At 42.3% G+C, this 72,089-nt stretch overlaps 3 protein-coding genes and 1 long non-coding RNA gene across 5 annotated transcripts; 3 read left to right on the top strand and 1 right to left on the bottom strand.

The window, feature by feature from the left end:
- The first annotated feature begins 23,315 nt into the window (after positions 1-23,315).
- LOC107303940 ((R)-specific enoyl-CoA hydratase) lies at positions 23,316-24,586 on the top strand. The gene is made up of 3 exons (XM_015835440.2): positions 23,316-23,764; positions 23,880-23,995; positions 24,071-24,586. The coding sequence occupies exons 1-3, from the start codon at positions 23,474-23,476 to the stop codon at positions 24,177-24,179; spliced, it is 516 nt and encodes a 171-aa protein (XP_015690926.2). The 5' UTR covers positions 23,316-23,473; the 3' UTR covers positions 24,180-24,586.
- An 894-nt stretch (positions 24,587-25,480) lies between these two features.
- LOC102700514 (pseudouridine kinase) lies at positions 25,481-33,120 on the top strand. Its single transcript, XM_006651501.3, has 10 exons — positions 25,481-25,789; positions 26,178-26,348; positions 26,512-26,628; positions 27,553-27,655; positions 27,793-27,840; positions 29,912-30,009; positions 30,098-30,212; positions 31,551-31,633; positions 31,715-32,276; positions 32,567-33,120. The coding sequence occupies exons 2-10, from the start codon at positions 26,256-26,258 to the stop codon at positions 32,614-32,616; spliced, it is 1,269 nt and encodes a 422-aa protein (XP_006651564.1). The 5' UTR covers positions 25,481-25,789; positions 26,178-26,255; the 3' UTR covers positions 32,617-33,120.
- Positions 30,117-38,258, bottom strand: LOC107303941. Its single transcript, XR_001549932.2, has 3 exons — positions 37,867-38,258; positions 30,320-30,474; positions 30,117-30,204 (listed from the first exon to the last, which is right to left on the bottom strand). It is a non-coding gene; the product is annotated as an uncharacterized LOC107303941 (long non-coding RNA).
- A 12,773-nt stretch (positions 38,259-51,031) lies between these two features.
- LOC102719001 lies at positions 51,032-54,753 on the top strand. 2 transcript variants are annotated; one of them, XM_015834841.2, is made up of 3 exons: positions 51,032-51,345; positions 51,989-52,026; positions 54,228-54,305. In XM_015834841.2, the coding sequence occupies exons 1-3, from the start codon at positions 51,170-51,172 to the stop codon at positions 54,239-54,241; spliced, it is 228 nt and encodes a 75-aa protein (XP_015690327.1). In that variant the 5' UTR covers positions 51,032-51,169; the 3' UTR covers positions 54,242-54,305. The 2 variants fall into 2 exon arrangements, with proteins under 2 accessions (XP_015690327.1, XP_006650269.1); XM_006650206.3 differs by lacking the exon at positions 51,989-52,026 and adding an exon at positions 54,475-54,753 and having other exon boundaries at positions 51,046-51,345; positions 54,228-54,304.
- Positions 54,754-72,089: the final 17,336 nt, after the last annotated feature.

Genomic DNA, 72,089 nt, shown 5'->3' with positions numbered 1-72,089 from the left:
CCTGCTAGCCTTTGGTGTTTTACTTTGACTCGTTGACATACATCGCACAAGCCGACATATTCTGCAATTTCTCTCTTCATACTAACCCACCAAAACTTTTCTTTCAGGTCTTGATACATTTTTATACTCCCGGGATGGATAGAGTAATGGGTTTGACGAGCTTCTTGAAGTATCAACTCCTTTAGTTCCTTGTTATATGGTACACACAACCGGTTTCCCCTCCAGATTGTTCCATGTTCATCCTCTGAAAAATCTCGAGCTTTACCAACTCGCATATTTTTCTTTAGTTCAGCTATTTCTAGGTCATTGGCTTGGGCCTGACGTACTTGATCCACCAAAGTTGGTTGCGCCTCTAGGGCTGCCACAAAACCTTGTTCGACTATACCCAAATTTAGTTGTTCAAACTCCTGCTGCAACTGCTCACAAACTTCCGTTGATACAATGGCATTGCAGTAATTCTTCCGGCTCAAAGCATCTGCAAATACATTTGCTTTGCCTAGATGATAATGAATACTTAGATCATAATCCTTGATCAATTCCAGCCATCTTCGCTGACGGAGGTTCAAATCCGGTTGTGTAAAGATATACTTTAAACTCTTATGATACATATAAACTTCACACTTGTTACCAATTAAGTAGTGTCGCCAGATTTTTAGGGCATGCACTACGGCTGCTAGTTTCAAATCATGGGTCGGGTAGTTACCCTTATGTGGTCTCAACTGATGAGAGGCATAAGCAACCACCTTTCATTCTTGCATCAGCACACAACCAAGTCCTGATCTGGAGGCATCACAGTAAACCTGGAAGTCTTTCGCCTGATCTGGCAAGATCAACACGGGTGCTGACACCAATCTTCGCTTGAGCTCTTCAAAGCTGTTGGCGCACTCGATAGACCATCTGAACTTCTCTTCCTTCTTCAACAATGTGTCATTGGCTTGGCTATCTTCGAGAAATTCTCAATGAACCGACGGTAATAACCCGCAAGTCCTAAGAAACTTCTGATCTAGGAGACCATTTTAGGTGGGGTCCACTTGGTCACTGACTCCACGTTACTGGGATCCACTGCTACTCCTTGAGCATTGATCACATGACCTAAGAACTTCACTTCACGAAGCCAGAAATCACACTTGCTGAACTTGACATACAACTGGTGCCCTCTTAGCTTCCCTAGCACGATCCGCAAATATTGCTCGTGCTCTTCTTGTGACTTGGAGTAGATAAGAATGTCATCAATGAAGATGACCACGAACTTATCTAAGTATTCCATGAACACCTTATTCATGAGATTCATAAAGAATGCCGGAGCATTAGTAAGTCCAAACAACATTACCGTACATTCATACAAGCCGTAGCGAGTAGTGAATGGTGTCTTGGGAATATCCTCTTTCCGAATTCTCAACTAATGATACCCTGATCTCAAATCGATCTTGGAGAAGACTTTGGCTCCCTTCAACTGATCAAACAAATCATCAATCCGTGTGAGAGGATACTTATTCTTGATGGTGACATCGTTCAAAGTACGATAGTCAACACACATTCTCTTGGTTTTGTCCTTCTTCTCAACAAAAATAACCGGGGCTCCCCAAGGCGACGGGCTCGGCCGGATGTAACCTTTCTGAAGCTGTTCATCCACTTGCTTCTTCACTTCTGCCATCTCATTAGCTGCCATCCTGTAGGGTCTCTTATAGATCGGTGCAGTTCCCGGTACCAAGTCGATACGGAACTCGATCTCTATTTCTGGTGGCCTCACTGTGAGATCATCTGGAAAAACCTTTGGATACTCATAAACCACTAGTATGTCTTCCAACTTCTTCTGGTCTTTGGCTGCTTCTGAAGATTGCTCTTCTGCTTTCATCTGATTCAAACTGGTTCTGATTATCGCTGACTCCGGCGACTGATAAGTCACAACTTCACTGCCTTCACTGGTCAAAGTGACGGTTCGCTTGGCACAATCAATCACTCCTTGATGCTTGGTAAGCCAGTCCATTCCTGTCACACCCGGAGTTTTGTCCCAAGCCTAATTTCGTAAAAGAAATCCGTAAATAACCATTGGCTTAATTAACTCAAGAAAAATCCCTCTAAAGGAACTTAATTTAATTAAATCGAGGTTCGCAAATCAATTAATAGGATTTAAACTCAAATTGCAGAAGTATAAAATTTGGCCAAATAAATTAATTTAAAACTCAGAAAAAGTGGGGCTTTCCTTTTTCCCTCCTTTTTCCTTTCTTTTTCCCTTCCTTCTCAAATTGGGCCGAAGTCCAATTTTCCTCCTCTCTCTTTTTCTGTTTTTCCCTCTTCCTTCCTAGGCCGGCCCAGCCGAGCCGGCCCATCTCCCCCTCCAGGCCGGCCCAGCCAAGCCGGCCTCTTCCCGCCGCCTGGCCCGCTTCCTCCTCCCCTCTCCTGCGCGCCTTCCCCCTCCGCCTGGGCCGCCAGCCGCCGGCCCAGCTAGCGCGCCCGCGCCCGCCCGCGAAGTCCGCCTCCACCTCCCTCCTCCTTTGCGCCGCTGACAGGCGGGCGACCGCGCCTGTGTCCGCGCCGGCCGAGTCCGAGCCCGCGCCGCGCCGCCGCCGACTCCAACTCCTTCGCCACAACCGCCGCCGCTGAATCCGGCTCGTCGCCGACTTGGTCTCCTCCGCAACCGCCGCCCCGCCCTAGCCGGCGCCGCCACCCTATAAAACCCCCAGCTCTCTGCCCCGCCGCCACTTTTGGCCTCACCCATACACCGCCGCTTCCTCGTCGCCATCGACCGATCTCGCCGTTGACTGTCGGACGTCGCCGCCCACCCGCGTCACCACCGCCGCCTCGGCTTCGCTGACTTTCCGCCATCTTCACCACCGCCGGAGGACGTCCGAGTACCCTCGCCGCCTCCTCGCCCTTTTCGCCGTCGTGCCCGACTTCGCCGTCTGCGCGTCGCCTATCGCGCTCTGATCGACGCCGCCCTCGTTTCGTCCGCCATCACCCGTTCCTCCTCAACGTCGACTTGCTGCCGTCCTCCGTCACCGTCGGTGAGCCCTCCCCTCCTCTCTTCCTCTCTTTTTCCGACGTCGCTGGGTCTCCTCGCCGCCGCGCCGTTGCCAGGTGCCGTGCGCTGCCGGCGCTCGCCGCCGCATCTTCGCCCAACGTCGCCGTCGCCACGCGGTCGCCAAGCCGTCACTGCCGGCGCCCGCCATCGCTCCACCTCCCGGCGCCATCGCCATCGCCCCGGACCGTGCGATGCCGCCCGTCGCCTTGCGTCGCTCGTCGCCATCACCGCGGCGCGCGTGCGCCTTGGGCGTCGCCGTCGCCCCTCCGCCTGCCATCTTCGTCGCCTCACCGTCACCGTGGTGGCCCCGCCGCCGCCGAAGCGCCGCCGGGCCCGGTGCGTTGTCGCCGCCTCCTCCCCGTGCCGGCGCCGTCCTCCGTTGCCCTCCTCTTGGTACGGCGGCCATCTCCGTCGTCGCCGCCGGTCGCGCCATCGCCGCCGCGCTTGTCGCGTCGTGGCCGTCGCCGAGCCGCGCCGTCGCCGCCCGCCACCGCTGCTCACTCGTCGCCGGCGTCGCCTTCCCCTCTCGGCCGAGGCCGCCTCCCCCTCCTCCTCTGCTCTGGGCCACTCACGAGTGGGTCCCACTCGTCAGCCGTCGACCGCCCCTTCCCTCCTCTCTCTCCTCCCCAGGCCCCATCTGTCAGCCCCTCATTCTCCCCTCTCTCTCACCGACAGGTGGACCCCACCCGTCAGCGCCGCCTCCTCTCTCCTCGCTGACGTCAGCAGCCGCATTAATTGCGCAATAATTGATTTACGACTTTTCTGTTTAGTTAAAAAAACCCAGAAAACTTCTAAAATTCATAAGTAATTCATCTAGTCTCCGTTTAGGTCCATTCAAATTTCATTAAATTCATAAAATTGTCAAGAATCCATTAAAAATACTTTCTTTTGCTGTTCCAGTAGAGTTTGTGCCTATTTTATTTATTTTTGTGCTTTGTCGCTTAGATTCGGACCCCACCGAAGACCCGGTTTACTTCGAGATCGTCGCCGAAGTTCCCCATGAGCCAGAGCAAGGCAAGTGGCACTCATCTTTGATCATGTTGAACCCGTTATTGTAAATTCCCCGCTTTGTTTATTCAAATATGCATTGTTTTAATTAAAGTATTTACTGTATTTTTTTCGGGTAAACCTTACTATTATGCCGTTGATTATCCAACTTTATTCATCGTTAGACCAGGGATAACTTGATTAGAGTTAGGCCTAGGTTAATGCTTAGCCGTGCTTAGAACAAGTAGCTCATGGGATCACATTTAATCATGCTTAGGTCTGAATAGCTGTAATAATGATTCATTACCCGGTTCGGGTTAACGTCAACTAAAATATTGATAATGGTGGGCTGTGGGTGCATGGTTTTGTGAGTCGCACCCATGGCAATTAAGTACCGGTTCACAGGAAACCCTGGAAGTTATTAAGTGCTAACCACATGCCGAAATGGGTAAGGTGGGATTTGAAGCATGGCTTCGAACTATTTGACGTACTGTCACGCCCTGAGTTTACCCAAGCCAAGAATTAATTAATTAATGTATTAAAAATAATTTGTTTAATTAAAGTTCAGAAGAAAAGCAGTGTAAATTAATTTAATTTAATTGGAAGCTTTTCGGACATACTAAAATGTCCCAAAAGCATTTTAAATTATTAACAGGATTTATATTTGAATTTCAGAGAATAAAATTTGCTCTAATAAACATAATAAAAATCGGCAAAATTGGAGGCAATTTCTTTTCTTTTTTCCCCTCCTTCCTTTTTCTTCTTTTTCCCTTCTCTCTTTTTCCCTTTTTCCCTTTTCTTTTCCCCTTCTCCTTTTTTTTCCTTCCTGGACCGAGATTTAATACATGCTATTGTTCAGAAATTTGATGTAAATTTCTAGGCGTGACAAGTTGGTATCAGAGCCAATCTTGACCGTAGGATGAGCCAAATGGAAACCCCAGGAGCCCTTCTTCATATGCATTAGGTTTTGCAAAATATGAGTTGTTTTGAAAAAAGAAAAAGGTGTCGAGTCTTTTGGTTTTTAAAATTTAGTCAAGCATACTTGCTTCTCAAACCTTGATCTCTCTATATGTGTGCCATCCCATCGACGAGCCCGTCCCTTCATCACAGCAGTTGTCAGCAACTTGAGCCGATCAAGTGTCAAGACCGAAGAGTCAAGTTTTTCTAGCGGTGAAGAGTCAGGTCGTCGCTACTCCAAGCGTCGCTCTCAAGATGAAGACGGAATCGTTCAAGAGTCAAGCTTTGCTTCTTCAGTCGTCGCAGCCGTTTCGAGCCGTAGACGTTACCCTAGCATCGTCTTTTAGTCGTTGCTTGGTAGTTTTTGTGTGTGTAGGTTTGTTTTGGGTTAGCGGTTCACCATAACAAGTGGAGGCGTTATGGTTGTACCATCAGGAGTCGTGTGCCCTTTTTAAGTGTTTTAATCAAGATCAGAAAATTGCAGTCAAAATAATTCAAGAAAAGCCCTTTGCTTAGTTTTCTCCTCTCTCTTTGTTCTCTCCTTCTACTCTGAAGATGGTGAACGCAAGGACGGCAACAAGCGCAACAACACTGGTGCAACTGGAAGTGAAGAAAACCAAGGTGTTTCTTCCAACTCTAGGCTGCTAATCTGCACCTCTTTAACAGCTCCTCCGAATCTCAGGGACGAGATTCTGTTTAAGGGGGTAGATTTGTCACGCCCTAAGTTTACCCAAGCCAAGAATTAATTAAATAATATATTAAAAATAATTTGTTTAATTAAAGTTCAGGAGAAAAGCACTGTAAATTAATTTAATTTAATTGAAAGCTTTTCGGACATTCTAAAATGTCCCAAAAGCATTTTAAATTATTAACAGGATTTATATTTGAATTTTAGAGAACAAAATTTGCTCTAATAAACATAATAAAAATCGGCAAAATTGGAGGCAAATTCTTTTCTTTTTTCCCCTCCTTCCTTTTTCTTCTTTTTCCCTTCTCTCTTTTTCCGTTTTTCCCTTTTCTTTTCCCCTTCTCCTTTTTTTCCTTCCTGGACCGAGATTTAATACATGCTATTGTTCAGAAATTTGGTGTAAATTTCTGGGCATGACACGTACCAAGGCAAGGGTAGGCGTGATGGAGTATGAACGGGCAATCGTGGTGTAACGAAAGCCTCTGCTACTTCCGGATCTACCAAGGCACAAGAGGGGACTGCCCGACTTGGTGTAAAGGAGGGGGTGAAACCTGAAATGCGGTGCGATTAAATAGGGAGGGTTATGTGACGGGTCGTATCACGGTCTCCTTACCGGTATACCATGGTGGTATATCGGCGCACGTTCAAGTGTAGTGGAGTCGTGTCTTGTGGGTACAGTAGTACACCTCTGATCAGAGTATAATCTATTCGAATAGCCGTGCCCACGGTTACGGGCGAACTCCCAGCTTCACTGTGATTAGTGAACCCTTAATAACTTGGGTAAACTGGTTTTCACTTGGGACTACTGCAACGTGGTGTAACGTTGAGTAGTGGTTGGGCCTGTTGCAACGTGGTGTAACGTTGGACAGTGATGTGGTATTTTACAACTGTTATTTACTTATCCTTTAAATGATTCAATTACCTTTATTCATTTTAATCTCTGTTATTTGTTTAACTGCTGCTTTATTTCAACTAACCCTAGCATGTCCTTGATGATCCCTATGCATCATTTATTGCCCCCTTTTCCGTGTTACTTGTTGAGTACGGTGGTTTCTACTCAGCCTTGCCCAACTTTTTTCCCCCCAGAGCTAGCAGTTGAGTCCGATGGAGGTGACTCTCAGGAGTGAGCTGGTTTGCCATTGAAGCTTTGCCTGTGGACTGGAGCCGTACCCGCTAGAGCTAGTCTACCTTTTTTCCGTTGCATTTTTGGTAGAATAAGTGTTATTTTCAGTTGTTTCTAAGAACGATGGTTATGTAATCAACATTGTCTTTTTGTGTACCCTGGCTGGTCCTGGATAGGGATTTAATACACAATTAAGTTCAGAAATTCGTGTGAGGAATTTCTGGGCGTGACAAGTTGGTATCAGAGTCTCCTTTGACCGTAGGATCAGCCGAATGGAAACCCTAAGAGCCCTCTGCTTTTCATGTTTGTGCATTGTTTGCGAAAGTTAGAGCGCCTTGAAAATGGGTTAGTGCTTTTCAAAAGCGTGAGTCATTTAAAAAGACAAAACCCCTTTGGTTGAAAAGCGTGAGTAAATCGATTTACGGGTAAAACTTTATTTACTTTGTTTCTTTTATGATTTGTTTATCTTGAAACAAAGTTTTGCATCCATTGATTCCAAATCCTTGTGTTCTTTAGATGGCCAACCACCCCTTGTATCACCGTGGACTTGGAATGGCTGGATTCGTGGCAGAGTTGGCAAGAGTCTCATTCATGGCAGGATACCCCTATGAGCCAGAGTACACCACAATCCACCCTCTTGAAGGCGAGTTTCCCTATCGAGTCAGATTGGAGCTACACGGAATCCCCGGTTACCTCCCTAACTTGGAAGCAGAAGGAGCCGGAGGCTCGCATGAGCATGCCTGCCAGGAGGCTGCTTACAGTCTGATGACAACGCTCAGGGTCAGGCACGACCTGACATTTCGGCATTCGGCTTACGGTATCACCCTGGTCGTGGACCCAATTCCATGGTCAGTAGGTTTCGGTCTGCCCGGAGTGAGCAAGACCCTACCTTCGGTAGGATGTGCACGGTGCTGCAAGGCGTCGACCAGATGCATCACAACCTCCATGAAGCATCCAAGGCCTTGAACGACGCCAAGCTCACTCAGATCGTCCGTCTGCACGATGAGATCGACCATTTGAAGAAGGAGAACGCCAGGCTCAAAGGACTCCCAGAGCCCGGTGGTGCAAGGCTTCGCACCACGGCAAGGAAGCGAACCCGCGGGCCGCCAAGAGTTCAGTCTTACCCCGGTGCCTCGGATGAACCAAGACCACTGATGCAGATGGTACCAACCTCTCCGACCCCCGTGCCCGAGGAAGGTGTCTCCCCTTTCAACGCTCAAAGAAACCGCAACGAGACCGTCACCGTCTCTAGCAGCAGTGAGTCCGCCTCTGGTGAAGATGAAGACGGTCTCCCCAGCAACTCTAGGAGCCGATCCGAAGATGAGGAAGAAGATCCGTCCCCTGACGTCGATCGTCGCTCTCCTTCCGTGCCCTAGACGTCACCTTTAGCTTCGTTCTTAATCGTTGTGTGCTAGTTTTGGTGTGTTAGGCTTGCTTCGCTTGGGGGCTAGTGGTGAACCATAACAGTAGTGAGGTTATGGTTGTACCGCCAGGAGTTGTGTGGTTTTTAAGTGTGTTTCTTAAGCAAGATAATTACAGTTCATTAATTAAATAAAGCCCATGTTTGCTTAGCCGTTTCTTTTTCTTCTTTCTCTTTCTGTTCCCTCCCACCCCTGCAGATGGTGAACACTCGCAACGGCAACCGCGACACCGACCAGTCCAGCACCGGAGGACTGCCCCCACCGCCTCCATCAGAGAACCCGTCACTCGCCCAGATCCTCGCTAGCCAGACACAGATGCTCACCCTCATGATGCAGCAGATGCAACAACAGCAACAGCAGCACCAGCAAGTGCTACAACAGCTCTTGAACCAGAATCAGAACAACCAACAACAGCATGGACCACCCCCAGTGCAGTCCAAGTTGCCAGAGTTTCTCCGCGTCCGTCCCCCAACCTTCTCAAGCACTACTAACCCCATGGAGGCAAGTGATTGGCTCCATGCCATTGAGAAGAAGTTCAACCTACTACAGTGCATTGACCAGGAGAAAGTCTCCTTCGCCGCACATCAACTGATGGGTCCCGCCTCTGCTTGGTGGGATAACTTCCTGGTTACCCGCACTGCTACCACGGAAATAACTTGGGCGGAGTTCTGCCTTAACTTCCGTAAGGCCCATATCCCTGATGGGGTAGTCACACAGAAGAAGCATGAGTTCCACGCTTTGCAGCAAGGTACCAAGATAGTGATGGAGTACCTTCATGAATTTAATCGCCTAGCGCGATATGCCCCCGAGGACGTTCGCACTGACGCCGAAAGGCAAGAGAAATTCCTCGGAGGTTTGGATGATGAGTTGAAGAAGCAGTTGCTTTCGGGCGACTATGCTGACTTTGAGAGGCTGGTCGACAAGGCCATCCGTCAGGAGGACAGCACCTTCAGATGGATAAGAAAAGGAAGGCCTCCTAGTTCAGGTCCAACCAGCCGCACCCGCAGAAGCTCCGGTTCCACACCGGCCCCCATTCTCAGAATCAGTAGCACGGGCAATCGACCTTTATTGTCCGCCAACACCGTCCCTACAACCCCCCAACAACTTCTACAGTGGTGGCTCGTCCCATCGTGCTCCACCTCAGCGTGCTCTTCCAGCACTAGCTCCTCGGCAACAGAATGCTCCTCCACCAACAGCTCAGCCTCCTCCAGCCAGGAGGGATGCAGGTGCAAAGCCTGGAGTGTGCTACAACTGTGGCGACCCAGGTCACTTTGCCGATAAGTGCCCGAAGCCGAAGCGTAGCGGGCAGAGGTTCGTGCAAGCTCGCGTGAACCATGTCACCGCAAAAGAACCACAGGCTACGCCAGAAGTAATACTGGGTACGTTTCCTGTCAATTTCACACCTGTTACAGTATCTTTTGATTCTGGTGCTACACACTCTTTTATTTCAAGAAAGTTTGTGGGAATGCTTGGGTTAAGAAGGGAAAAGTTAAGAGACCCGATGCGGGTTAGTACTCCAGGGCATAGTATGTTTTCGGACCTTTATAGCCCTAATGTGCCCATAGAAATCCAAGGGACATCCTTTCTAGCCAATCTCATCCTTCTCGAATCCAACGACCTAGATGTCATTTTGGGAATGGACTGGCTTACCAAGTATCAAGGAATGATTGATTGTGCCAAGCGGAGCGTCACCCTAACTAGTAAAGGAGGTGAAGTTGTGACATATCAGTCAAGGATTGATGATCTGTTTGATCAGTTGAAGGGAGCCAAAGTTTTCTCCAAGATCGATTTGAGATCAGGGTATCACCAATTGAGAATTTGGGAAGAAGATATTCCCAAGACGACATTCACTACTCGCTACGGCTTGTATGAATGTACGGTAATGTCGTTTGGACTTACTAATGCCCCGGCATTCTTCATGAATCTCATGAATAAGGTGTTCATGGAATACCTGGATAAGTTTGTGGTTGTCTTCATTGATGACATTCTTATCTATTCCAAGTCAGAACAAGAGCACGAGTAACATTTGCGGATCGTGCTAGAGAAGCTAAGAGAACACCGGTTGTATGCCAAGTTCAGCAAGTGTGATTTCTGCCTACATGAAGTGAAGTTCCTTGGTCATGTGATCAATGCGCAAGGTGTAGCAGTGGACCCCAGCAATGAGGAGTTAGTAACAAAGTGGACCCCGCCTAAGACGGTTTTCCAAATCAGGAGTTTCTTAGGACTTGCGGGCTATTACCGTCAGTTCATTGAGAATTTCTCAAATATAGCCAAGCCAATGACACAGTTGTTGAAAAAGGAAGAGAAGTTCAGATGGTCAATTGAGTGCGATAAGAGTTTTGAAGAGCTCTAGCAAAGGTTGGTGTCAGCACCCGTGTTGATTTTGCCAGATCAGATGAAAGACTTCCAGGTTTACTGTGATGCATCCAGATCAGGGCTTGGATGTGTGCTGATGCAAGAAGGAAAGGTGATTGCTTATGCCTCTCGTCAGTTGAAACCACATGAGGGTAACTACCCGACCCATGATTTGGAACTAGCAGCTGTAGTGCATGCCCTAAAAATCTGGCGACGCTACTTAATTGGTAACAAGTGTGAAGTGTATACGGATCATAAGAGTTTAAAGTATATCTTTACACAACCGGATTTGAACCTTCGCCAGCGAAGATGGTTGGAATTGATCAAGGATTATGATTTAAGTATCCATTACCATCCAGGCAAAGCAAATGTAGTTGCAGATGCTTTAAGCCAGAAGAATTATTGCAATGCTGCGGTATCAACGGAAGTTTGTGATCAGATACAGCAGGAGTTTGAACGACTAAATTTGGGTTTAGTCGAAGAAGGTTTTGTGGCAGCCCTAGAAGCGCAGCCCACATTGGTGGATCAAGTTCGCCAATCCCAAGCAAATGATCCGGAGATAGCCGAGCTAAAGAAAAATATGCGAGTTGGTAAAGCTCGAGATTTTTCAGAAGATGAACATGGAACAATCTGGATGGGAAATAGGTTGTGCGTACCGGATAACAAGAAGTTAAAAGAGTTGATACTTCAAGAAACTCATCAAACCCAGTACTCTATTCACCCCGGGAGTACCAAGATGTATCAAGACCTCAAAGAAAAGTTTTGGTGGGATAGTATGCAGAGGGAAATTGCAGAATATGTCGCCTTGTGCGATGTTTGTCAACGAGTCAAAGCGGAACACCAAAGGCTAGCAGGACTGTTACAACCTCTTCAGATTCCTGAATGGAAATGGGAAGAAATCGGGATGGATTTCATCACTGGTTTACCGAGGACCGCTGTCGGTCATGACTCGATTTGGGCAATCGTTGATCGATTGATGAAGGTCGACCATTTCATACCAGTTCACACCACTTACTCACGGAAAAGACTAGCTGAGATTTACTTGGCTAGGATCATGTGTCTACATGGAGTACCTAAAAAGATTGTTTCTGACCGAGGAAGTCAGTTTACTTCGAAATTTTGGCAGAAGCTGTAGGAAGAATTGGGAACCCGACTGAATTTCAGTACAGCTTATCATCCGTAGACCGATGGTCAGACGGAAAGGGTAAACCAGATTCTTGAAGACATGCTCAGGGCTTGCGCTCTCGACTTTGGTGGAACTTGGGATAAGAGTTTGCCGTATGCAGAGTTCTCATACAACAACAGTTATCAAGCCAGTTTGCAGATGGCACCTTTTGAGGCTTTGTATGGCCGTAAGTGTCGTACACCCCTTTTCTAGGATCAAACAGGAGAACGTCAAGTTTTCGGAATTGAGGTTTTGAGTCAGGCGGAAGAAAAAGTCAGAATAATCCGTGAAAGGTTGAAAACAGCCCAAACCAGACAGAAGAGTTATGCGGATAATCATCGAAGGGACTTAGCCTTCGAAGCAGGAGACTATGTGTACCTCCGCGTCACACCTTTGCGAGGAGTACACCGGTTTCAGACCAAAGGAAAGTTGGCACCACGTTTCGTGGGACCATACCGAATAGTGGAACGTAGGGGAGAAGTTGCATATCAGTTGGAACTCCCGGCTAACATGGCCGAAATCCATGACGTGTTCCATGTGTCGCAGCTCAAAAAGTGTCTCCGTGTGCCTGAAGAACAGACCAACTCCGAGCACATCGACCTACAAGAGGATTTGACCTACGTGGAGAAACCAGCACGGATACTGGAAACTAGTGAAAGGAAGACCCTGAACCGTGTGATCAGATTCTGCAGAGTTCAGTGGAGTCACCACTCAGAAGAAGAAGCGACATGGGAAAGAGAAGATGAGCTCAAGGCGGCCCATCCGCACCTCTTCGTCAGCACCTCCGAATCTCGCGGTCGAGATTCCGTTTCAGGGGGGTAGGTTTGTCACACCCGGAGTTTTGTCCCAAGCCTAAGTTCGTAAAAGAAATCCGTAAATAACCATTGGCTTAATTAACTCAGGAAAAATCCCTCTAAAGGAACTTAATTTAATTAAATCGAGGTTAGCAAATCAATTAACAGGATTTAAACTCAAATTGCAGAAGTATAAAATTTGGCCAAACAAATTAATTTAAAACTCGGCAAAAGTGGGGCTTTCCTTTTTCCCTCATTTTTCCATTCTTTTTCCCTTCCATCTCAAATTGGGCCGAAGTCCAATTTTCCTCCTCTCTCTTTTTCTTTTTTTCCTTCTTCCTTCCCGGGCCGGCCCAGCCGAGCCGGCCCATCTCCCCTTCCAGGTCGGCCCAGCCGAGCCGGCCTCTTCCTGCCGCCTGGCCCGCTTCCTCCTCCCCTCTCCCGCGCGCCTTCCCCCTCCGCCTGGGCCGCCAGCCGCCGGCCCAGCTCGCGCGCCCGCGCCCGCCCGCGAAGTCCGCCGCCACCTCCCTCCTCCTTTGCACCGCTGACAGGCGGGGCCCGCCTATCAGCGACCGCGCCTGCGCCCGCGCCGGTCGAGTCCGAGCCCGCGCCGCGCCGCCGCCGACTCCACCTCCTCCGTCGCAACCGCCGCCGCCGAATCCGGCTCGTCGCCGACTCGGTCTCCTCCGCAACCACCGCCCCGCCCTAGCCGGCGCCGCCACCATATAAAACCCCCAGCTCTCCACCCCCGCCGCCACTTTTTGCCTCACCCGTACACCACCGCTTCCTCGCCGCCGTTGACCGATCTCGCCGTCGACCGTCGGACGTCGCCGCCCACCCACGTCACCACCGCCGCCTCAGCTTCGCCAACTTTCCGCCATCTTCACCACCACCGAAGGACGTCCGAGTACCCTCGCCACCTCCTCGCCGTTTTCGCCGTCGTGCCCGACTTCACCGTCTGCGCGTCGCCGATCGCGCTCAGATCGACGCTGCCCTCGCTTCGTCCGTCATCACCCGTTCCTCCTCAACGCCGACTTGCTACTGTCCTCCGTCGCCGTCGGTGAGCCCTCCCCTCCTCTCTTCCTCTCCTTTTCCAACGTTGCTGGGTCTCCTTGCCACCGCGTCGTTGCCAGGTGCCATGCGCTGCCAGCGCTCGCCGCCGCATCTCCGCCCGACGTCGCCAAGCCGTCGCTATCGGCGCCCGCCATCGCCTCCACCTCCCGGCGCCATCGCCATCGCCCCGGACCGTGCGATGCCGCCCGTCGCCTTGCGTCGCTCGTCACCATCGCCGCGGCGCGCGCGCGCCTTGGGCGTCGTCGTCGCCCCTCCACCTGCCGTCTTCGTCGCCTCGTCGTCGTCGTGGTGGCCCCGCCGCCGCCGGAGCGCCGCTGGGCCCGGTGCGTTGTCGCCGCCTCCTCCCTGTGCCGGCGCCGTCCTCCGTTGCCCTCCTCTTGGTACGGCCGCCATCTCCGTCGTCGCCGCCGGTCGCGCCATCGCCGCCGCGCTTGTCGCGTCGTGGCCGTCGCCGAGCCGCGCCGTCGCCGCCCGCCACCGCCGCTCGCTCGTCGCCAGCGTCGCCTTCCCCTCTCGGCCGAGGCCGCCTCCCCCTCCTCCTCTGCTCTGGGCCACTCACGAGTGGGTCCCACTCGTCAGCCGTCGACCGCCCCTTCCTTCCTCTCTCTCCTCCCCGGGCCCCATCTGTCAGCCCCTCATCCTCCCCTCTCTCTCACCGACAGGTGGACCCCACCCGTCAGCGCCGCCTCCTCTCTCCTCGCTGACGTCAGCAGCCGCATTAATTGTGCAATAATTGATTTACGACTTTTCTGTTTAGTTAAAAAACCAGAAAACTTCTAAAATTCATAAGTAATTCATCTAGTCTCCGTTTAGGTCCATTCAAATTTCATTAAATTCATAAAATTGTCAAGAATCCATTAAAAATACTTTCTTTTTCTGTTTCAGTAGAGTTTGTGTATGTTTTATTTATTTTTGTGCTTTGTCGCTTAGATTCGGACCCTACCGAAGAGCCGGTTTACTTCGAGATCGTCACCAAAGTTCCCCAGGGGCCAGAGCAAGGCAAGTGGCACTCATCTTTGATCATGTTGAACCCGTTATTGTAAATTCCCTGCTTTGTTTATTCAAATATGCATTGTTTTAATTAAAGTATTTACTGTATTTTTTTCGGGTAAACCTTACTATTATGCCGTTGATTATCCAACTTTATTCATCGCTAGACCAGGGGTAACTTGATTAGAGTTAGGCCTATGTTAATGCTTAGCCGTGCTTAGAACAAGTAGCTCATGGGATCACATTTAATCATGCTTAGTTCTGAATAGCTCTAATAATGATTCATTACCCAGTTCGGGTTAACGTCAACTAAAATATTGATAATGGTGGGCTGTGGGTGCATGGTTTTGTGAGTCGCACCCATGGCAATTAAGGACCGGTTCACGGGAAACCCTGGAAGTAATTAAGTGCTAACCACATGCCAAAATGGGTAAGGTGGGATTTTAAGCATGGCTTCGAACTATTTGACGTACCAAGGCAAAGGTAGGCGTGATGGAGTATGGACGAGCAATCGTGGTGTAAGGAAAGCCTCTGCTGCTTCCGGATCTACCAAGGCACAAGAGGGGACTGCCCGACTTAGTGTAAAGGAGGGGATGAAACCTAAAGTGCGGTACGATTAAATAGGGAGGGTTATGTGACGGGTCCTATCACGGTCTCCTTTCCGGCATACCACGGTAGTATGTCGGCGCACGTTCAAGTGTAGTGGAGTCGTGTCTTGTGGGTACAGTAGTACATCTCTGATCAGAGTATAATCTATTCGAATAGCCGCGCCCACGGTTACGGGCGAACTCCTAGCTTCACTGTGATTAGTGAACCCTTAATAACTTGAGTAAACTGGTTATCACTTGGGACTACTGCAACGTGGTGTAACGTTGAGTAGTGGTTGGGCCTGTTACAACGTGGTGCAACGTTGGACAGTGTTGTGGTATTTTACAACTGTTATTTACTTATCCTTTAAATGATTCAATTACCTTTATTCATTTTAATCTCTGTTATTTGTTTAACTGCTGCTTTATTGCAACTAACCCTAGCTTGTCCTTGATGATCCCTGTGCATCATTTATTGCCCCCTTTTCCGTGTTACTTATTGAGTACGGTGGTTTGTACTCAGCCTTGCCCAACTTTTTCCCCAGAGCTAGATGTTGAGTCCGATGGAGGTGACTCTCAGGAGTGAGCTGGTCTGCCGTTGAAGCTTTGCCTGTGGACTGGAGACGTACCCGCTGGAGTTAGTCTACCTTTTTTTCCGCTGCATTTTCGGTAGAATAAGTATTATTTTCAGTTGTTTCTAAGAACGATGGTTATGTAATCAACATTGTCTTTTTGTGTACCCTGGCTGGTCCTGGATAGGGATTTAATACACAATTAAGTTCAGAAATTTGTGTGAGAAATTTCTGGGCGTGACAATTCCCAAAATGACATCTAGGTCTTGGGATTCGAGAAGGACGAGATTGGCTAGAAAGGATGTCCCTTGGACTTCTATGGGTACATAAGGGCTATAAAGGTCCGAAATCACACTATGCCCTGGAGTACTAACCCGCATCGGGTTTCTTAACTCTTCCCTTCTTAACCCAAGCATTCCTACAAACTTTTTTGAAATAAAAGAGTGTGTAGCACCAGAATCAAAAAATATTGTAGCAGGTACGAAGTTTACAGGAAACGTACCCAGTATTACTTCTGACGCAGTCTGTGTTTCTTCTGCAGTGGCGTGGTTGACACGGGCTTGCACGAACCTTTGCCCGCTGCGCTTTGGCTTCGGGCACTTGTTGGCAAAGTGGCCTGGGTCGCCACAGTTGTAGCACACCCAGGCTTAGAACCTGTATCCTTCCTAGCTGGAGGAGGCTGAGCTATCGGTGGAGGTGCATTCTGTTGCCGAGGAGCTGGTGTTGGGAGAGAACGCTAAGGTGGAGCATGCTGGGACGAGCCACTTTTGTTGAAATTGTTCGGGTTGAAGGGACGGTGTTGGCGGACAATAAAGGTCGATTGCCCGTGCTGTTGACTTGGAGGGTGAGGACCGGTGTGAAACCGGGGCTTCTGCGGATGCGGCTAGTTTGACCTGAACTGAAAGGCCTTCCTTTTCCTGTCCATCTTGAGATGCTGGTCCTCCTGACGGATGGCCTTGTCGACCAGCTTCTCAAAATCGACGTAGTCACCCGAAAGCAACTGGTTCTTTAACTCATCCTCCAAACCTCCGAGGAACTTCTCCTGCATTTTGGCGTCAGTGTGGACATCCTCGGGGGCATATCGCGCTAGGGGATTGAACTCATGAAGGTACTCGGTCACCGTCTTGGTACCTTCTTGCAAAGCGCGGAACTCACGCTTCTTCTGCGTGACTATCCCGTCAGGGATGTGCGCTTTGCAGAAGTTGAGACAGAACTCCGCATAAGTGACTTCTGTGGTAGCAGTGCGAGTAACCAGGAAATTATCCCACTAAGCAGAGGCGGGACCCATCAACTGGTTGTGTAGCAAAGGAGACATTCTCCTAGTCAGTGCACTGCAGTAGGTTGAGCTTCCTTTCAATGGCATGGAGCCAGTCATTTGCTTCCGTGGGGTTGGTGGTGCTTGAGAAGGTCGGGGGGCGGACACGGAGGAATTCCGGCAACTTTGACTACACAGGGGGTGGTCCATACTGCTGTTGGTTGTTCTGGTGCTGGTTCACGAGCTGTTGTAGCACCTGTTGATGCTGTTGTTGCTGCTGCTGCATCTGCTGCATCATTAAGGTGAGCATGTGTGTCTGGCTAGCAAGGATCTGAGCGAGTGACAGATTCTCTGGTAGAGGAGGTGGGGTAGGTCCTTCGGTGCTGGAGTGGTCGGTGTGGCGGTTGCCGTTGCGGGTGTTCACCATCTGCAGGAGTGGGAGGGAACAGAAAGAGAAAGAAGAAAAAGAAACGACTAAGCAAACATGGGCTTTATTTAATTTATGAACTGTAATTGTCTTGCTTAATAAACACACTTAAAAACCACACAACTCCTGGCGGTACAACCATAACCCCACTACTGCTATGGTTCACCACTAGCCCCAAGCGAAGCAAACCTAACACACCAACCTAACACACAACGACTAAAGAACGAAACTAAGGCGACGTCTAGTGCACGGAAGGAGAGCGACGGTCGACGGCAAGGGATGGATCTTCTTCCTCGACTTCGGAACGGCTCCTAGAGTTGTTGGGGAGATCGTCTTCATCTTCACCAGGCTGCTAGTGACTGTGACGGTGCCACTGCGGTTTCTTGCAGTGTTTAAGGGGGAGATGCCGTCCTCGGGGACCGGGGTCGGAGACGTTGGTACCATCTGCATCAGCGGTCTTGGTTCATCCGGGGCACCGGGGTGGGACTGAACTCTTGGTGGCCTGCGGGTTCGCTTCCTTCCTGTGAGGTGAAGCCTCGCACCACCGGGCTCCGGGAGTCCTTTGAGTCTGGCATTCTCCTTCTTCAGGCGGTCGATCTCGTCCTGCGGATGGACGATCTGCGTGAGCTTGGCGTCATTCAGGGCCTTGGATGCTAAATGGAGGTTGTGATGCATCCGGTCGAGGCCTTGCAGCACCGTGCACATCCTACCGAAGGTAGGGTCTTGCTCACTCCGGGCAGACCGAAACCTACTGACCATGGAATTGGGTCCATGACCTGGGTGATAGCGGTAAGTCGAGTGACGAAACGTCAGGTCGTGCCTGGCCCTGAGCATTGTCATCAGACTATAGGCAGCTTCTTTGCAGGCATGCTCATACGAGCCTCCAGCTCCTTCTGATTCCATGTTAGGAAGGTAACCGGGGATTCCGTATAGCTCCAACCTGACATGGTGGGGAAAGTCGCCTTCGAGAGGGTGGATCGTGGTGTATTCCGGTTCATAGGGGTATCGTGCCGTGAAGGACACTTGTCAACTCTGCCACGAATCCATCCATTCCAAGTCCACGGTGGAATAAGGGGTGGTTGGCCATCTAAAGAACAACAAGGATTTAGAATCAATGGATGCAAAATTTTGTTTCACGATAAATAAATCATAAAAGAAACAAAGTAAATAAAGTTTTACCCGTAAATCAATTTACTCACGCTTTTCAACCTAAGAGATTTAGCTTTTAAATAACTCACCCCTTTAAAAAGCACTAACCCATTTTCAAAGCAACTCTAACTTTCACAAACTATGCACAAACATAAAAAGCAAAGAGCTCTTAGGGTTTTCATTGGGCTGATCCTACGGTCAACGGAGGCTCTGATACCAACTTGTCACGCCCAGAAATTCCTCATACGAATTTCTGAACTTAATTGTGTATTAAAATCCCTGTCCAGGACCAACCAGGGTACACAAATAGACAATGTTGATTACATAACCATCGTTCTTAGAAACAACTGAAAATAACACTTATTCTAACGAAAATGCAGCGGAAAGAAAGGTAGACTAGCTCCGGTGGGTACGGCTCTAGTCCACAGGCAAAGCTTCAACGGCAGACCAGCTCACTCCTGAGAGTCATCTCCATTGGACTCTACTTCTAACTCTGGAGGGGGAAATAGGGCAAGGCTGAGTACAAACCACCATACTCAACAAGCAACACGGAAAATAGGGTAATAAATGATGCATAAGGATTATCAAGGGCAGGCTAAGGTTAGTTGCAATAAAGCAGCATTTAAATATGTAGCAGGTATTCAATTGAATAAAGGTAATTAAATACATTAAAGAATAAGTAAATAACAGTTGTAAAATACCACAACCCTGTCCAACGTTACACCACATTGTGACAGGCCCAACCACTACTCAACGTTACACCACGTTGTAGTTGTCCCAAGTGAGAACCAGTTTACCCAAGTCATTAAAGGTTCACTAATCACAGTGAAGCTGGGAGTCCACCCATAACCGTGGGCACGACTATTCGAATAGATTATACTCTGATCAGAGATGTACTACTGTACCGACAAGACATGACTCCACTACACTTGAACGTGCGCCGACATACCACCAGGCATACCATAAAGGAGACCGTGATAGGACCCGTCACATAACCCTCCCTATTCAATCGTACCGAACTTTAGGTTTCACCCCCTCCTTTACACCAAGTTAGGCAGTCCCTTCTTGTGCCTTGGTAGATCCAGAAGCAGCAGAGGCTTTTGTTACACCACGATTGCCCGTCCATACTCCATCACGTCTACCCTTGCCTTGGTACGTCAAATAGTTCGAAGCCATGCTCTAGATCCCACCTTACCCATTCGGCATGTCGTTAGCGGTAACTTACTTCCAGGATTTCCCGTGAATCGGTCCTTAATTGCCATGGGTGCGACTCTCAAAACCATGCACCCACAGCCCACCATTATCAATATTTTAGTAGATATTAACACGAACCGGGTGATGAATCATAATTAACAGCTATCCAGAACTAGTGATGATTAAGTGTGATGCCATGAGCTACTTGCTCTAAGCACGGCTAAGCATTAACTTATGCCCAACTCTACTCAAGTTACCCCTGGTCTAACATGAATAAAGTTGGATAATCAACGGCATAATAATAAGGATTACCCAAAAATAAATACAGTAAATACTTTAATTAAAACAATGCATATTTGAATAAATAAAGCGGGAAATTTGCAATAATAGGTTCAATATGATCAAATATGAGTGCCACTTGACTTGCTCTGGCCCATGAGGAACTTCGGTGATGATCTCGAAATAAACCGGCTCTTCGGCGGGGTCCGAATCTAAGCGACAAAGCATAAAAATAAATAAAGCAGGCACAAACTCTACTGAAACAGTAAAAGAAAGTATTTATAATGGATTCTTGATAATTTTATGAATTTAATGAAATTTGAATGGACCTAAACGGAGACTAGACGAATTAGATATCAATTTTAGAAGTTTTCTGAGTTTTTAACTAAATAGAAAAGTCCTAAATCAAGTATTGCGTAATTAATAGGGCTGCTGACGTCAGCGGAGGGGTGAGGTGGCGCCGACGGGTGGGGACCACCTGTCGGTGGGAGAAAGGGGAGGTGGGCAACCGACAGCTGGGCCCCACGGGAGGAGAGGGGGAGGAGGGTCGGCGGGCGGCTGAAAAGCCGGGCCCGCCCGACAGTGAGAGGGGGGCAGGGGGAAGGAGGAGGAGGGGTGGCCGACGGGTGGGATCCGTCGGTCAGAGTGAGGGAGCAGGGGAGTAGGGAGGGGGTGCTCGGCCGATGGCGGCAACTGGCGGGCGGCGACAGCGGCGGCGCACGGCGACGGTGACGGCGCGCTGCGCGGCGGCGACAGCGTGACGACGCGGTGATGACTAGCGACCGGCGACCGACGACGATGCACGGCAAGCGGCGATGAGCGCGGCGTACCGCGGCGGCGCGACGAGGATGTTGGCGACGGCGCACGGGAGCGGAAGGTGATGACGGCGCACGGCTCACCAGCGACGGCGGAGGTGGCGACAAGTCGGCGAGGAGGAGGGACGGGTGACGACGAGCGGAACGGAGGCGGCGACGACCGGGGCGCGGACGTCGGCGCGCGGGCGATAACATCGAGTGCGGCGGTGAAGAGGGCGAGGAGGCAGCGAGGACGCTCGGGTGCCCACCGGCAATGACGAAAGCCGGCGGGAGGTTGGCGAGGTCGAGGCGGCGGCGGCGAAGTGGATCCGCGGCGACGTCTGACAGCTGACAGCGAGATCGGCGGCGGACGGTGGCAGCGGAAGCTTCGGGCGGAGAGGGAAAAGTGGGCGACGGCGCGCGGCGACGGGGATTTACAGTGCAGGGAGGCCGGCTAGGGCGGGACGGTCGTTAGGGGCAGTTCGGTTCGGTCACGGGCGAAGGACGCGGCGGCGGTTACGGCGACCGGCGGACTCGACGGCGGCGCGGACTTGGCCAGTGCGGGGAGGTGGTGCGGACTTCGCACGGTGCGGGTGCGCTAGGCCGCGGAGTGGTGGGTCAAGGCGGCCCGGCCGGGAGGAGGGGAGGGCGCATGGCGTGCAGGGAGGAGAGGGGATGGGCCGGCTCGGCCGTGGGCCGGCCCGAGAGGAAGGAACGGAGGGAGGAAAAAGAAAAAGAGAGAGGAGGAAAATTGGACTTCGGCCCAATTTGAGGAGGAAGGGAAAAAGAAAGAAAAAGGAGAGAAAAATGGGAAAGCCCCACTTTGCCAAATTTTAAGTTGATTGTTGGGCAAAATTTTATACTCTGTAATTTGAGTTTAAATCATGTTAATCGATTTGGTACCACGATTTAATTAAATTAATCTCTTTAGAGGGATTTTTTTCCTAAGTTAATTAAGCCAATTATTATTTACGAATTTCTTTTACGAATTTAGGCTTAGGATAAACTCCGGCTGTGACACTAATAGATGATGATAATCTATTGGTTAAGGTTAGTAGCTCTATCATTTACTCGTTGGCTTATTTGACGTAGCCAAAATTTATGTTTTGGAACTTAATATATAATTGATTTTAATGTGATCTTATTATACTTTATTTTTTAGAAAAACTACACCACGTCCTTTCATTCGGACGAGAGAATAAAAAACCCAGTCTTCACTCATGTTTCACACACCTCTGTTTCTCTCTCTTCTCCATATTTCTCTCTCATGCGAGCCAGCTACGACCAGCAGCTGTTTGCACCACACCACCCATACGCCGCGCAACGTCGTCATCGCATCACGGCATTGCCACTCTGCCCGCTGCGCCCCCGAGCCCCCCGCCCTCGCGCCCCGTTCCGGCACCACCGGTTAGGGGGAGGAGGGGGAATCCCGACCAGTGGGATATCCCGCCGACGCTGCCTCCTGTCGACGTTGCCTCCCACCGACACTGGGGCATCCTCACCACGGTTCCTTGCTGTTCTCCTCCTTCTTACCAGCAAATCGGCTAGGAAACTATATGGTACTGTCTGGTACCACCTGATATCATGTGTTAGTTGCATCCTTCAAGATGCTCTTGTCACGTTGCGCCATGATATCAGATGATACCAACCAGTATAATCTGGTACCACATGATACTGGTTGGTATCATTTGGTACCAGCTATATATGCACGGCGACACGAGGTGCATCAGAGTGCGTAAACGGTGAAGGTGAGTGGCACTCAGAGGCATGTGACACGCAGTGGCAAGAGCGCAGTGTGACGTTGCACAACACGAGAACGTGCGGAGGTGGGTGGACGTGCAGAGGAGGGCGACACTCGACAAGGGGAGATGGACGCGCGGATGTGGACGGAGGCAGACTCTCGGACGCCGGTTTTTTCTTCGTACTGTTCATGATTCCATTTGGATGGAATACTATCACGTAGCAATCCTTTTATTTTTTTACGACATTGTTTTTTAAATCGCTAAGAACACAAATAACAATATTTTTATCATAAATTATTTTTTGTTGATTTGGTTCATTTTTTATTCATTCTAGTGATATTTATTTGTGTTACTTCAGAGAATAGATAATTACATAATGTATATTATAAGTAACAAATATTTCGGGCGCCGAATTCATCCAGAGCGCTCGAAATTATACAACCTGTCTGGAAACGTACTTTTGTGTTTCCGCCTTCGTCGTCGTCTCATCGGTGCTTCTCCAGCAGTCCAGCTTCTTGCCGTCCGGGCGCCTCCTCGCCGTCCGCCCGGAACCTCCAGGCGCCGGCTCACGCCTCTCCGGGTTTAACCCCCTTTCAGCCGCACCCCGCCCAGACGCCGCCGCTGCACCCTGCCGCATCCCCGCCGCCTCCGCACGCGCGCCACGGTACAGATCTTTTCTCCTTCATTTTTGTTTGGGAGGGCCACGATTGAGTTTATCCTTTCCTTCTCCTGCTGCTCCGGTAGAATTTGCAAGTTAGATTTAGGGCATAGTCAGAAACTAGATTGATTGATTGATTGATGCTTTGCTTGTTAGGGTTAGATCGGGATTCATCGTCTCAGTTTTGGGACTCGTTGGTTTAACCTATATTAGGACTCGAAAGGAATCGGTGGTGGATCGATGCGAACATTCCTGCGGCGACTGGTGGCCACGGCGGCCGTCCCTATGGGGCGTTCCAGTACGACGGTGGCAGCGGCGCCACCGGTCGTCCTCAAGGTCGGCGACGCGCTGCGTGACCGCCGCCTCTTCACGGATGGGGAGGTGGAAGCATATGCGGGGCTGAGTGGTGACCGCAACCCGGTGCACCTGGACGACGTCTTCGCCCGCCAAGTGGGAGGGTTCGAGCATGGCCGCGTCGTGCACGGGATGCTTGTCGCCTCGCTCTTCCCCGCCCTCGTTGCCGCCCACTTCGTATGCCTTCTCTTCTCGTATCTCTTAGCCAGGCGGAGTCATTTCATCAAGCACCGCATCAGCACGACAGGCTGGGCCTTCTAGTATCTGATACCTGATGCTGATGGCAATGCAGCCTGGAGCTGTGTACGCACGGCAGTCACTGAAGTTTGCGGCGCCTGTGTACGTGGGCAAGGAGGTGCTCGTGCAGGTTCAGGTGCTGCACATCAGAGCATCTGCCACAAAATACATGTATGCTGAATTCATCTTTCCTTTCCTAGTCGTTTAGAGTGGATTGTTTGGAGTGAATCATCTCCTTCCTTGCAGTGTCAAATTTGGAACCAAGTGCTTCACCAATGGCAGTGAAAACTCCCCTGCCGTTGATGGTGAAGCCTTGACTGTGCTCCCCTCGCTGCGCCTCAGAGATAACAACTGAACCAAATGCCTACCTCAGTGGATATAAGATTGTAAGCATCATCAGGAGACTCAGGAGTGTGATAATATGTGATGAATGTTTTGGGGTCTATAGATTCTTAGACAAGATAGGCAGGCTTTATGTTGTTTGTTGTTCTTATGCAGTGCCTTTATGATTTTTTACTGTTCTTGTGCAGTAGTAGTAGCTGGCTCCCTTGTTAAGCTGGAATCCCCAGCATTTTGGACTTCAAACTTTATTCAGCTTTCAATAGAACCATAGTGAAAGCTGGTTCTGTTCTGCTTCATTTTTTATTAGGGGAATCTCTTCTTTGTTGTTACAATTTATAATGTCTCATGATTTAATTAGCAAATATATTTTAAGCTGAGCTTGCAGAGCAAACTGTTTGGTTTGTGTTGTTCCTCACCATAGGAGAAGGTGACTTATAATCTGCACTCCCGGGTGCCTGCTCAACACAAAATAGAAGCTCTTGACATATTTTCAAGTCATGTGAGTTTTAACAAGAACACATCAATCTGGTTTTAGACTACAACTTTTAGTTGCATCATGCAAAGAACAACAAAATAACCAGAAGAGCGAGAATCCCAACTCCTCAGCATGGTCAGATTGTTACAAACTTAAAATAAACAACACATCAAATCAATGGCGAAACTGACCCCCTCAGTTTTACTTGATTTATTCTTCTCCCAATTTTACCTTTGCTCAACAACTTCTGTTTGGTTCATTCCTAATGTTGGCATAACTAATATTAAGGAAGTGTCATGCCAAACTTATTGTGGCCACAAAATCATAAGCCACAATTGTGGTGAAGTTAGACAAGCAACCAAGGTGTTCAGTAGAGATCAAATGACATATGAATATGAGGTGGATGGGTGAGGCTTGGTCTGTTTGGCTGGGTTCCTGCCCATGGTCGTGGACATCGGTGATAGGTGGTACCACAACAGGGGAGATGCAATAGACAAAGAAGAAAACAAAATAGATAACAATTCTTGCTTAATTTTAAATGATAATGCCATGCTCACTTAATTAAAGACTGCTTCAAACAAACATGATTGGAACAGCCAGCCAATTCCAATAAGTATCATAAATTGAGAGTGACTTAGCACCGAGCACTCAGACACAGCACCAGAGCCTAGAGTAGGCCAGTTAGTAGCTCAACAGGTAGTTTCTCACCTTTTTACAATTGTACTTTCTTTGATCTCTGATTTTTCTTTCTCTCGATTATTGATATTTGGTTAAAAAGTGAAATATGAACCCAATGAGTTCAAATACATTCTGGTTTTGTTATTTATATTAAATTGAATCAATCAAATATGCAAGGAACATAGGCATTTTTTCTTTAGCAAGGTAAACATGCAGCTGCTTGTTTGCATGTCAGCTTTGAGCTCAGCCAGCTTTAGTCTTGCCAAGTTTTATCTCAATGAGTTCTCAAATATGAACATTATGAGACTTCCATTTTATCTTAATAACTTCACTGATGACATGCAAAGTGAGGATAGGTTCAAGGGTGTAAAGAATATTAACTTTATTGAGAGAGCATTGGTGCTGCAATGGGCTGCTCTGACTTAACATCTGAGAACAAACCAATAGCAAGAACTTCAAAATAAAAAAAGGTATTGGCTGCATTCTTGTGGTATTCCTTTGTAATGTTGCTATTGCTACTGCTAAGCATTTACTGTCTCAATAGAAATAGAGAAGAAAAACACTCCATTTGACAAAGCTAAAACTAGAATTATACCAGTACAAGGTTTTTATTATTGGTATTCAGTTATTGCAACTGAAGAATGGGAAAGTTGGCATCATGTGGTTTTAGTGGCATGAGATTAACTAATAAGATGAGGAGATGGTGTTGATCTCGTATTAGGAATTTGTTAGAATGCTTTAAGCATTTAGATATTAGCTGATTTTCCAGCTTTGAATTACTGATGTGAAAAGTTATTTATTCTAGAATGAATGCAGCATCTGTGGTGTAAACCATATAAAATCTTCTCTTCCTTTTAGGCCTCTTTTGTGTGCCACTGCCCAAACTAGTAGAGAGGTGGATTTTTGCACCTTGATCTGCTGAGCCCTTCCGTCTCCATGGCGGAGACCACCACCACCTCCTCTGCCCTGCGGAGGATGGAGTCTGTCCGCCGCCACATTCTCCCAGCATCAAAGCCTGTCCTTCACCAGGTACGGCTGCCTTAAGAGGAGCTAGGGAAGCTTATCTTCTCCCCTAGAGGCTGCTATCCATTGAATACCTTCCTAACCAGTATTTTTTTTTGATCAAACTAACCAGTATTTATTGGGTTTTCAGTTTTCTTGTCATCTAATTTTTATCCCATTTTGTGCACAGAATCCATTAAGCGCCATGAGGTTGGATCCATCTCCAGTCATTATTGGGGGGATGGTGCTGGACATCCACGCCAAGCCATCCATGCAGCCACATCCTGGGACGACTGTGCCTGGGATGGTAAACCACCATATGTTTGGACACCCTGCACTTTAATAACTGATTAGCTTGAGTGAACTGCTTATTTGCTGGTATGCAAGAAGCATGGTATATATATGTGATTGAATGTATACTAGAGTTGATTTTTTACCCATAAACTAATATCTGGGTCAGAAGGTTCTGCAGGATGATGTTTGGGTTATAACATCCATAAACTTGGTTAGTAAGCTGAAAAATGAAACTCCATATCTTTATGAAATTATGACACAGTTTTAGATTATAATCCCAATCCAAAGCTGTGCCAAGCAGGGTTCAATAACCACTTACAAAAGTTGAGGCTGTAGGGATAGGCGTTTATCTTCTGAGTGATTTCTTACCACTGATTAGTTTTCCAATCCCAAGCTTCGTGCTCCCACCTCAGGAGGGGTGGCCTTCATGTTTAATTTTACCACAACTTGGTTGTGAGAAGTAGCAAGGACCTTGCTTTAGCTTCTCTGGTCAATGGGGATTCGTTTTGTGAAGTCTGAGCCCCAGAATGAACCTACCATTAATTGTAATACTAATATTGATTTAAGCTTCAGAATAAAGCCCTGTCCTGTGTTGTGGGCAGTCATTTTAAGTTGCCTGAAGCAGCTGAGGTTATTCCCTTATGTGTAGGTACATGTCTGTGTGAAAAAAATGTGTAGTTTGATCTAAACAGAATTGTAACCTCTGAAGATATTTTAGAACAATCATCCTTCTATTATTTTCTGGGGAAAAGCTTGGTACTTTTATAATCTTCATTCTCATTTTATACATTTATTTAAACACATTTTGTTCCATTTTGGTTAGTACTGTATGCATCTTCATACATAAGTTTAGGCCATACTTCCATTTCAATCATTTTTCAGGAAAAATTTAAGCATGGCACTGGACACTACATGCTAATGTATTTGAATTTCGTAGGTCAAGTACATCAGTGGGGGAGTAGCAAGAAATATTGCTGAGTGCATTTATAAGCTTGAGACTCGATTATTCATGATAAGCGTTGTTGGAAATGATATGGCAGGTACTTTCTTTCTAATTGTGGTACATAGTTTTTCTAAATTGGTTTATTCATTTCGAATTACTCTATCCTTTTTTTACTTTCTGGGACTCTGGGTGGAATTGGTGGATCCTTACTTCAATATTTTTTTTCTAATGAAGGGGATTTCCTATTGAAATACTGGAGGTCGGCAGGACTAAGTACAGATGGTAAGCGTGCAGATATTGATAATATAGCATACATCCTTGAAATTACAAAGACAGTCGTATCTTTGTTACGAATGTTACAAAAAGCTGTAGTTTTTCTCGTATGGTGAGATAATATGTTCATTATTTATTTTATTCGCTTTGAATTGCTGGTTGATTGTACACTCTTTCCCACTTATTGATGCATGGATATGGGCCTATTTTGATGTAACAACTAATGCTGAAAATACAATGGTAAGAGATTTACAGGGCATTTCTGTCCTCTATAAAATAAAACAAAGTTACGTGCTGCCGATTTAATCTGGAAAGTGTACTTGTCTAACTGCAACATGCTCAATAGACATGCAATTTTCATTTTTTAAGATACTGTTGAGTTCGCTAAATTAATTGGAAGTATTTATATCCGGAATAATTAGTGAACATGATATAACATACTGAATAGCAGTCTATGTTTTTTACTTCATCCAAGTCGTAAGATGAATGAGTTTACAGTTTAGTGCTCAAACTTATGTGATACTTGAGGGGTTTAAATCAAATGGACTGGTTGTACTAAACAGCGTGCTGCACACTACTTATTTTCTTGTTCCTTTTTTGTTTCACCGTTTGCACCTAACCTTCCCTTTTCTTGTTTACTGGTTTCTCTATTCCCACCACACATTCTCTGTCCCCCTCTTGAGGCCCAGTAAAACATTTATATGCCCTCCTATCATCTCCAGAGCCTGAGCCCCTCCTGAGGCCTAATAAAACATTTATATTCCCTCCTGTCCTCTCCTGAGTCTAATAGTAAGGCTATTACTACTCCCTTAGTTTCATAGTATAAGACTTTCTAGTCTTGCCTAGATTCATCAATTGATCGATGTATATAATTTGTATATATGTCTAGATTCAGTAGCATCCATATGAATTTAGGCAATGTTAGATGTTTTACATAGTGAAATGGAGGGAGTATCATTTATATACCCTCATATCATCTCCTGAGCCTAATAATAAAAAAATTAATATCATGCTATGCTAATCAATAAAACAATTACCATATGTTCGAGCTCCTGCTTCATCATGGTCTCATACTTATGGCACCAGTTAATTACTTTATTGTTTTCCTACTTATGGTGGGAATATTCTAGTGCTTGGGTGAAAATAATAGTACTACCAGGACAAAACAATGGTGGGAGTACTTTTTTCACTTACCACATCAACCAGTAATTAATTTGCACCGCTGCATTGAATTGCATAAGCCTGTTGAAGTAAGAAATTACATCTTCCTTCACACAGGAACAAAAAAAAAAAACATTTGTAAAGCCATGGCTACCAAAGGTGCTGCCGTCGATGAGATAGCCCACTAGGTGATAGGATCGAGAAGCAAGGGCGCTAGGGCCATTTACCGCTTGTCGAAGGTGTCGTTGGAAGGGTTCTCATCTTAGACACAGCGACTGAGCGGTGACTCCCTCCCACGGCATTGGTCTTCCTCGTCTGTCCCTTCTCTCATGGTACCGGCAGGAGATAGATGTGTGAGGTGGCAAGACCAGAGACATGAGGCAGCACGGGGATTGGGGCGGCACTGGATTTGGTGTTCGTGAACACAGCAGGAGCCAGGTCTCACCAACTAGAGAGAGGAAGGATGGGAGGGGATCTGTCACCGTGGCGTTGTCTGTTGTCTCCATTCAGACTGCAGGCTTCCCCTCCCTCTAGCTTCAGAAGAACAAGCAGAGACAGGGACGGCCGTTGACAGTGTGGGAGGCACGACCCTGGATCTGAGGGTCCTCGTGGAGCAACTTTGCCGCCAGATGAGAGGCGACCACTGACTGGAGGACCTACCCACAGCACGAGTTGACTCACAATACTGCTATCAGGCTCACTGCGAGCTCTGTCCCTCTCGTCCCTGCTCGTAGCTGCCACCAGATCCTGGAGCACGCCACCTGTCACCAGAAAATAGGGCAGGGAGGAGGCTCTTTCCCGGAGCATGCCCCCTGCCACCAACTTGACCTAATCTTGTCCTAAAGATCAAATATTTATGTTTGGAGGGAGTACATAGTTTTATTTCTGTCAGCTAACAATGTTGTTAATAATTACGTAGGAATACTGCAGGTTGATGATGTAACAACCCCAATAGTATCAAATGTATTCGATGGGAATGGTGAATTAATTGTTGGCGTTGCAAGTGTTGGGGCAGTTGTAAGAATTTTGCAGCACATTGTGTACTGTAAGATCAAATGTTGACAAGTTACCACTGTACTTATCTCCTTTTTTTTTGGTTGGGCAGGAAAATTTTCTTTCTCCTAGCTGGATATATCAGTTCTGTCTACATATCTCCACTGCTCCGCTACTAATGCTTGATGCAAATTTATCTCCTGAGTCACTTGAAGCTGCCTGCAAAAGTAGGTTATTCCACCTTAATTGTTTACTTTGGCAGTAAGCTCCTAAGCTTTTGTAATAACTGATACTAGTACGATTTTAAACCAGGTAGAATAAATAAAGGGGTTACCTAATTTGCATGCATATGTGTTGCTGGATCTTGTGTTTGCTTTCCAACAAGCTTTTTCAGCCCACACTACTTCAATATAATAGCATCTGTGTGGCTGAATCTAACCTTCCTTTCCTATATGTCTGTTTTCTTTGTGCCAACTGATGAGTTGCCAGCTGAAATGAAAAGTTAATCATGTATAAATGAGAAAGTACAAGAAACATTTTTTAGAGAGATGTTGCATGCAGACCTATTATTTTCTGGCTCAATTATAGAAATCTACGAGAAAATAATAAATCATGAACATACAATTTGAAATTTTCATCTCAAGAAATCATGAACTTTCTGCTCAATTCCAAAACCTTTTAGCTCAAGAAGATAGGAGCTTTCAACTTCATAGTGAAAAATCTTCGAACTCGAGAAACCAGTACCTTTCCAGTTATATTTGAAAACATTAAACTCAACGCGAGAAACTCAGTTTGAGAAATTTGAAGGTTTCAACTGACGATTAGGAGATCCTAAACATCATTAAAGGCTAGAATGAAAATTTTGATGTAAAAAAATCAGGTATTTAGCAATATTTGGAAACTTGGAACCTGAAAAAGTTGTAAACTTTCACCCTAATCCTGTAACTTTTAATTGGGAGATAAAAAGTTTGCTAACTTCAATAAATTGTTTCACTATAGAAAATATGGATTTTCTACTTCATTTTATGAATTTCCAACCTAATAATAGTAGAAGTCTGTACTTATATCCAAAGGGAAAACAGAGTGAACAGGATGTTCATGTCATGCACTCTTTGTGTTCATAAAGAGATGTGAAAAATGACTTGCCACTGGAACAACTGCACTGCAGTGTTGCTGACCGGCAGGGCAAGTATTAGTGACTTGCGAAAAGCTTGGAATGCAGCAGTTTTGAATTTATTATCTGATTAGGTGGCATTTACTTTTATCAGATATCATGTTATACTCCCTCTAGTCAATAATATCTGATGTCTCCCAATGTCAAATAAATTTTATTGGAGTACTAGGATGCGCAATTTTAATTGTCAACACTCTACTTTATGTAAAAAAAACATTTTTATTGGGTGTATTATTGTTGAATGTTGAACAGCATTATCTTTTTGAAGAGCTCTCTTGACAAAAATTAGCAAGGCAGTCCTATCAGTTATTACACTTATGTTTTTGTCCTAATTTTAACATTGGATAAAGAAGTTGATGACAGGGATGTTCTTTTTCTTTTCTTTTTCCAGTAGCACATGAATCAGGAGTGCCTGTGTTTTTTGAGCCTGTCTCACTTGTGAAGAGTTCAAGGATTGCACCAATCGCAGAATATGTGAGTGCAAAAGATTTTTGGTGCTTAATTACTATGTATCATATTGAGGTCTTATCACTTAATAATTTCCTGGTGATTCAGATTACTTACACTTCGCCGAATGAGATTGAGCTTGTGGCAATGGCAAATTCACTATCTGCTCCCAAGAAATATAGTTTTGTCAAAATGGAGCAGTTCAAGAACAAAACGAAAGCTGTAGATTATTTGTTTAAAATGCTCAAGCCAGCAATGTTTTTTCTCCTTGAGAAGGGCATAAAGTTTCTTCTGGTGACCCTTGGCTCAAATGGTGTTTTTGTATGTTGCAAAGAGTGCACGAGCTTGATGAAGGTTCAACGGAAGTATGAAATGATGTCTTTCTCAACTCCAGTACGCGAAAAATTGGAGCAATGTTTTCCATCTAACATGCTCATAAATTTGCCTAGAGAAGGCTCTTCCAGAACATATGTTTTTCATTTGCCTGCGGTGTCTGCCTCAGTAGTTAGCCTCACAGGGGCTGGTGATTGTTTTGTCGGTGGAGTGATTTCAGCTCTATGTGGAGGTTTGGATATGGTGCAATCTGTTGCAGTTGGGATTGCTACAGCAAAAGCATCAGTGGAATCTGAAGCTAACATACCTGATAAGTTTTCTGTTGCAACTATTGCAGGTAAGCTAAGTAATTTGTTATGATTTCTTCACCTTTTTAGACTCAATTCTTGATTTGTCGTATCATTCATAGTCCATGTATGGTAGCATGACTAGCAATTGTGCTATTTCCTCTAGTGTTAACACCATTTGGAGCAACGTGAACTTTATATTCAACCAGTAAACTGGAAGTGCATTTCTAAAATTGGTGATTAGATCTTAATGCGGCAAATTTATTTTTGTTCACAGTCAATAACTTTTCTTGCACTTTCATTTTCTATCACAGAGAACTCATTACCATTTCTCGTGCAGACGATGCAAAAAGAACGTTGCTATCGGCTAAAACGATGTGGTGCCAATGACCATTCCGGTGTTATTCGTTGAAGTTGCTATGGCAAGTAGTGAAGAATGTCACAGCAGATGCCTGAGACTGTAATGTTTGGCTGCTAGAGCTAAGCCAGCGTTTCTGCTGAAAACATGGATCTTACTGCTAAGCTCTCCTGCTGTGGCGCATGCCGTCAGACAGGAATTGGATAATGCAGTGCAAGAGAAGAGGACGCGGCACGAGCGAATGAGTTTGGTATTGCTTTCTTTTTCTTCTCTACCCATGTGGTAGAATATTTCAACAAAAGTTGAAACATAACAGGAATTTGGCAGTTGCGGCATGGTTGACTCCATGTATTTCGTAACCGCTCGTGGTGATTTGAACCCAAAGCTATTTACAAATGATCAATGGTCATATTCCATGAATCATGGATAGATTTTCTACAGAACAAACGTGCGGCTGATTAATACAGGGAACAAACGGACGGTCGATTAAACACGGAAACACAATTGGGATTACCTTGGATCTATGGGGGGCGATTGATTGGCTTATTGAGAGAATAAGCCCGATGATGTTTTTGCAAATGAAAAATAATTTGTGAATAATTTTTTTATACGTGTTTTTAGTGATTAAAAAGCTAAGACAGGAAAATAAATTATGATAAAAAATCTTAAAATCTGCTCTTAAAATTTAAATTTTGGATTAAAAGTACAAGTATGTTTATAACTGACGTCGTAAGACATGTTCCAAGGGGACATACAACCGTGTCACATCGTTGTTTAACAGACTAGTGAATATTCCTACATATTTCTGTGATTGTTTTCTTTGAAATATTATGCTCCCTCTGGTTCGATAATTCTCTATTGTTCGATAATTCTCTAAATCTATCTAACTATTATTTTCTATAAAATATATAATAAATAAATATATGTTTGCTATTATTACACCCTTGTCCAAAACAAGTATTATGAAACTAGAATGAGTATTTTGGTACATATACGGAGTAAAGCTCCACAACCTAGCTTCGTAGCCGCGTCACTTTGTTGTCCATGTTTACGAAGTGCCTTCGGTAAAAATATTTATCGTTTATGATAAGATTTAGTTAAACTTTCTAAAATTTTAACTAACAATTTTGAGTTATAATAAAATTGATTGGAAATGATATTCTAATGCTTGATAATCTTGTATATGGATGACATATTATTGATTGAAAATGATATTGTAATGCTTGAATTTATTAAGGCATCGCTGAAAGGCTTAGGGAAGACAACACATATTCTAGGCATTAAGATCTATGCAGATAGGTCAAAGTGGCTAACTAGATTTACCCAACATACATACATACATTGATGAGGTTGAAGAGATTCAACATGCATGTTAGACTCCATGAAGGGTTTCTTGCCCTTATCACATGACATAATTTTTGGCAAGATTTAGTGTCCTCAGATAACCGATGTGTGGAACAAGATGAATGGAATTCCATATGCTTCAGTGATTGGATCCTTTATGTATGGCATGTTTTACGTGTCTAAATGTTTCATATGCATTGAGTGCAATAGACAGTTACATCTAGGTGAATTTCACTAGATAGTTGTAAAAAACATACTAAAGTACTTGATAAGAACCAAGGATGTGTTTCTTATCTATATAGGTGAGAAATAGCTCGTTGTACCAATGTTAGATTTGAAACTGATAGAGATGATTTTAGATCATAGTCTAGATTTGTTTTTTTACTTGAACAATGAAGCGATGAGCTGAAAGAGGTCTAAGAAAGACACTATTGTTGATTCTACAATAGAGGTTGAGTAAATAGTAGATTCTAAAGTTACAAAAGAGACTAATTAGATGAAGAAATTTGTTTCACAACTAGGTGTAATGACTAGTGTCTCCAATCAACTGACCTCTGTTGTGATAATAGTGAAGCCATTGTGCAAACTAATGAGCCTAGACCACATTAGAAGTCCAAATACATTTTATGGTGGTATCATCTCATTCGTGAGATAGTGGATACAAGTCTCATAAAAATATGCAAGATATATATAGATTTGAATATGGAAGATCTATTGACAAAGCCACTCTCTCAGCCAAGTCATGAGACAAGTTCTAGGATGACAATGGGTATTAGATACTTGAATGTTTGACTCCAGTGCAACTGGGAGACAAACTAGTGATATGGCTTAGAGGCAATCAATAGGGATGATTGTATCACATATTGTCTAAATAATATTGTGAAATAAAGTGTTATTGTGTTCCTTAAAAATATAATTTATTATTGATCAATGAGTATGTGACATATTCATGAGACTATTTATGTGATACAATGCTATTTCTACAATGATACCTGATTTTACCATATATGATTATAAGATCAACATAAATATAGATCGATGATCATATCTCAAATCATGGTACGAAGATACCAAACCAATAATATGGTACATGTAGTTGGATAGACCCACAATGAGACACTACCAGAGCTATACATAATGTAACATCAGTTGGTCTCTAATAGTGTTAGTGTATAATCCTTAGACCTGAGATTGTTTTGGCTCTCAACATGCATAGTGGTCCACTCGGAACTGCCAAGTGTTCCTTCGTAATTGTATAGTTATACAACTATAATTCATGTTTGCCATGAAACATGTAGTGAGATATGAATGATCATGTCGCAAAATGATATGTACAAACACCATAGGTTTAGAGTTAGCGGATATCATCTTTATGTACACTTCCTATGTCAATATATCCTCCTAGGAGTTGTTGTTGACATGTGGACTGAAAATATATTCTCAAGTTGCAACCAGGTGTATATGAACCTATGGGGTCATACATTTAATGGGTTGAAGCGACATATTTGGAAAAAGATTTAAATATGGAGTCAGTTTGGATAGTGATTTGCATAGAGTTACAACTGGGTACAAAAGGCCTAGTTAGAAACTATATACATGTTGAGATGGTAGGGTTGCAGGATTAACATAGACACAAAATACTGAGACGCACCTTTCCCAACGAGCCGTGTTTGTGCAAGTAGGAGACATATACGTGAGGAGAAGACGCTCGTGCAAAGGGAAGACGACTAAGTCACCAAGTTCGACTAGTTCCTGTACATAGGTGCTAGTCTTCTCAGATTAATCTACTTTGCCTCTACTTTCGCTGGTCTGTGTTGATTAACAATTTATGATATCTAAACTCACATGGTTTTCTAGTTTACATGATAGAATTTTTTTTGTTTTGCCTTATCTATGCTACCTGTAAGAATACATAGAGAAATCATATTTGGTCAGATCTAGCACCAACTTTAGTAGCGTAAGGAGCCGAGCTTGGTCAACCCATCTTGTTTTTGATAAATCTAGTAGGGTTTTTTTATTCATGTATTTATTTTAAAAAAATACCAAAATATATTTTCCTTTTCAACATTTGTACAAATAGGCTTCTACTGCCCTCTAGTAGGGTTTTTTTTGGGAATTAACACTGTCCTAGAGAGTAATAAATGTGATGTGGCAACCACATATTAATTAGTGGCACAAAAGGTTGCATTTAGACCCTTCCCTCCCTCTACTTGTATAATTTATAGCTATATCATACCGTAAGGGCCTAAATGCATATTTTTCCATATAGTTTGGTACATATGACTTGTATAATCTATAGCTATACCATACCATACCATAACATACCATACAAATTGAGTCAAACCTTACCCCAAATTATAGAGCTCGATGATATCTACAACTTTGTAGTTTATAATATTGTTTGGATTCTAGAACATTAAGAAGTCCATATTCATTACAAAATCTTAAACATATTTTTATAAAATATCAAATGCATGTTACAAATGACCGACGTTGGAGATAAGTTATATACCAAAGATTTTGACCAAAATAAAAGTTATAGATATTGATAAGTTATATAACTTTTTTGTAGATGACTTTTTCAGTTAAAATCATTTAGCATTTGAAAATATTATTGGAAGTTGTCATAATTTGAAATTCAAATTCAAATTATTGAAATAAAGTCATATAGCAAAATGACCAGAACAAAAGTTATATATATTTATGAGTTATACAACTTTGTTGTTAATGAATTTTTTAGTTGAAATCATTTCGTATTTGAAAATTTTGTTTGAAGTTTTCATAATTTGAGATTTAAATTCAAATTATTGAAACAAAGTCATATAGCAAAATGACCAAAACAAAAGTATTAGATCTTGATAAGTTATACAACTTTGTTAACAATTTTTTCATGTGAAATCATTTAGTACCAAAAAAATTATTTTAATTAAGAAGAGGGAGGCAAAATAGACTCCTTGGCGAGGGAGGAGCAAATGGGTTGGGCCGACGGCCCAAAGATGGAGGAGGGGAAGGGAAAGGCGACCCAAGGAGGGAGAGGGAGGGTGCAGGCTGAGGGCGGCCCAAATAAGGACGCCCTTCTGAAACATAGGATTGCGAAAACACAGGGACTCGAGAAATGTACTAATAGAATGTCATGTCTATTGAAAACTTATATATAGGAATTTAAAGGACAATTACAAATTTGCCACTGGTTTAAAATGTTATTACAAAACTGCCACTAGAAAATTGCAAAAATGCCACTGGAATGGTTATTCGAGTGACATCGTTGCAATTTAGAAAAAACCAGTGGAAAATTTGCAAATGCCCCGAATTAAAAACGCATAAGAGTTCTAGGACTGTTATTTGGTTGAGACACAAGAGAAATAAAGAAATTTACTCATATATGAGGAGGAAAACATGAGCTAGAAGAATCACATGCTTTACTTTTCTCAAAGATTTTATTAGATTGTATCTATTCCATACAATTTTTAAATGAAAGGACATGTTTGAATCCTTTTGTTTTAAAGACCTTTTCTAGGAATTTCTGTACGTGGAAACATGACTAGTAACAGCAAATTAAACTATAATTACACACTTGGATAAAAAATATTAGGTACCTAGAATTAATCTCATGTGTCATCTTAAATCTAACAGGTACTCTTGCCAGGAACTTAACACAATATGTTTAAGCACGCGATATATAAAGCTGTAGCTACCTTAAACTTCCTTAATTCTGTAACCTATAAAAAAAATGTAGAGCATGGATATTTAGCACACACACAAGGCTATTACTGCAGACTAAATTTATGTGTGAACATGGACACTCACTTGTACTGCAGCTATTTGGTGTGTGTAACTCATGAACCCCGGCCAGAGAAGAAATCGAGAACACACATATATATATATATATAGTATCAAATAAGTACCAGGAGGGTAATTTAATTAGGAGAAGAGAATACCTTAAATTTCAGAGCTGATAGATCTGACGAACGTAACTAAAACTCGGTGAGCAGGAGGAAGGTGGACAGGCATGATCGAGCTTGATAAGTAGATAGATAGATAAAAGGCAAGAAGAGATATTGACGCGGCTCAATCCAACAAACATGGCTGCATCCATCGAGCTGCCCGCCTGCCTGTAATTATTATCAGCCATGCCTTCGGATTGAGGCACGCCAATACCTCTTTTTCCATGCAACAAATTAACCAAGAACAACAATCAACAAGCCGGCCTTTCCTTCCTCTTCTACCTAGCTACCCAACTTGCTGCTCATCGCAGCTCATCTCCCTCTCTCAAATTCTCAATGCATATCATATCATATCATATCTATCATCAAAAGAAAGCAACAAAACAAACAAGCAGCCAGGATGAACATAAGAGAGAGAGAGGAGAAAGTATGTAGGTGGTGAATAGCTAGCTAGGGTGTAGTGATGGATGTAAATGTAATGGTGTGGTGATAGGAGGGGATGGCTGATCGAAGAGAGAAGGCGAAAGATGTTTGGGGATTATATGCATGGGCATGCCAAGAAGCAAGGGAGAGTGTAGCTTAATTATACTTTCTCCATACCTAAATGTTTAGCGTCGTTGACTTTTTTATATACGTTTAATCATTCGTCTTATTTAAATTTTTTTAAAAATATGTAAAGTTATATATATGCATAAAAGTATACTTAACAATAAATAAAATGATATAAAAATAATTAGTAATTATGTTATTTTTTAATAAGATGAATGGTCAAATGTGCACTAAAATGTCAACGGCCTCGATGGAAGTATTATATTTGTGCCATGGCCATTCATGATGCGACTTTTTTTTTTTTGACTTGGCCCCTAAAAGGCGGCAGAAAAAAAAGGAAGGGCAGGATCGATGCAATCGAGAGAGATGTTTGGGTATGCTACAGCAACCTCGGTTGCTGCCGTTGCTGCTACCTTTTTATTTTTATCTCCTCTTCCCGGCACCGGAGATGCATGACTCATGATCATTTTGTCCCAAATTCCAGGACTAGCCGGCATGGCATAGTTATAGTGGTACTTCATATTCATATACATGCTGCATGCCCTCCTATTCTGGGTCTGGGTGAGCAAATATTCAGATGAAAAGATCAGATCAAGACAGATCGATGTTAAATAGTCCATGCATAATAAATATAAGACGTTGGACGTCTTATAAAAAAAATTAGGAGAAAGTACAACCTAAAGCGTCCCAACAGATCATTCAAATTTTATAGTCCATATTGCTACTTAGATGACCATCTAAAATTGGTCATCTGAAGTATATTCTTTATTCATATCAGTTATCACTGCAACAAAACATCTATACTATATCATGTATATATATTTTATTAATATTTTACAAATATATCCTCCTATATTATTATTGATCTCTTCTTTTAGATTAGATGTTAGAGATACAGAGGGGAGAGAGCATCCATATTTAAACTTTCTCCTGCTTCTATTTTTTAGTGATGAGATAGACTATCTATCTGTTGAAGCAATATTTTTTCATAATCCTTTATTTTTACGATAGATGATGGGATAAAGTATCCATTAGGAATGTCACAAATAATTTCAAATTGGTATGATTTTATTTTAAACAAACGTGATCTTTAGCAGTAGTTCCCATGTGAAAATTATATTATCCTATATATACCGTTCGTCATCACAAAAATGGTTTCTATATTATTCTCCAGCTACTAGAGTTCTCTAATATGCTACTCCCCTGTTTCATATTATAATACTTTATAAAATTATTTTGATTAATCAATATATATGTTTTATATATGTGTCTAGATTCATTAGCATTCTATTAAATCTAGACAATGCCAAAAACTTTTATAATGTGAAATAGAGAGAATATTCAATCATGCTTGCTTGTACGTATATAATTAAACTATCATATTATCAGCGTGTTGCAATGAGAATTTAATTAAAAGAATATTATTGGCCTGGTATTATCGGTTGGTTAGTGCATAAATTTGTTACTAACCCCACGATTATTTTTTATTTCAACCAAAAGCAGAGCTGGTGAGAATAGTTAACATAAATAAATAAAAAGTTAGAAAATTGATGGTGAGCGGAAAGCAGACTCACCGCTTCCGTACTGCCACCATTACTTTTTTTTTAGCGTAGATTATCATCCAAACTATTGCGATAGTTTCTCTATTGGAAATTTGAAATCTTTTAAGCTAGTCTCAATACATGTTTCATGGGATGTCCTGTATATTAAATAGGGTGTCATATTAACAAAATTAATGACTTGACAAAGTCACTAAATGAGAGAGTTTTATGAGATGAGAGCGAAGTTTTATCCCCATAAAACTTATTTGGCTCGGTTATCTAATTTACACAGTCTTGGTAACTATATCATCAAAGTATTGAGACTGGCCTAAGTATCTGTCTTTATGTAGTCAACCACGTCTTTATGTAGTCAACCACCTCAATGTCATCCGCCGGCAAAGTCAAGCAATAAATTAGCATACTTGCTTTAGCGTCCTCTTTTTCCTCAGAAGTCATAAATGTTTAAATTAATAAAACAAATAACTAGATGCAAGAGTAGATAGTCAGAGTAACGGCATTCCCAATCCAATAACTAGGATGGTGTCCATAACATTAAATAAGTTGTTATCTACGATAAAAGATGATGTGGCAAGTGAATAAATGAGAAAATAGAATGAAACCATGTCTTACATGATATATGGTTTCTACGTTATATTCAAGATATCATGTGAGATAAGTAGTATTAAATTAAAGTATAGAATAGTGGTATTTATATTGGAAGAATAATGTCTAGTACTAGTTTCTTGATGATGATGTGGAGTTTATGAAAACTACATAGTATTATGGGTTGGGAATACCCTAAAATAATGTACTAGCAGCCTACCTTAATATATTAATAAGACTATTTAGTTCCCAAAAACTTTTTTCAAAAACATTACATCGAATCTTTGATACCTAAATGAAGCATTAACTGTACATGAACATTAAAACTAATAATTACACAGTTATAGAAAATCGTGAGACGAATCTTTTGAGTCTAATTAGTAAGTACGTGATTAGTCATAAGTGCTATAGTAACCAGCATGTGCTAATGACGGATTAATTAGACTCAAAGATTGATCTCGCGGTTTCCATGCGGAATCTGAAATTTGTTTTATGATTAGACTACGTTTAATACTTCAAATATGTGTCCAAAAATTTAATGCGATGGTTTTTGCAAAAAAAATTTGCAAACTAAACAAGGCCTAAGAAACAATTGTGATTTTTACCATGTTTTGAAGTCTACCTATCAATTAGACCTTATTTTTCTTAAGTTTGCTTATTCGACACTGCTTTTCATAAAGAGAAAATCTAAAAAATGTCATTGACAAATATTAAGTCTAAGAAATACCATTGAAATACGAGTTCTAAGAAATATCATCGTACAAATGAATTTGTCCGAGAAATATCATTGACGTTAAGTTTCGATTCATTTTTTAACGTTAAATGTATTTGTTCATACTATAACACTTAACGGAAAAAGTTAACGGAACCCTATCAGCGATGATATTTTTTAGACAAATTCATTTATATGATAGTATTTCTTAGAATTAAGTGTTTCCCAAATAACATTTGTTAGATTTTCTGTTTCATTGATGTATCCACCGTTTGATACTCCACCGTGAAGTCACGTGAACGGTATTAATACCAGCGATAGAATAGCGAACATTTGTGCTCTAACTTATCTGACCATGCTCATGGTATGCATAAAGCGTATGAGAAAAAAATTGATAGATTTATGATAAGTTTGAAAAATATCACAATATGCCAAATTTATCACAAATATCAAAATTTTCATTCAACATTTTATATACATAAAGTGCACGATCGAGTTGACCAAATAAATAAAACCTTTAATAGGGACAAATAAGGACATTTTAGAGTATAACACCAATAACTTGGCTAAATGAAATATTCGCTTTGTTTCATATTATAAGACCTTCTGATCTTGTCTAGATTTATTTATGTGCTACTAAATCTATACACATGTTTCAAAACATATATATTATTATATAGATAAATATAAATAATCTTATAATATAAAACGAAAGAAGTAGGGACTGGTAGGGTCCAAAATTTGTGCCAAAACATAGGGTTGGTTGGTTCAGGGGTCGTTTAGATCAGACTAAACTTTTTAGCCTCGTATCATATCGGATGTTTAGACACTAATTTAAAGTATTAAACATGGACTAATAATAAATCTAATTTCATAAATGAGTGGTAATCCACAAGATGAATTTTTTAAGCCTAATTAATCCATAATTAGAGCATGTTTACTGTAACATCACATAGGCTAATCATGGATTAATTAGGCTCAATAGATTTGTCTCGTGAATTAGTCCAAGATTATGGATATATTTTATTAGTAATCTATATTTACTATTTATAATAAACGTCTAAACATTCGATAAGACAAAAGACTAAAAATAAATCATTTATACCAAACACCGCCTTAGCAGCTGGGCTTGCCTGCCTGGATATGAATTGAATTGGGTGCCGTGCATCCATGATGAGCATGATAAAGAGAGGTGGTTGGCTTAATTGCTGCATGCATGCCTGCATGGTGCCATGCCGGCCGGTGGTTGGGTGTCTCTCTCCTCCATCCTTCATGCACTACACGCGCAGAGATCTATCGATCCATCGAGCTTCTTGCACCACAGCACTTTTGAGTCTTTGACCTCATGCAAAATCAGTCATAATGTTTAGTTTCATTACATGATTTTTAAAACAACTTGATAAAACGATGCATTAAACAATTACTTATGGTATAATGTTTCATTATACCATTCCAAAGCTAAATAAAACATTTAATTATTGCTGAAAGTTTGATTGAATGCATAGAGTGTTTGATTGCATGAAACGCCTCAAATCCCTCGATGCAAGTTTCACTGCGTTACCAAGGGCTTGTAATGGAGCTCAAAGGTTTCATAGTCATGAAACTAATTCACTTTCTCTTCTCATAGTTTCATTCAAATATTCTATTTGTTAATGTGTCACCTAATTAATGTGTATGACACCTCCATAAAACTTTCAATGAGACTGACCTAATAGCAGTGTATAAGTTGACTAAATAGTGATGTGTAAGAGAGAGATAAGAAGCGGGTTGTAAGCTTATAGCCAACTCGGATACAAGAATTAAGAAACTCTGTGAAAGAGACGTGTGGGTTCTGCATTAATGATAAATAGTTAATTACTATATAGGTGGGCTGAGAAAAGACTACAAAGAGTCTTATAGCCATCTTGTTGGCTATATTAGTAGTCTTGCTCTTACTCTCACTCTCTCGTACACAATCATCTCAGCTTTTCACTTCTCTTATACTTACGAGAGAATTTAAATTTAAATTTAGACTTGATGCTAAGAAATTTTTCATCATAGTTTTTTTTCAGCTTTAGTTTTTATATCGCTAAAAACACATATATTTATATAACTATATTATATATAAATTATTTTTCATTTACAAATATGTTGCTCCAATTATATATATATATATATAACCGTTCTTTCAACAAATTATTTTTTTATTTGTTAATATGTTTTTTACTTCGAAAACCAAATGATCATCCACAAAGCCAAAGCGCATGCTGCTGCTGCGGCCATTATAATGGCGTCGGTGGGGGGTTGCAATAACTAGGTACCTGGGTCCGGGCGGGCGGGGTGCAGGCGTGTCCCGCGCGCCTGCAGCGGTCAGGCAGGGCAGGGGTGCGTATGGTATGTACTAGTAGATATTGATGGCACCATTGATTCCCCTGGGATTCGTCTGCCACAAATTAATCGATCTCTAGGCCTCTCTCTTCTTGGTGCTCGATCGCATCTGCCCGCCAAGCCATCTGGTTAATTAAGAGCAAGTTCAATGTTATAGCCTACCACTGGCTTTAATTATTCTACAGTTAATCTAATAGCTAATTTATACAATAATTGTCTACAAAATATTAATATATGGTCCCATATATCATACACACATGATGTCTTGGAGCTCGTGTACAGCTATCTATAAATTAATAGCTTACTTTCTTCTCTCTCCCCTCTTATCTTTTTAAAATATGTTTATAGCTGACTTAATAGTCTATACTATTGTACCTGCTCTAAGATGTGGGTTTGTTGGAGTTCTACAGCTTCCTCTCGCCTGCCCTTTCTCGAGAATGGATGCATGAGATCAATCGATATAAAAGCAAGGCTAATAATAATATAGTCAGCAAGTTAGCGATAAGAATTCTTGTTGTCCTTCTCTCAGTCCATCCATATAGCAGTTAGGTATTTATAATTAATATATGGTCCACCGGTTTCTCTCAGATTTTCTTGCAGCTTCTTGTGACAGAGTAGCTAGGGCATGCGCAATGTATCATGCCCAACTCGGTATTAGAGTGGGCCCAGTGAATAGACTTCAGCAGCTCTTAAACGACACCACAATGTTGTGGCGTGAGGAGGAGAAATAAGATAGGTACATAAAAAAATGATTAGGTTATTTGCTATATGCAATAAGAAACATCATGTCATCTCACTTGTGTCAGAAGCACTGTAAAAATTATATATTTTTTTTGCTTGATGCCGGTAGTAACACTATAACCTAGTAGTAGTAACTTGCAACTCTCACAGTGTATGCTACCAGGTAGCAAGGATTTTTTTATTGCTTACTACCTATTTTTTACCATATTGTGGATGCCTTAAGCTTATAGCTCGCTTCTCCTCTCTCTCCTCCTATCTCTCTTCCATCTCAACATTTAGCTAACTTATTGCCTGCTATTATACTTGCTCTAAATAAATTCCCTCCAAACGCAAATACTAGTGCTCTCCGTCCAAAGGATTCACTAGGAAACAAAATACTTTTTATTAAAGGAGCAAACTATAATAAAAAGATATGTAAATAAATTTGTAGGATGTGTCTGGCATTCTAAAATAGGAAGCTTTATTGTCTTGTATTAGTTGTTGGTTTATGGAACAAACTGACACCCTCGTCTTTTTCTTTTGCTTAAGTTTATAAGCCAAATTTTAAATTTTTGAATTTAAATTTAGAGTTGATTTTGTAGTTTTTTCATCGATGTTTATTTTCAAGCCTTGGCTTTTAGATTGCTAAGAATACGTATACAAAAGTTTTATTCATAAATTATATTTCATTTGCAAATATGTCGTTTGGCAACTACCCACTAATACAGAACACCATATCCGTCACAGGTCAATACCCTTATTGGTAATGAGTATTGGTTCCATTACAAACAAAAGAGTTACTGATATAAAAAGTCATTGGTAACGGGTAAACCTCCGTGACGGAAATGATATATCCGTAATGGGTCATGATTACGAACCATTACAGAAATGATATATCCGTAACGGGTCCTGATTACGAACCATTATGGAAATGGTATATCTGTAACAAGTTATAATTATGAACCGTTACGTAAATACACTCAAAATACAAAAAATAGTTCCGATTTTAGGTAAGTAGCATTCTTAGAACCATGTTGCACCATCTATTTATCATATATAAGTGACCTCCCCCTCTACAAACACACACTCTAACCATTTCGTCTACGAAGCTCTTTTGATTGCTTCTTTCATTTTATTCTTTTGACTATTGATTTTTAAATCATATAATGCATATTTAAGTCTCAATATGATCTTAAATTAAAAAGTTCTCAACTACAAAGTTGGAGTTCTCAATGAGATCTACAGTTTTCATATATGAATCTTCTTCAATCGAGGTCATTTAAAAATTTTAACTATTCGTTTTTAAAATTTACTCAAATAATTATAACGTATATTTGGCCAACAAAAAAATTTCAAATGAAAATATAGTCAATTATAAGTTGTAGATAAACTCAAAATCTATGACTTTGATATAGAGCATATCTTCATCCGATGTAATTTGAAATATTCAAAAATATCATGTATTTCAAATATATCCAATCAATGAGAAATTCAAATCTAGACATGTAAACAATGTCAAATGAAAAATATTACAAAGTCGTAAACCTATCCGAGATCTACGCTTTCTCTATAGAGCACATATCTATTTGACATTGTTTTCTAAATCCAAAACTTAGATTTTCAAAATAGATCTAATATTTTGTAACACATATTTTAGCATATAAACAATCTCAAATGAAAATAATGTCAATTACAAAGTTGTAGATCTTATCAAAATCTACAACTTTTTTATTAGGCATATCTCCATCCGGAACAATTTTAAAAATATTTTTTAAATGGGTATTTTCTTATCCGTAACGGGTCGTAACTATCAACCGATATGGTTAGTTTCCGTAATGGGCCATAATTATGATCCGTTATAGATAAGGTTAGTTATCCGTAACGGTTCGTCCTACAATACCCGTTACCGATATGTTCTTATCCGTAACGGTCCATAATTAAGACCCGTTACAGATAAGGTTAGTTATCCGTAACGGTTCATCCTACAACACCTGTAACCGATACGTTCTCATCCGTAACGGGTCGTGGTTTTATCCCGTTACCGATCATCCGTAACGGTCCATAAGTACAACCCGTGACAGATAAACTTATATCCATAACGGGTCATTCCTAGCGGACATATTCTAAACGGGTTGCATTTTAAGCCGTTATGGATAAGTTATCCGTAACGGAACGTATTTCTTGAAGAGAATGAACCGTTGCCGATAGAGTGTTCCGTACTAGCGACCCCTGGATTCTACAAAATTAAAAATTCATTGCTTTCTTGGTGCAAATAAGGATGGCAAATTCCCCCGCAAGGCCCCCCTTGCAGGGACCCACCAGTAGGGGGTGAGGACAGGTGACAATTCCACCCCACGAGGAGTCGGGGCTAAGGCCTTGCATTTTGGCTGGGAAGGGCATCCACCCGCGGGGCCCCTGGGGGTATACTACCCCTAAAATTGCAGCCCATGGAAGGACCGGCTCAAAATGCCTAAGTTGATGAAATATTGCGATATATAAGCAAAAACTAGCCCTAACTTATCCTTTCCTAGGACCCCCACCGTCCCCACGCAGGCACACATAGGCATCACACTTCTCTGACTCTGGATCTCACATTCTCGCCACTTCGCCGATCACCTCTCTCTCGTTGCTCTCATCTCTCTTCGCTTATCGCATGTCGGCAGTTGTCCTCTCCCCTCCAGCCTCCCTTCCTCTTCAGTGTCCCCTCTCCCTCTAGCGGTGCGCAAAGCGGCACACGAGGTGGTGTCAGCGCCGCGAGGGAGCAGCTCACAGGCATGGGGGGAGCAGGGTGCGACAGGGCATTGAGAGGTATATCACCATTTCTCTATCTATATTTCTGTGTTGTTTAATTTATTTTGTAATTTTACATTCTGATGACATAGAACATTAGAACAAGATTATTTTCGTACTGAATTTTTTAGGCTAGTCAAGTATTCATGCTAATTTTGATAATGTGTCAATTCTGTTCCATGTTTGTTCTTGCTGAATTGATGATTGTCTTGTATCGTGTTGATTGAATGGATAGGCTACTCAATGCAGTGCCACGGAGAGGTCAGGGATGGGGCGTGATTTGCCCCTCATCTCCATTGGGGTCGGGGTCAGGGCCAGGTGGATAAGTCGGGGGTCAAGGACGAGGCCGTTCTAGCCTAGCCTGATCCCAACCTGCCTTGTTGCCAACCCTACTACAAACATACTGCACCTGTGTAAGGACTTTATTGTGAGTACATTTAACTGAACTGTAGGATAAAAAGTCTTTACATGGGCTGAAGTGCGAGTGTGTCAAGAAACCTTGATCCAACTGTTATCTCTTTGAGAAACTCTACGGAACAGCATGTCGTTTGGGCAGATCAATTATCAAGACATCTTATTCTTCTCCGGCGCTTCCTCCTCGCCCACACCCCCCGCACCCACGTCATGCGCTCCTTCGCTGTCAACACTGGCTATTCTCCAAACTGCTCCCTTCCGCTAGCTTCGCCCTATGTGTTGCCTCACATCGTGATGCAAATGGTACCCAATGTTAGATTAATTGGCTAAAGGCCCATTTAATCCCATTAAAGTACATAGGCCATATTTAATGTTAAAAGGATCAATACAACCTTGGTTTTTAATATGTAGGGATGCCAACTTAAATAGGGTTTTATGAGTGAGCACCCGTTGAGCGGTTGAGAGGGTGGTGGGACGGCCACACGGGCATGCACCAAGCCGAGCTAGGCATGGGCATGGCTTGGCTTGTCGTTTCCGAACGTTATCCTTCTCAATAAAAGGCCTAGCCGACAAACGCATGTTACAGGATAATCACAAGTGAAATCAATTCGATTGACTCAGGTGCTCGTTATGGGAGTAACGGACGGAGAATCAATTATTGATTTAATCCTCTTGAAAACCTCTATCTCACGCATATCTTCTCATACCCGGTATCAAGCACCATCCATCCTGCACAACTCAATATTCCATACTTCCTTCCCTACAATCCTCGACCTTCTGTAATTATCTTGTGCGTGCTCGCCTGAGTATCTGTATGGGTAGGCAGGCGATAAGTTTTTTGGGGCGCATTCTTGAATGCGACTAGTCACATCCTTCGTTGTGTTGTGCATCAATTTCTTCCTCTACTAGATCGCCATGTCCACTGGCGAAGGCAATGGCGGCGACAACGGTGGAGGAGATGGCAACTGGGAATGACTTCACCAATGGAGGTAACAACACCAACAATATATCTTCTAGCTCGGGAGCATATTCTGATATTCATTTTACTCACCCTAGTGTTAAACATTTTACTAGCAGATGTTGTTCCTGTTCATGTTTAGCACTACTACTAGATCACTTTGTTTAGATGTCATACTTAGTATCTTGTATTTTGGATTAAAATATACTGAATAATGATTAGATATGTAATATGGTATCATCTGGTACCAGACGATACCAACTGGTATCATATACTTCATAACTTACCTCGTTCAGACGTGATCCTGTCCTCTAGTCAGCATGTATCACTTTTCCTAGAAATATAAATTGTACTCATAGAAGATTGTGGACTTCACGAAGAAGTGTTATCTACACCAAACTAGCCTCGAAAGCTGGCACAAAGATGGCAACATAATTATAAATCAATAAAACTTGCACAAAGCAGCCACCAGTAAATAATGTTCATAGACCCTTGAGCATCGTTCACCATTCATGTTCAGGATTTTCTTACACTGTCATTCCCAAACAGCCAAGAACTGTATATGCGTCATTCTTAATTTATGTCCTTTCTCACCGCTGTCAAACTTAAAGATCACTACGCAAACAACTGAAAACTCGTTAGCACGTCAATGCAAAAACATCACCGTGTTAGCTCTGAGGAAATGTGTAAGGTGAGACTTGTACCTTATATTTATAGTAGTTTCCCAAATCTTCAAAAAAGAAAAACTAATCAGTAGCTGAGCTGCTGCTCTTAATGATGTTACAGTATGAAGTTCACTGAAAGGGAAAAAGGAGTAAATTCATTCTAACACTTTTTGCAAGCAGAAAGGAGCTAAAGAACTGAAAATATACTCTGCCTTATCATTGTTATCATTGGTGATTTGAATGACTTGATACCCTGAATATGTACAGTTAGTTTCAAACTATTTCCTTAATTCAAATGGAATTCAAGTAAGATATATTCAGCACGAAGCTTCAGAGTTCATTTGAATTTATTTTTTTTTCAGATAAAGACATTAAGTTCTAGGTCATATAAGATGATGATACAGACATACAGTTCAATTCTAATAAATTTGGCCCGGTACATTTCCATTCACCTCTACGGTGTTATCTTTTTTTAGATAATATTCCCTACGTTCCACGTTATAAGACTTTCTAAGTAGAATCATATATGTGGTGCTCCCTCCATTCTAAAATATAAGACGCAACCAATTTACTCATATGTTCTAAAATATAAGACGCATATTAATTATATTGTTACATACATTGGTAAAACAATAAACTAAAGTAAAAATAGGTAGCATGCATTGGCTGGTTTGTACTAAGTAAATGTATGATTAAATGTTTCTTGGTATTTATATATACAAGGTGGTTATGCCTTATATTTTAGAACGGAGGGAGTAATAAATTTGGACATATATATAAAATATATACATTGATACATGGATGAATCTAGTCAAACTCAAAAAAAAATCAATCAACCAAATCTTTTAGCGAAAAATAAAAAAAAAACCCTAAAATTAATGGACTAAAGTGTTGATATGAATTCCCCTGCAACCACTGGTCTGACTGCTCAAGAACAAGGAACACAACTTAATGATGGACCAACTTAATTGATCAACATGTGTTTATAAAGTGCATAGAAAACACTCTCTCAAGCACTAATTTTTCTGTCTTCAATTCCACTATGAATTTCTTCGCATTCAATCAAAATCCTCAGAAAATGGAATCGTAGTAATTCAGCCATATCCACACGGCCTACGTTGGCCCATCAGCGTTAAGTGCTCTCTCAATGGAATAAGTTCACATCAAGTCCCTCAACTTAACGTCGAGTCTGTCTGAGATCCTTTAACCTTAAAACCAGATATGTGTATCCCTAAACTTATGTAAACCGTTTAAAAAAAAGGTTTCAGCGGTATCAACTCAAATTTTGTCTGTTTTGCTGATATGGCACATGATTGGTCCCACATATCAGTTTTTTTTATATATAAAAACAATTCCAACTGTCTTTTATACGGAGCTCTCCTCTCTCTCTTCTTCCTGCTGGAGCGCAGAGCACGGGCGACGGCTGACGCGGGCGGCAGGGCTGGCGTGGCCGGCGATGACGCGCGGGCGGCTGGCACGGGCGAGTAGCAAAGCCGTGCTGGTACAGTGGTGTGCGTCGGCCGGCACGGTTGGAGGGCGCCAGGGCGGACCACACGAGTGGAGGCCCACGCGGACCGGCATCGCCTTCGCCGCTAGGCTCTTCCCTAGCGTATGGGAGAGAACAAATAAAAAAACTGACGTGTGAGACCAATCAGATGCCAACTCAGCAAAACCAGTCAAAAAACAAGCAATACTGCTAAGTGACATTTTTTATACAAGTTAAAAGTGCACATTTCTGATATTTCGATTAAGAGACAAAAAAAAAACGGACTAGCCAAAGTTTAGACACTTGAATGGACTTCTTCCTCTCAAATCTCAATCGGCCCAAGCCCGTAGACTAGGTCCACGGGTCCATAAGATATCTCATATACTAGTCTCATCCAATACCGGAGAGACCCCGTCATCCCCTTCCCGGAGCCGCCGCCGCCGCAGGCCGGAGGAGAAGACGAGCCGAGGCATACCGGCGAGGAGGAGGAGGATGGGCGAGTTCGACGACTACTGGGCGCGGGCCTACAGGGGGGACTCCGGGGTGCCGCACTCCGACCCGCAGCGGCTCGTCACCACCTGGACCGGCGCCTTCGCCCTCGGCGCCGCCGCCTGCGTCCACCACCACGCCTCCGCCCTCGCCTCCAACATCAAGTCCCTCCCCCACTAGTAACCCTCTTCCGCCCGCCCGCTCCGCTCCTTAGATTCCTCTCCATTTTCATCTTGTTTGGATTGCAGTGTGCGCGTAGGTTAGGTGCTACGGGAGCATGTTTCCGATAATTCCCTTTTTGCGCGCTCGCTGTTTGGTCCTCGTCGTGGATGCATTTATATTGTTTCTAGATATCTGTTCAGTTTGTTATATTTGTACTGGGAGTAGATTATCTGTGCTATCCCTTACTCGATAGCAAAACCATTCATTCAAGACAACGATTTCCCCCCTGAAAGTTGTTCTTCAGCCAATGAATGAAGTATGAACAACAAATTCATACTATCGTTTATCTTTTGAACTACCTTCTCTTTTGGCATCGTGTGTACTATATCGTGTGTATGCGAGGCCAGTATGTAGCTTACGTTACGGTTTGCTTTGCCTAACCATTGCCACTAATTCATTTTCCTGTCCTATTGTCAATGTCAACAGTATATTTCATCCTTATTAGATGGAATATTACATTTTCAAAATGTTGGGTATGGTTGATGCTTTTAAAATAAACTTTCTGTAAATATTAAATGGAAAAGTATGATATTTCATTTGGTAAATTCGTTCCCAAGCATGTTCTTGCTATGTAATCTAATTTTTTGCTACCTAATGTAGTGAAATGGACCCAGGAAATACTCCCCCCACCTCACAATGTAAGATTTTTGTAACCTTGCCTAGATTCATATGGATGTTAATTCACCTAGCTATATATACAAACCATATACATTGATCAATCTATGAATCTAGATCTAGACAAGACTAAAAAGTCTTACAATCTGAAACGGAGGGAGTATGTCATTATTAGATGCACTGCACTTTTTGGCAGCACAGATGCAACTATTTAGTTGACTCCAACCATATGAAATTTTAATCCAAATGTAAAAGTGCACCGCATCAATCTAAGCATTTGATCAAAAAATAGAAAATATGGCCATTTTTCGCAAAATCAGATGATATTAAAGAGCTACTATTTTTTTATGTGGAATATTTATTTTTAAAATGTTTTGGAAAACACTGTACATCTAATGCATAAATCATATTGATATAGCTAACAAATGGGAAGAAAAATGGGAAATTATACTTAGATATATACTCAGTCATTATTATTTATTAATAAATTACTAACGCAGATTACGTAACTTGCTTGGTGTGCTAGTTGCTTGCGGAGGACCATTGTAGTTACAGGTGTACGCAAAGCGTAGAATTGAGATCATGGGTATAAATATGGCAATCTATACCCCTGCTTCCTGTTTTACTCCATTGTATGTCTTCAAATTTCGTTGACCAAGAAAAGTTGAAGCTACAATTGTTATTTGAATAACTCCTATTATTACTAACCAAGAGGAACATAGATAACGAGCATGAGGTAACAATTCCATATTTATCTGAGTCAGTCCTTAAACACAATGAAAACCTATGAGCAAAACAATGCTAAAATCAATATGCATGTAGTAAAATTACCCCAAGAGGACAGCAATAAATGGTTATCAAATATGATAAGGAATATTCTACACAGTTGAGCCATATTGCGAAACTTCCACTTTAATTGATGACACTTATTCCTCCTTTGCCTCTTTAAACTACTAATAAAAAAAATGGTCATCTATTGTGTTCATAAGTCGATGGTATAAAATTTGGCAATTATACTTTGGAGCTAAAATATGAAATTACAGAAATTCTGAAGAAAACAATAAAGTTCTCTCCAGTACATTAATAATTAAAACAGGGGTTCAGAACCAAAACTGCATAGAAAACCAGTGATTTTCACAGCAATGTGGAAGGTGTCAGTGTGAAGGCTAGTTATCAAAAGTCAAAACTGTTAATTTATACTACTGTGGGACCATAGAGAGAGATAGGAGAGGAGGGGGTAGGGTTCTGTTAGTGGGTGACAATTATATGGTTATATAGCATGTTCTTGTTTCCAGGATTCAGGTCTTGCTGAGCTTGGGGCTACGTAGGTTACTGTATGATTTGTATAACTGTGTAACCCGTTTTGTTCTGTTGGACCTCAATTTTCTAATGGAAAGAGTAAGAACTACGATAGATGGCCCTAATGTAAATTCGTGCTGAATTAAAGATGCATCAGAAAGGAAAGCAATCAAGTTAATGTGGGTCAAGCAACATAGTGCATTTGAATGAATAAGGTTGAATTGAGAGTTATAATCACTGGAATCTCTTAATTGCCAAATATCTACCCACAATAGATAAACTATGAAGCTCCTGCAAAACTCTTTTATTGACTAAGCTACTGTGGACATATATAGACAGATAGAGCCATTATAAAATGTTGTGTGCGTATGTTTTTTGGTGAGGTATTGTATGTGATACACTGTTTTAAAAGTAAATAAAATACTACCAGTTGATCAATATACTGATGAAAGCATCCATCTTTGCGTTGAAGTTTATGACTTCTTATAGTTTGATCATTATGTTTCACTGTTGTTAATTGAGTAATGCTTGAGCTAAAGTACATTTTTACATTGTCAACAATGGTAATCATAACAATTGTGGAATTCAATTGGAAGTCAGTGACATAACCAGGGTTGACATTTCTTTTCTATGGATAATAATGTGAATCGATTGGCTAAGGCCGTATTCTTTGCCCGTCGTTCCAACCTATATTCTTTCGTTTTCCACGTGCGTGCTTACCGAACTACTAAACCATGTTTTTTTTGCACAGATGTTTTTTGGCACAGATGTTTTTGTTTTCCTATCAAGCATGCGAGCATATGTTAATGTGTGGAGGCCTGCTCTCTGTGCATGCATATGTGCTCATATTTCTTTGAACAGTTGGTTCACCATGCAATTTCAAGTTGGTTTGACTTATACCCTGTCTATTAACTATTTATATCAGCTGGCAAGACATGACAATGATGCTCGACCAAAAGCGCTGGAAGAAGATTCTTGAGAAGAAGCAACAACAAGCTTAAGGTGAGTGCTATCTTACAAGATCAATTGAAGTTCATCTGCTTCTGTTGAGATTTTTAGTTCACAAGGTGCTTGCGCGGTTGTAATTTTCAAGTAGTGAAACTGGTGAGATGATGATCATTGATGCCAATTTTCAACATCATTATAACTTGTTTTATAACTCCTTTTTACAGGAACTGTTACAGCTGTAAAATTCCAATGGATGGTAGTTCGTTCTACTTGGTTTTCTTCTGTAGCTTTGGAACATCACATATAGTTTCAACGCACAACTTCTTGTGTTGATTTGTTACCACCTCCCCGCTAAGATTTTCGTAGTGTTGGACGTGTTCTGAGTTTTCACAGGCATCGTGATTTTTCAATGATAAGCAAAACAAGTGTATCTGCAACTTGTGATGGAGTTCCTCTCGCTATATTGCCATTAGTTCTATAAAGTTGGGGTTTATCTTGCGTCCTGTTTATTTTGGGTTTATGTTTTTAATAACTTGGGCCTACAAGGGCTTTTTGTAGATGATTTGCATATGCAATTAGGCCCGCCTAGCCCACGAGGAAACTCAACACTCCTTTTGCAACTCCTGACTTGTGGATTTTTGTTATATATTCTTTTACTAAAAGAATAACAAAATGAGTTTTTTGTTTTAAAAATAGCAAAACTAGACCCTAATGCCCAGCTAGTGGGCGATACATATAAAATGCCCATTAACTGAGTGATATATATAGATATCTATAAAATACTCATTAGCTAGTGATATATATAAAATGCCTTCTAGCTGGTCAATATATGTGACATTCCAATATGCATGGGTGCCCATGGGACCGATGATTGCAGATGGTCTCCTTAACGCCCTAGCGTTGAGCGTTTTATTCAATTTTCGGTAGCCGACTATAAAATCGTCTCTCGGTGCACTCACGAGCAGGAACATTTGTAGAGGTGTCTCCGGATCCGTTTAAATCATCCAATAGGTGGGTGTTAAGGGGAGTAGGCATTAAGGGAACTGCCTGCAAATGTGGCGAGCACTATTTACCATGTCAGATATATTAGGCCTATTTGGAGAGCTTTAGAATCTGAGAAGTAATTGCTTGGTAGCTAACTTTTGAGAATCTAGAAAAGCTCCTAAATGCAGCTTTTAGATTCTTAGTTTATTTTTCCAGAATCTGTAACTACAGATTCGATACAGCTTCTGACAGAAGCAGCTTTTGAGATAGCTTTTGAGAATCTAGAAAAGCTCCTAAATGCAGCTTTTGGATTCTTAGTTTATTTTTCTAGAATCTGTAACTACAGATTCGATACAGCTTCTGACAGAAGCAGCTTTTGAGAGAAGCTCTCCAAACAGACCCATTGTTTGTTTAGAAAAAAATCCGTGCCTTGTGCGATTAGTTGGACTAAGAAGCCCAACATCCAAAATGGGCTGATGCTGATGTATAATGCGTGGTCCATTACCATTACACATCAAACCTTTCTATTTTGGGACGTGGATATATGAACGAAAAGCTTGAACAAGGATATGGAATACTCGCTATCGCCCAGTTACATCGTAGAGTAAGTTGAGCACTTTTTGTACGGGAGTTCATCCAGTACCCCAATTTGGTTGGCACCATCATTAAAAACTCGGAGTTACAAATACCATCATATACATCATTGTTCCAGATATCATTTCGGATACAACTCGTGTATATCCACAATGATATTCTTTAAAAAAAAATTAAATCTTCCCCATTTTCAGTTCAACATACATTATCTTCAAATATCTTCCTTGTGAGGAATCACTCAGAATTATATAAATTAATCCCAGGAACCGCCATATCTCCTGATGCCTCTCAAAACCACAAAAATAACTTATTTTCATTTTAAATATAAAAGAGCTTATGGGCAGTAACGATAATACCATTTCACAGTAAAGTTTGAAACAACATAAAACATATAATATCCTAAACCGGTCAGATCGAATGTGATCTGAAATAAAGGACCCCCAAAAATAAACAAACTACATCGACATCTACTAGACTTAATCTAGTTTAAACCACTGTACATTTGTGCCACAGATCTTAGGAGACAGCGACAGAATACAACCATTATTTATACAAATAAACAAACAAAATAATCCGACTAGGCATTGAGATTCCACATACAAAGTCTTTAGAAAAAGGAGAAACTCTTCTGTATATCAGCAGAAAGAAACAAGGACAAAAACAATCCACTCAAGCCAAAAAAAAACCAACCCAAATTAACAACTACGAAACAACCAAATCAGAGGTGGAGCGCCAGCAATTTTGGCCTGCACGATGGATGGCAGGAGGCAGGTCAGGTGCAGAGCGCCAATCTCCGGCAACGCATCGATCCGATGGAGCCAAAAAGAGCAAAGCACTGCCGGTTACGCCATTCTCCCTGTCGTGCAGTTTTTAATAATGTCATATCATCCAAAGATATTGAAATGAATAAATGAAACAAGTATCCTTAATACAAATTTTAAATCGACGAACTTAAATATTATATCCAAGCGACCATTAGAAATTGGTTAAATACGTGGAAATAAACAAATTATTTTTAGTGAAGGTTTAAATCTAATTGTACTATGTACGTAACTATGTCTATCAAGTTTTATGGCCGTAAAAATTAACTCATCTCTCATCATAAATACTAGTACGCCACATTACAAAAATTTTTTTCTGTATAACACGTCGTTTAACGAGACCAAAACGTTATTGAAATCTTCAGTGAGACCGGTCTTGCACGAGAGACGGCAAGCAAGAGGCAAGCGAGCGGGAATGAGATTCCAACTCAACCGTGCCGTGGCCGTGTGTTGGTTACATCTGTGAATGCAGATGGATGCATGTGCCCATGACGCACGACTCGCCTCCCCATGCAGATGCAGCTAGCTTACGGTGACTGCATCGGCGCCATAAAACTTTACTTCTGCGTGCTCCATCAGATATGATATGTCGCAGCCGAGATCTCTCTCTGTTAATTTTAGAAGTAATAATATGTTTTGTTTTCTCGGGTTTTTTTTTGTGTTGGACGGTGAGGTAAAAATTAACGGCTATTGAGGCTGAATCATGCTCATCATCCTGTGCTCATTGGCTAATAATGAACTTGTCATCATCTTGCAGGTGGTGAATCTCTAGGCGTTTGCCTACCGACAGAGTTATCGTTTCTGCCAATGAGATAGGTTATGTCTTATCTTAATTGTTCACGTAATAGAGACCGTTTTATATACATATACGGAGTATATATTAGTTAAATCATTTTGACCGAAATATTAGTACAATCATTGCCAGCGCTGGAGAAGTTCAATGAGAAAATTCCCCTGGGGGACGGAGCGAAGATGTACTGACCAAAGATGCAGTGCAAGCAGTCACCAAATTCTAAAAGTTAGACGATTAACCGCCCATCTTTTCGCTTTTACTTATACTTATAAGCAAAAATTTGAATTTTTAGCCTTAAATTTCGAGTTGATTTTAGGTTTTTTTTTCACTGAGATTTATTTTCCAACACTGTATATAAAAGTTTTATTTACAAATTATTTTTATTTGCAACCATGCCATTTGGCTTTTTTAATAACCCCTTAATTTGCCCAGTGTACATATGTTTTGACATCTACCTGTGAGAACATTTCGATTCTCTGTCACAAGTTGCCTCACTGTAACAAACATTCAGTTAGGCAAGTTTAACCAGATTAGTCATCTATTTGATTTTGTGACAAGATTTCTTCTTTGCGCTGTATCACAAGATTGTCTCTTGCTAGTTAAAATCTGGTTCTAGTTAGCCTGCTAGCCAAACTTTTGGCAATTAGCTAAAGGAAACTGTGACTAGTACTTTAAACATGCCAACCAAACAAGTCATTCATGCACTAGCTACACTAATACGCGCCGGTTTCAATAGAACCAACACCTATATATGGGCCTTTCATTGACTAAATATAATAAAATATTGAGTAAATTACGTTGGTGGTATACAAACTTGTTAGGTAGGTGCAATTTAGTACATAAATTACTAAAATGCTTATTATGATACATGAACTTGCTTAGTGCATGCGAACCAAGTCCAAAAACAATATATTATGGCAAATCATGCTAAGTTAAAGTTGATTAGGATGTCACATGGACATAAGGAACCATGAGGAATGTCATATGTGCAAATATCCTTTATGTATGCTTTATATTTATTTTACTTTCCATTGTTTTCTATCTATTTTATACTCCCAATTATGTCTTATATATCATTTATTTGTACATAAGATTACTTGCTCTATGTTTGATTGAGCATGTGCATATATATATGCCATTATCTTGACATGTAAGTCCACCTGTAAACCTAACCATATTGTAACTATGAGCCCACCTGTAAACCTAATCATATTGTAACTTAGTGAAATTAGACATAGTATGTTTTTTGGCTTTGGTTTGCACGCACTAGACAAGTTTGGGCATGAAACGGATGATTTACATATTTATATACTAAATTGCACCCACCTCACAAGTTCATACATTAGTAGCGCAATTTACTCTAAAAAATTGGTACCTATAGAAATTGAGCCAGATGGTGGTGGTCGTGGGTCTAACCCTACCATTATTAATGCTCCCAATCCAATTCCTATTATTCTAGCCTAGCCGGCCAATGCCCCCTCCCCTCTAGCTCGTCATTGCAATCGACCCTCCCATCCTGCTCACCAACCGACCGGTCTAGTACTCCCTAGGTAGCTGAATACCACGCCCAACCCTTCCCTCCCATGGTGGACGTTCTAGATGGCTTGACCTCGCCGCACTAGATCTACTGCTCCCTAGGCAGCTTCCCACCATGCCCAGCCCTCCCCTCCCCTCCCACGAGGGACCAGTCACGCCAACCGCTCGCCTAGGACCCTAGGTACCATCTTCTTTTATTCTCTCATGATATATTACACATATGGGAGGGGATGGAGTAGGTGTAATCCAACTTGACCTATGTGGATCTAGAATGTCAACATGATGTAGATTTTGGTGGTGTGGGACTGGGGGAGAGACAAATTCAGCTGACTGGTTATGGATCCAACAGCAGGGCAATTTGTGGCAGCTGCAAAGGAGCTAGCTGCGTGCCTGTGCATGGGGAGGGTTGGGAGGAGGTTGTGTCAGGCCATCGGGTTCTAGTGTCAACGCATACTCCTTTGTCATGTGCATGCTCAATATGTTCGCCGATGAGTACCCCTACAACGATTCTTGTTTGATTTTGTGCAATGAGGTTTTGATTCCAGCCGATCGAGTCAAAACAAATTATTTGGCTTCGTTTATCCCCATTGGTGTCGGTTGAATTATAGAACCGGCACCAAAGATCACTGCTACTTCCTGCTGAGTATCGGTTAGGAAACTGGCTCCTATGATGTTTCCATAGTAGTAATATAACAAGAAATTAACACCCAAATAAGAAAGTTAACAAGAACGAGCAAATGCTCCCTTTTACATAAAACAATATATTAATAATGTGGGACTATTCGTTAATTTATATTGTGCTAAAATAATAGTGATTCTATGGGATGCCGGACCCAGCAAGCTTGTACCCACAACCACGGATTATGTGGCGTGGTGGCCACCAAGGAGGGTGGGTCTGAAGCTATGAAAATATGTGACTCGGTAGTCCTGAAGTAGGGTGGGCCCATGATTACTGAGCTATGTGACATGGTGGCCCCTAAGTAGGCAAGTCTGTGGCCCTTGATTAGGTTCCTCGAATAGGTTAGGGCCTATCGCATTATGTAGAGTAAGTGTGGACTTGAACCCTCCATTCAACAATTTTGTCGGAGCAAGGCTATTATCGAACGGGAGTGTCACATCTAGGTAAATTCTTTTGTGTTATTTTAGTTAGATCGAGTGATTACAACCTTATTGCAAACTTAAAACCCAATGCCAAATCCCAAGTTCCTGATGAACCTACCTGCCAACTACAACACACTAATAGTCATGTTTGTCTGCTAAGAAACACCTATGAACTCCAAAGCTAGGTATTGAAACCCCCAACCCCAACTATTAAAATTGTATCATTTACCATCTTCTGTCCAAACATGAGTGCTATCAACATGATCCCAACAGTGGCAATCCAACCATCAAACAAATTAAAAATAGTAGTCAGCCCCATGAGTTAGGAACATACCCCTTCTTCAATTCCGCCTACTCATCTCTATCTCCACCACCATCATAGGTGCACTGGACAATTGTGGCTCCACGCATACTCCCTTCTTTTCCTTATTCTCTTCGGTTCGCGTTCGCCTCGCTTCCATCTCTGCCCCTCGTCGCGTATGTCACTGCCCATCCAGATTCACCTCTGTCGCCGCCCATCCAGATTCACCTCTTTCGCCACCCACCCATCTTTGTCTCTACCGTTGGCCCACCTCACATCCCTTACCACCCCCACCTCCTACTCTCTGCTAGGGTCGCCTCCCCTTCCCCCTCTTTTGGTACCCGTTCTCCGCCGAATCTAGTGGTGTGGACCACCAAATCTATCCGCCACAAGCTTGGGGCATCTAGATTCCGGTGCCACGACCCCGGCCTTTGACAATGACAACTAACTCTCGACAATGACCGTGGCCTCTACAAGCTCTGACGCCACATATAAATGGTGATGTCCTCTTGTTCAGGCGATTAGTTTGCGGTAGATAGCGGAGGGCTGTCACGCCTAGAAATTCCTCACACGAATTTCTGAACTTAATTGTGCATTAAAATTCCTGTCCAGGACCAGCCATGGTACAAAAAAGACAATGTTGATTACATAACCATCGTTCTTAGAAACAACTGAAAATAACACTTATTCTAACGAAAATGCAGCGGAAAGAAAGGTAGACTGGCTCCAGCGGATACGGCTCTAGTCCACAGGCAAAGCTTCGACGGCAGACCAGCTCACTCCTAAGAGTCACCTCCATCGGACTCAACTTCTAGCTCTGGAGGGGGAAATTGAGCAAGGCTGAGTACAAACCACCGTACTCAACAAGTAACACGGAAAAGAGGGTAATACATGATGCATAAGGATCATCAAGGACAGGCTTAGGGTTAGTTGCAATAAAGCACACTTAAATAAATAACAGAGAATAAACCGAATAAAGGTAATTAAATACATTAAAGGATAAGTAAATAACAGTTGTAAAATACCACAACACTGTCCAACGTTACACCACGTTGCAACAGGCCCAACCACTACTCAACGTTACACCACATTGCAGTAGTCCCAAGTGAAAACCAGTTTACCCAAGTTATTAAAGGTTCACTAATCACAGTGAAGCTGGGAGTTCGCCCTTAACCGTGGGCACGGCTATTCGAATAGGTTATACTCTGATCAGAGGTGTACTACTGTACCCACAAGACACGACTCCACTACACTTGAACGTGCGCCGACATACCAGCATGGCATACCGGAAAGGAGACTGTGAAAGGACCCGTCACATAACCCTCCCTATTTAATCGCACCGCGCTTCAGGTTTCACCCCCTCCTTTCCACTAAGTCGGGCAGTCCCCTCTTGTGCCTTGGTAGATCCGGAAGCAGCAGAGGCTTTCGTTACACCACGATTGCCCGTCCATACTCCATCACGCCTACCCTTGCCTTGGTATGTCAAATAGTTCGAAGCTATGCTTCAAATCCCACCTTACCCATTTCGGCATGTGGTTAGCACTAAATTACTTCCAGGGTTTTCCGTGAACCGGTCCTTAATTGCCATGGGTGCGACTCTCAAAACCATGCACCCACAGCCCACCATTAGCAATATTTTAGTTGACATTAGCCCGAACCGGGTAATGAATCATTATTACAGCTATTCAGAACTAAGCATGATTAAATGTGATCCCATGAGCTACTTGTTCTAAGCACGGCTAAGCATTAACCTAGGCCTAACTCTAATCAAGTTACCCTTGGTCTAGCATGAATAAAGTTGGATAATCAACGGCATAATAATAAGGATTACCCGAAAAATAAATACAGTAAATACTTTAATTAAAACAATGCATATTTGAATAAATAAAGCGGGAAATTTGCAATAATGGGTTCAATATGATCAAAGATGAGTGCCACTTGCCTTGCTCTAGCCCCTGGAGTACTTCGGCGATGATCTCGAAGTAAACCGGCTCTTCGGTGGGGCCCGAATCTAAGCGACAAAGCACAAAAATAAATAAAACAGGCACCAACTCTACTGCAACAGTAAAAGAAAGTATTGTTAATGGATTCTTGACAATTTTATGAATTTAATGAAATTTGAATGGTCCTAAACGGAGACTAGATGAATTAGTTATGAATTTTAGAAGTTTTCTGGGTTTTTAACTAAACAGGAAAGTCCTAAATCAATTATTGCGTAATTAATGGGGCTGCTGACGTCAGCGAGGAGAGAGGAGGCGCTGACGGCTGACAGGTGGGGTCCACTTATCAGTGAGGGAGAGAGGGGAGGAGGGGCTGACAGCTGGGCCCGGGAGGAGAGAGGGAGGGGACCGGCTGACGCGCGGGACCCGTTGGGAGGAGAGAGGGGTGAGAGGGGCGGCCGACGGCTGACGAGCGGGACCCACTCGTCAGCGGCCCAAAGCAGAGGAGGAGGGGGAGGCGGCCTCGGCCGGGAGGGGAAGACGGCGCCGACGGCGAGTGAGCGGTGATGGCGAGGACCGACGACGCGAGGGCGACGGCATCGGCCGGCAACCGGAGGGCAATGACGGCGACGGCGGCGGCCGGCGCAAGGCGATGGGCGGCGGCGCACGGTGTCGGGGCGATGGCGACGGCGCACGGGAGGTGGAGGCGGGCACCGGCAGCGGCGGCACCGCGAGCGTCGACAACGGCGGCACATCGACCCCGTGGCGACGGCGACGGTGGTGGCGAGTCGGCGAGGACCGGGAACGTGTGATGGCGCAGCTCCGCGGTGGCGAATGGCGACGACGCGAGGAAACGGACGTGGCGGCGAGATGGGCAGGTGCGGCGGCGAAGGGGACGGAGAGGCGACGAAGGGCGTGGGGTGCCCACCGGTGGCGATGAAGGCCGGAGGAGGGTTGGCAACGTCGAGGCAGAGGCGACGGCGCGGCTGGACGGCGACGATGGGCGACAGAGGGCGAGATCGCACGTCGGTGGCGAACGGCAGGGCACGGCGGTGGCTCGGTGGCGGAGGGGAAAACAGCGGCAGCGCGGCGGCGAGGAGGGGATTTTGTAGGGGGGTGGCGCGGCTAGGGCGGCGAGGTAGTTGGAGACCGAGTCGGCCACGCGGCGGACTTCGCGGCGGCCGTTGCGGCGGCGGTGCGGCATCCGGAGGAGTCGGGGCGGAGGCGGACTCGGCCGGTGACCAGGCTCGGTCGCTGACAGGCCCGCCTGTCAGCGGCGCAAGGGAGGAGAGAGGTGGTGGCGGACTTCGCGGGCGCGGACGCGGCGCGCTGGGCCAAGGCAGCGGCTCAGGAAGGAGAGAGGAGGGCGCGGGCGTGGAGGGGCCGGCTTGGCTGGGCCGGCTGAGCGGGAGAAGGCCGGCTCGGCTGGGCCGGCCCGGAAAGGAAGAGGGGAAAAAGAAAAAGAGAGAGGTGGAAAATTGGACTTTGGCCCAATTTAATAAGGAAGGGAAAAAGAAAGGAAAAAGGAGAGAAAAAAGAAAAGCCCCACTTTTGCCGAGTTTTAAATTAATTTGCTTGGCCAAATTTTATACTTCTTCAATTTGAGTTTAAATCCAGTTAATCGATTTGCGAACCTCGATTTAATTAAATTAATTTCTTTTAGAAGAATTTTTTCTGAGTTAATTAAGGTAATTATTATTTACGAATTTTTTTACAAATTTAGACTTCGGACAAAACTCCGGGTGTGATAAGGGTGCATGGGATGGTGGAGGTTCACAACACCATCCTAGCGAATGGTGAACCTGTTCTCCCCGGCTAGCAGTGATGGTGCTGGGTGACAATGACTTCCGGCAAACTCTTTATCTTCTCATGTGAGTCAATATGAATGTGTCAAAAACTTCCATAAGATTTGGGGATTTCTTTTAGATGAGTCGGTGTTGATTGTCTAATGTAATACTCTATCCTAGAATATAAATATTTCTGGGTTGTTTAGCCATAGAAAAAAAGTGGCATACCCCTTAATAATAAGAAACGTATGGGGATTAATAAATAAGAAACGTATGGGGATAGAAAGATAGGCAGGCTGAAATAACAAGAATCTTGAAATTGAGATGATTGATGAAACAATAGTATCATAAATAGTACCAAAAATGCTTATATTTTTTATAAGATTTAAATCTTAGAAATGTTTATATTTTTTTTAACAGTGGGAGTATTAACTTGTGGATGAATAATCATATTGTTTATATTGGATTTTTGTAGTTCAAAATCATGGTAACCAACATAATCAAATGGACTATAATAATCGGGCGGAACGTTTCGAGCCGGCTCAATATAACTTTAATTGCAGTAATCCATATCGATGGCGGTTATAAAACCAGCATCAATATATACGGATGCACCATTGGTGCCAGACGAAAAACTGGTACGGATCGATCGGCTATATATTTCCAATCATCAGCACGTATGGGCTTATGTATAGTAGTGTCAGCTAGTAAAGACATGACCAGATCGCACCATGCAGCCATATTCCATGCCGCAAGTCCACGCATTCGTGGTCAGGATGCATGTGAGCTCCAATTATCTAGCTAGCCAAGATGAACCTCAGGACGCGTTTGGTTACTAAAATATTTTTTTAGAAACATCATATCGAATCATTAAACATCTAAATAGAGTATTAAACATAGATAAAAAACTAATCGCAGAGTATTAAATATTTTTTTTCAGAAACATTATATCGAATCTTTTGAGCCTACTTAGTGCATGATTGGTCATAAGTGCTAATAACAAATTAATTAGGCTCAAAAGATTTGTCTCGTGGTTTTCAGTCGAGCTATAGAATTCATTTTTTTCGCTCGTGTCCGAAAACCCCTTCAAACATCCAATCAAACATCTGAACTGACACCTAAATTTTTTTTTCGCGAACTAAACAGGGCCTTAGTTTAAAATGGCACATGCTTGCAAGTCAGAAACAACATCGTCTTAATTTTAGGTTTTAGGTAAATTGTTAACAGTGTTATATTTCCTCAAAGCTACCGCTGCCTCCGTTTTATAACGCTCTATAACATTTGCTATATTTATATGAATATTAATAAATCTAGACGTATATACAAATAATATATATTGCTCAAGAAATAAATATTGACATAGCCAAAACGTCTTATGATGGACCTTATCTTATAATGTGCATTAATTCTAGGCAAAATATAGAGCACAATGCATGGCAGGCAGCAGCGTGCGTGGCTGGCTAAAACCACAATACATGTGGCTGTGAGCAGAGAAAGAGTCCCGGTCCAGAGGTGCATGTGGTGTGTGACAGCAGCCTGATGCGTTGATGTCAAGCTTCTGTAGTAGTAGTGATACAACTACCGATCTATGAATTAAAAACATGCAAGGCTTTTTGCAAGAGGGTACGGCTCGTGTTGGCGTGCTGCGCGGCGCCATCGCCGTCGTCCAGTCTGCGTGCGTTCTCAAGTGGCCGTACGTGTAGCTAAAATCCAACGGCTGGCTGTGTATGAATAAACTCTCTGAAAGAAAAGGAACAGCGTACTGTCGGCCAGCGACAGCCAGCCCTGGATGAAGCTTAAGCTTGCTCGTGGTGGATGGAAGTGTTGGGTACCTTTCTTGGGGCCTATCACCACGTGAAGTGCAAGAGAAGGCTTTTTGTCTTGGGATCAAGCAGGGATTAGTTACTTGTAAGGTGACGTGTATACGAAGGGCTACACCCTCGTATGCCACGTGGACGAAACCATTTCAAAAAACACACTTTATACGATACATGCTACTTAAAAATGAGACCCACAACATTTTTTATCTTTTTATTCCACCCTTCTCTCTTCACCTTTCCCCCTCTCTCTCAACTTTCCCTTCTCTCTCTCACCGTTCACCGAGCGGGTGCCAGGCGCCGGTCGGCGGATGGTGTCGGCATGGAGCGGCCGAGGCAGAGCGGCCATCCACTAGATCTTCACCTAGGGTCGGCGGACGGCGGACAGCACGGAGCAGCCGAGGCGGACAAAGCGGCCACGGGCGACGATGACAGCGCCGGCTAGGGGTCCTCATAGATCCAACGGAGATGATGAAGATCCGGCGGTCGGGCAGCCGACGATGCTGGGATTAGAGGCCGCAGGCGACGACGACGGCGCTGCCGTTGGGCGGGGCTCGGCCGGCGTCGCACCTCCCTCCACCGACGATACCGTCCTCTTCCTCCTTCGCCGACGACGGGCCTCCCTCCGCCGGCGACCCCTCTTTCCACTTCGTTCATAGTGTGTCGCCAGCTCGTGCCTTTGCCGAGCCCAAGGTGAAGAGCCACGCATCTTCGTGAAGAACCGATGTCCTTCGTGAGGCGATAAAAGTGTGGGCCCATATGCACAGTAGCCGACGTGGTGGGCTAGGGCTCCTCGTCACATCGGCGTAATGTGAATGCCCTTACAGCTCCAATCGTGTCTCATGTAATATATTCTCACTGTATTTTACGTATTTTAGTACATGGCACTGTTAAAAAATTTTGCATATTTAACCATCCGTTTTATTTTGAAAAAACTTATTTAATATAATTTTATTTTGTTGTGGATCATTACTAAATGTATTTTAATTTTAATTTATATTGTCATATATTTGTAATTTTTTTTAATAAAACGGATGGTCGAACGTTTGAAAAATATTAATGACATCATCTTATTATAAGAAGGGAGTACTTGTATACAACCCTCGACCTGAAATAAATCATTTTGGTGTCTATATGCATCCCTAGAATTTGTATGTTTGGGACATGCAAAATGTATCTATGAATATAAATACTATCAGAGTCAACCAAAATTATTTTATGGTTTTTCAAGTATATTAATATGGGATTCAATCCAACCTAAAAATTAATTTCTAGATATGCAACATTAAATAGTAAAGCTCGTAGACTTGGTACCATACAGGTCTAAGTATATAATATCCGGTAATTAATTTAGGGATGATATAAAACAGTTGTATAATAATTGCATTAGAATAAATTATAAAAATACACGTACTTGTATCCGTCTCCATTAATACCATCTCCCGTTTGGTAGGTATGGTGTAAGCCAACACGCATGCAAGTGGCGATTACTTTGTATTTTAGTTTGCATATGCATGCGCCACACAAGAATCTTTTATTTTTATGTTTAACACTTTTTTTCAGGAGTTTGCATGATAATTCGACGTAGTACATTTGAAGTTGACGTTCTGGTTTTATGTATCCGTATAGTACAAATGGTTAGGTCGCATTCAGAAATTTATAGTAGTTAGCTAGGCAACTGAATTGATAGGGCAAGCCGTAGTACTATACGTATTTCCAGAGAGGAGAGGATCGGAGTATATGATGATGTACCTGCACTACAAACTTAACTGACAAAAGGTTCTCCTGGAACATTTAAGTTGCAAAAGAAGGAGCAATTGGTTTAAAACTGATGCCTACAAGGCTATCTACAACCTGAACTTTCAGGTATATAATAATTTTGCACCATTTGTTGAATGAAGCCAAATAGTTTCTAGACACTAGCACCCATATCTTTTCATCTATGCTTATAAATTAAAATTTAAAATTTTAACCTTAAATTTAGAGTGATTTTAAGATTTTTCACTGAAGTTTATTTTTCAGTTTTGACTTTTAGATCGATAAGAATACATATATAAAATTTTTATTCATAATTTTTTTACTTATAAATATGTTGTTTGACTTTTTCCGTAAAACAGCCAACCAATTACCCCGTTAATGGGTGTTCCAGTAACTGCTACCGGAAAGGCCATGTCCAACAGGGGGTTTAGTTATTTTTAGTGTGCATAGGCTCACGAGTTCACTTTTGAGATGAATCCATGCATCAGAGATGAGTTCACTTTGCAGATCACCAGACAATAGGAACTAGATTCTCGCTGGTGAATGCGTGTACCTTAACATCCTTTATGGCATGGAATATGGATTCAGTTCAGACTCGGATAAGTGATTAGATGCTTCCTCCACCACAACTACGTATAAGAAATTCAAGGGCAGAAAGTGACACCACCAAAACCACTTGAATCAACATGTACACACGTCGCTGTGGAACTATATACCGCTTCCGCCCGTTCCAACACAAACATTTATATCTATTACTTCGTCCTAAAAGAATTGTATTTTTTTAGTTTCTGTGTTGAGCGCTTGACCATTTTTTATTTAAAAATGTTAAAAAAATTAGTCACGCGTAAATTACAATTTATATCAAACATTGTATCAAAAACTAAAAAATTGACTTATTTTAGAACGGAAGGAGAAATATTAATCGAGACATTCCTATGCTATTTGAAAATAGAGGGGAGTATATAATAATTAACTTGTGTTGACATGTACGTGATGGGCAAAAGGTAAAAATTTTCACAATGATCCAATATTTCTAGAAAGCCGCATATTATATTAATAAAAATAGAGAAATTCACGACTATCCGATCTATTTAATATGCTGACTTTCAATACGAATTTAATGAGATCCATGATCCCATCGATGGGATACGACTACGGTAGCTACGGTAGCAATGGCAGTGACTACGACGGCGATGATGGTGGCAGCCAAGAGTTGGCGGCGGCCGATGGGGGTGGCTTGGTCATATGATGCTGGTTGCATGCTTGTCTAATTAAATCGTTTGTCATGACAAGAAGGCAAGGGTCTTGGTGAAAGACACCGTGGCACTGGTGTGTTGGTTCTGGAGGAGGAGCCACACCATCCGCTTGATTTGGTTATGATAATACCGTACTGAAGGTACAACTCCCTTTTTAAAATGAATATTAAAAATGTTGTACAGTGGTACAACATAGTCTCTTAGAAATGCTGTACAGTCATGTATTAAATGAATATTAAAAATATGGTTCAAATAGGAAGTCTCATTTCTCAGGCTATCTACTTCATATCGTCGGCACAAAATAAACTACACCAATATTAATTTGACAGAATCAATCTAAATATTCCTAGCGTGCCACCTGAGCCATTGCCTACAACTAGTGGTACACCATCATCGAGATCGCTTCAATGTTAATTATACTACGTATTATTGAACAAGTATCTATACGTTATCCGTTGTACAGTTTAATTTCGAACAACATACATACAGGAAGCTCGATGTGGTACTTGCTTTCTCTGATGTCGGCAGGCATGGCACCTACAGACTTGTGTGTGAGTTCGAATTATCAGATTGTGCCCACAACCTGTAGTATCAATAGCATGAGATTTGTGGGGGTGGAGTCGTCAGAGCCATGGCGGCTTCAGCGAGATCGCCATGCTGCAATGCATGTGACGATGCACGTGCCTGCTTCAGGCATCGCCCCTTTTCTTCCCCTTTAATTCATGCTTCTTTTTCGATGGGTTTTCTTCTCTTTTTTTTCTTTGGGTTGGGAGTATTTCATTATTGCAAAGAGAAAAAAAAAGTAGGGTTGCAGCCCTTTTTGAATGAAAATAACTCCAATAGCTCCGTTAATTTGCACGTAATACGTGCCGTTTTCTTCGTGCGCCATCATATGTCACGTATTTCTCCAGTCCAGGTAGGGAAGCCCTCGTCATTTTGCTTTTAATAACTTTTAATAACCATACGCGAAATCACTTATTAATAATTTAAAAGTAATTTATAGGTAAATTTTTTATATAGATATTTTTAGCGAATTATAATTAAAGGCTAAAAAACTAACAGAAAAAACCAAAAGTCAACAAGTTTAAGTTTTAAAATTTAAAATTTGGCTTATAAGTATAAACATAAGCGAAAAGATGAAGTCTTTTTCTAATTTGGCTGTGAAAGGATAACTTTTCACTAGTGTTTATTCTACAGTTTTGCATAAAGAATAGATTACACTAACTTACCTGAAATCAATTAAGTTAGTAGTCCAAGGTCTCTGCATCATAAAGTATGTTGTTTCTACATATAATATCTCCAAGATGCTCTGACCACTATGTTCTATTATGTACTTTTATTTGATACTGAACAATTATATTGTTATGAAAGTACAATTAATGGTTTCATTTTTTTAGTCAAATATGTTGTTGCACAATTTATATATAGGAACATACAAAGCTATTCAATGTGAAATTAATTCTCGTAACATGCATCTTAATCCGTTTGTAGCCTAAGTAATAGTGATAGGGTTTGTACATGTATTTAGCCTAAAATAAAATATAGTGGGTGCGGTTTAAAATCATTTAAAAGTTTACTGGTAAGAACCGGTAAGTCTTAGTGCTCAAATCATATTACTTCTAAGTTACCCATTTCATATGAAATGATGATAAAAGTTCATCAGTGCGCAAGTCGTATGAATCTTGAGATTTACGAGGCAGAGTATTATAATTAGTTTTATTCCAAAACCATCTCTGTTAGGCTAAATTACACATGGCAGTAAAAGGCGCATCAAAAAAAATTTCTTAATACCTGCAACTTCCACTACACTGTGCCACACCGTGGATAAAAGAAAAATATATCACAGTATTGCATAAAATAAATAAATAAAATATTATCCATGAAATCTGTTACACATCTATTACCTATAAGGAGTATTCACTTGAATTTGATTTTACATGTGATTATCTATTTATATTTGATTTTCTTTTAACATTAAGAAAATTAAGGGGTAATTTACGAGGGGTTTGGTGAGACGACAGATTCAACGGCGTCGCCACTACCAACAAGAGTAGAGGTATTTGCAAATTTGCCACTCATTTTTTCTAAATTGCATGGATGTCACTCGAATAATAGTTCTTGTGCTATTTTTGTAATTTTTTTAGTGGTAGTTTTGTAATAATATTTTAAACCAGTGGTAAATTTGCAACCGTCCAAAAAGAGTATAGTTCTTGGAGGTCTACAAGGCAAGAGTGAAAAATAGAAAACAATAAGAAAAAATCTAAATTTTATATTATAAACATTTTTAATGCTTTTATTCTTGGAGATCTAAATTGTGAGATTGAAAGATACTCAAAACAATACGAAAACACTAAATTAGAACCACATGTTATCAGCAGCGTTCCTTCAACTAAGATTGATTTTTGTTAGCCTTTTCCTCGGCGTTTGCACGTACGCTAGCCGAACTGTTAATCCCTTCATTTTTTTTGCAAAGTTCCTATGCAAAAGCTCATCATCTAATTATCCCGAACTTTTAATTTTACAGTAGTTAATTTGATTGCACATAATTAAACAACCAACGCAAAATCAGAAAATCTTTCGTATTCAACTTCATGTACTGAAAAGAATGCAGCCTTAGTATACGGCTACGACTGATAATTATACTGCATGCAGAATTTTTCACGATGGTAAACATCCAGCACCATCATCGATCCTGATTTAATTTGTCTAGCCATAAGTTGCATGAGCGCTTTCTACGAAATCAAATGTTGTTGGATCGTCCAATTAAGATGCGTATAGTAGTATACGCCCATGCCTTTTGGTCAAAATATAGCATAATAATAGTAGGAGTACTACTGCCCCATTCGGCAGTTTGTTGGTTATCGGACGCGAAAAAACACAGTAACATATTAATATAAAATTAATTAATTATTAACTAAAAAATTAGAAAACTAAATTAATCTAAATTTTTAAGGCAGCTTTTATATATATATATATATATATATATATATATATATATATATATATATATATATATATATATATATATACACACCATCTTAGAAGTTTTGAAAAACACACACCGAGAAAAAAGAGAAAATATGCGTTAGTTGTATATATACACACACACGGAGGAGCAAGTTGAAGTTAGTAGTAACAAAATTGGATCTAG

The sequence above is a fragment of the Oryza brachyantha genome, chromosome 3 (genome assembly GCF_000231095.2).
Source record: "Oryza brachyantha chromosome 3, ObraRS2, whole genome shotgun sequence".
In the NCBI taxonomy this organism is placed as follows: Eukaryota; Viridiplantae; Streptophyta; class Magnoliopsida; order Poales; family Poaceae; genus Oryza; species Oryza brachyantha.
The sequence above is the reverse complement of the archived record's forward strand: the minus strand, read 5'-3'. Positions and strand labels throughout refer to the sequence as shown.

What these genes read in the sequence shown, in the direction of transcription:
- LOC107303940 (XM_015835440.2), top strand. Translation starts at nt 23,474, where the DNA reads ATGCGAACATTCCTGCGGCGACTGGTGGCCACGGCGGCCGTCCCTATG. An exon ending in CCCTCGTTGCCGCCCACTTC is followed by an intron (nt 23,765 to 23,879) that starts GTATGCCTTCTC and finishes ATGGCAATGCAG; the next exon opens with CCTGGAGCTGTGTACGCACG. An exon ending in GCATCTGCCACAAAATACAT is followed by an intron (nt 23,996 to 24,070) that starts GTATGCTGAATT and finishes CCTTCCTTGCAG; the next exon opens with TGTCAAATTTGGAACCAAGT.
- LOC102700514 (XM_006651501.3), top strand. Translation starts at nt 26,256, where the DNA reads ATGGCGGAGACCACCACCACCTCCTCTGCCCTGCGGAGGATGGAGTCT. An exon ending in CAAAGCCTGTCCTTCACCAG is followed by an intron (nt 26,349 to 26,511) that starts GTACGGCTGCCT and finishes TTTTGTGCACAG; the next exon opens with AATCCATTAAGCGCCATGAG. An exon ending in GGACGACTGTGCCTGGGATG is followed by an intron (nt 26,629 to 27,552) that starts GTAAACCACCAT and finishes TGAATTTCGTAG; the next exon opens with GTCAAGTACATCAGTGGGGG.
- LOC102719001 (XM_006650206.3), top strand. Translation starts at nt 51,170, where the DNA reads ATGGGCGAGTTCGACGACTACTGGGCGCGGGCCTACAGGGGGGACTCC. An exon ending in ATCAAGTCCCTCCCCCACTA is followed by an intron (nt 51,346 to 54,227) that starts GTAACCCTCTTC and finishes TATTTATATCAG; the next exon opens with CTGGCAAGACATGACAATGA.